The sequence below is a fragment of the Coturnix japonica genome, chromosome 14 (assembly GCF_054131305.1).
Source record: "Coturnix japonica strain WE chromosome 14, WE-NBRP24, whole genome shotgun sequence".
Taxonomy (NCBI): Eukaryota; Metazoa; Chordata; class Aves; order Galliformes; family Phasianidae; genus Coturnix; species Coturnix japonica.
The window spans coordinates 4,091,325-4,163,413 of NC_140676.1; the positions used below are offsets into that span (position 1 = coordinate 4,091,325).

A 72,089-nucleotide genomic window follows, 5' to 3' on the forward strand; every position below is an offset into this window, starting at 1 on the left:
AGAAAAAAAAAAAAAATCAAAAGGCTGATTTACTTGCTGGAATGTTAACATCCTCACATAGTTATAACAAAACTTCTACTCTATTTCATAAATGATCACATGGGAACCAGATCAGATTCTCCCCTTCTACTAGTGGAAAGCCAAGCTTCAAACCAGCTTGGTCTTTGTTGTTGTTCAAACCTTGGCGAGACTGCTGAAATCGCCAGAAATTATAGCTCACATACAGAGAACACCTAACTACTTAATACTGGACTGGAATCTCCTGAACAAGAAAGTTTATGGACAGAGTTAACAAACATGCTTCAGAAAGTGAGACACTTGCTATTGTACTTCATTAAAGCAAACCTTAACTTTTGCTTTCAATGGTGAATTTTATTGCTTCAGGATGTTTTGATGAGAAGATACCCACATAGTAGTAAAATAAAACACGCACACTAATATTAGTATATGAGGACACTCTCAAAAAGATTATCCCCAAGGATGTTATGTGAAAGAATAAACTGCTGAATCAAAGTAAATCCTGTGCTACGTAATTCAAATCAGAAATGAAAGAATGAAGCTCAAGTGACTGATTTCTTTTCAAGGATTGTGACCAAAAAAAAAAAAATAGTTGACATTTCATGGGTTTTTATAGTGTCTAAAATTGTCCGTTTTCAATCCCTGAAGGCTTAATTTTCTTCCTAAAGATGGTGTGGGGCCTGCAGGACCCACTTAAAGTTTCTTGCTATACTTGGCCAAGAAATACAAAGTGTTGGTGAAGTATAAACACAGAGCCCTTTTTCTTTGACCCATTCTGCAGTGTGATGGGATAGTGTTGTTAGTTTATGTGAGAGAAAATAGCATAGGCTTTTGGAAAAAAAAAGAAAAAAGTGGAATTGGATTAAGGCCTTTGTGCAAGCCTCAATGCTGAGGGGAATTAGCAATAGTTGTAGGCACTTAAAGGAGCTCTCATGCTGAAGCTTATCCCAGATTTTACACAATAAACATTTGAATATCAACAGTGTTTTCCAACTTGCAGCACTAATGTATAAACTTCTTCCTTTTGAAACTCCCAAATCCCTCCAAACGTTCGCAATACCCTCTACATAAACATGTAGGGCCTATGGTGGAAAACACCCAGCTAGGGATGTGTTGTTTTTTTTTAAATGCATTTTTCATCCCCCAAATCTGAAGTCATCTAGTACCATTAGCTGGTCTAAGCACTTCAGAAGTTCAGTAATTTAACCATCCAACTTTTTCCCCTCCAGCCTTATTTTCCATCTAAAAGACAAAGACATCAGTGGGACATGAGCTTGACTTGGGTATACTAATCTTACATATTTCATGTTACTATAAAGAGGCACTACAAAACCTTTGATCTGTTCCATTCTTTAAAATGCTGATCTATCCTTTTATCAGTATGTTCATAGCATTTGGGCAGGGGGGGAGGGGAGAATTCACTACCAAGCTTAAACCATACCACATCACAAACATGTGGAACAAGCATTTAGCTCCCTCTTTTTGAAGTCATCTGGTAGTAAGCAGGATTCAGAATAGATCAAGAAGGGGATGCTGGATTCCTTACTGCTAGAGTTGTACTAACACCCATGGAGTTGGTGTCATTAGCCTTAAGTAAAGTCTGGCAGTTAATGACAGATTTTGAGTTTATTAGTACTAAGTGTAGCAAATCCACATTGACATAGAAGAGAAAGACCTGTGTTTTTTCTAGTCACTGACCAGCAAAATTTCCAACTGACATGACATTTCTACTAGCTTTTGTAGATACAACTTAATTTCAGTAGCCTATTTAAAGGATGGTAGCAGATCCAGGAAGAAATTACTTCTATGCTCTTAGCAGGATCTCAAAATAAATCTTCTCAATACAGTGTGTAATTACAAAAGATTCTCCCCTACTTATTTACTATTTAAGTCTGTTAGGTATGGAATGTATGTAATCAGTGTTTACAACTTTGAATCTATCTACTAAAATAGCTAACGAATAAGTAAGCCTATAGTGAGATAGTAGGGTGGGAAAAACTTAAGAGATTATTTTTGTTACGGTGTTTGTTTTGTGCTTGAAAGGACTGTGATAAGAAACTCATTGCATTAAGAAAAAAAAAAAAAATGAAGACATTACTGCCCTGTCCAGTTCTGAAGCATGTTGAAGCAGTTTCCCTATTGAATTTGATACAATGATGTATAGATGAATAAAGTTATCTCTAGTATTGAATAGGACGGTGTCAGTGGGAGGGTAAAAAGGGAGGAACTTGGAATCTGAAAAGAATACTTTTTCCCCCCCCCGCTCCCTCTTTTTAAGAACTTGAAGGTCAGGGTCCAGCTGCCATAAAAGGCTAGAGGACAAACAAAATGCTGGACAGGCCCAAATAAAGACAACTATAGACACATAGACACACATATTGCAGAGGTTTCCAGCTTCAAGTAGCTATTATACTAACCTACACTTTAAGAAAAGAACATTTTAGGTTTCAGACTGGTGAAAACCTAGGATGCGCAGAAGCACCAGTAAATGTTGCATCTCTAACGAAACTGATGAAACAGGCCAGCAAAGGTAGGAAACTTTTTGGAAGAAATTATATTGAATCTAGTTTACTTGAAAGTCTAATTATTTTGACTGAGATAAGCCAGTAACATTGCTTTTCACTTCTTTACCAGTAGTGGTAACTAATCAATCTGATACCTAGTTCTGGTGAGGCCTGTATGATGGATAATAAGGTACATACAACCTTAAAATTGGAATCAGTATATTAAAAATATACACTGTAAGTCATTGCTTATTCATCCACACTTAGCAACAATTTAGAGTTAACATTCTGATATTCTATCGTTTAGATCATGGCACAGACAATAAGGGGAAGAATCTTCAGAGAAGTAGTCAGAAGGGTTAATATCACTGATTAAAGGGGAAAACTGCATTAAAACATCAAATTGATCTACATTTTGTCATTTGTGCTCTGTGCTGCTTATTATTATCTTGTAATTATTCTAAATTTAAATCTCTCCCCATAAGATGAAAGAATGATTAGTATCTCTCTTTTAAAAGAAGAATAGTAGTAAGCTTGTCCTGTTCAGCAAAGGGGAGGCAGCTGCGTAGCTTTGTCTGAGTTTGCTTGGTGTTTGTTTTGTTGTTTTTTTTTTTAAAAAAAGGCATACCAGAATAAGAACAGCCTCATGATCAAGTTTTTAAACTCACATATAAATAAAATTAAGATCTTAAGGCAATTACGGTAAAGATCACCATTTACTCTATTACTGTTTTTTAGCTCCAGCTTTATATACATCTATATATGCTTTTCTTTTAAACAGTGGCATAGAACCCTAAATTATTGTACCAAACAATTCAACAGCTTGGAGTAGCATAGATTTCTGCAAAGAAGAAAATTTTTGAATTAAACTTTTGAATTAAAAAATACACAGGTTCAACTAACACCATATAGTTAAACAAATTCTTTACAAGTTACCTTTTAAACTAAACTTAATCACATACGTTAGAGAGAATAAATAAGAAACTACTACAATCTTCTCTTAAAAAGTGTTTTCATCTTCTGACAGAAAGATGTGTTAAGAAACAAAAGCTGGAAAAAGCATGAAAAGGAATAAGATGCAACAATTAAGTCTTTAAAACAGTTTCAAGGGTAATGTAAGTTGCAGATCATGAACTGAACGCATTGTCTAATGGGCACAAACAATAGACTTCATTTTGAAGTTTCTCTTTTGTCTGCAGTCAAACTTGGAGTTTGATCCAATCTATATAGATGAATCTAGGGATTAATCTGAAGGTTTAAATGGTTTAGCCAAAGGTTGGTCCAGCTTTATAGTAGTGACAGCTGATTTGTGTTACTTTCCACTGAGATTTCTTTTTTGGATGACCCCCCTACATATTGCATCTTGCAATTAGACTGCTGACAACTCTATTATGCTGACAGCAGAGATAGAGTTACGCAGGGAATTACACAGCATGTTATGCTGAAAATGTTACTCACAGATGTCTTAGAGATGGTACTTTCTCGCTACGTGTTTATATCTATGCTGTAGTGCATCTCAAACTGTGGTTATTCAAGGCAAAAATTGATGACATGCTGAATCTAATGCAACTCTTACCAACAACTTTCCAATATTATGAGCCTGTCAGGATGATGTCAAAGGAGGTTTAAGAAGCGCTTTCTGAAGTTGTTCTGAGTTAATAATTAATGGGTATCTTTCTTTGATAGTTCTTTTATATTTGGATGCAGCTGGCTGGAAATAACCACAAAGGGAACATGATTTTATTTGTCATTAATTTTGACTTTACTTAGCAAATGATCGCATCCCATCATCAGAGCTTTACTAATCTGGCTGTACTATAATGTGAAGATGAAACCTTTGATTAACAAAACAGATTAATCAGTTTCTAGGGTGTATCTATGCACATCTCACCCCCAAACATCTCCTCCCAAGTAGTTTTCTAGTACATGCTTAGAAATGTGATAACTGTTAAAAGCTGCCAAGTAATCACAGTGAGGTTTTTGATCTAGGCTACATGTTCATCCTGTATAAATGAATGTTTTGCCAACTGAATCAGATGTTTTGTCTGTACATGAGGTGCAGATTCAGCACTGCATACTAAGAAATGGATGTATTTCATTTTACGCACAAAATATTTAAAACAAATTAAAAAAATCTAGTACTACAATTCACTATGACAAAGCCCACAGAAGTTAAATGCTGTTGAGATATACATGAAGACTAAATCCTGCCTTAAACATTTACTATCTTTTCACTTCCCATTCCCTGAAATAAATATAAACATATAATATAAAGGCATGCCAACTGATGCACAAGTTCACCTACTTCATTTCTTTACAAGGAAGCCTGCTTGAAGATTCAGCCCTTCCTGAGACTTCCATACAGCTACAAACATATGGAAGTCACTCAAAAACCTCCAATCAGATTGATTTTATTGAAATTACTTTATTAGAAGATGAAATTAAACAAAACTCAAGAAAAAAAAATTAGTATTCTGGATATTGAAAGGTTTGTAACTGAATGCTTATAAATACAAACAACTGAAATCATTCTGCATTACTTCAAAGCAGGAACTTCTTTTTATTTTATAGCTAACAGTCTGGGTGTGGGGGAAAAAAAGCATTTAAGGTATGCATTCAAAGTCATTTGGGCTGCTTTCATATGGGAAAACAAATAGCTAAGATTATTATTACCAACAAATTAAGAATCAAAGCAAAATCTAGTCATTAACTAACAGCTCTCTTACTCTCCTGGGTGATCTGCCCAGTGCAGATGAAATCTTATTGACACAGAATATTTTACCAGTTAGATAATGAACAAGCAGCAAGTTTGTATTGATTTTTAGAGAGCGCACAGTTTTAAGCAGAACACACTACCTATTCTCTAGTTACTAGGTAATTCCATCCTGTGAATCAAGTTTCAGGTTCATAAATAAGTGCAAACTGCAAGCATTCAGAGTAAGAATAGAGAATTAAATCTAACTGTTGTTGTCTACTTAGACACTGCAGTGGATTTCTTTAGATGTGGCGAGTATTGTGATCCCAAGTTTTTAAAGCAGAATGTGGATTCAGTTATAGCAGTGGATATCACCTGTTAACAGTTCTGAAAAACTTCAATAGAATGCACCTACCACCAGGACCATCAGTGTGTATCACAAATCAGAGTTTCAACACTGTTTTGAACTATGAAGGATATCCTCAAGAGTTAAGAAGCCTGACCAGCACACCACAGTCCTCACTGATCATCCATAATTGAAAATACCTTCCCTTACTCTCTCCCTCCTTTCCCAAACCTCAGCTTAAAATATGTTTTAAGAAGCTGGCAAGTGTCAGCAGGGAAGCTGCAGGTACCAGGAGGTCTTCAGACTTTAACATTCTGTTTAGATAGATTAAGTCAAGGAAAGATGCTGCTTCAGTCATATATCTGATTACTATTTGAGCTGGATTTGATATTCGTCAGCAGTGTGCAAAGTAGGAAAAAGTTGTGCTAGGTGAGCTCTAATAGTTTTTATTGAACATTCTAACAAATCAGCACATACCTCTAAGCATTTGTACGCATTCATGTATGCTTATCAGCAATATGTACAAAATATACTGAAATGAATCCACGCATAAAGTCTTATCCTCTGCATTTTCTGCCCCATTTAAAAAAGGACAAAGGTAACAGAGCTGTAACAGTATTTGTTAATTATACTCCTAAATTATCTGATTGAAGCAGTATATTCTTGTGAAAAACTTTAAATAACATTCTAGAAAACACTCAAATGTTAAACTACAGAGAGAAAAGATTTTGAAAGGCAGCAGTTCAAAACTGAAGCCTATGCTATTTCAGTGCCTACTGCTGAGCGGCTCAGTAGCCATGCACACATAGCTTGTTACTATCACAGTTGTATTTAAAAGTTCAGTACCAAGAGAACGCTTCAGTGTTCAGTTTAGAACAACATTCAATTTCTGCTCAGTGTTATGTTGTTCAACTAATAATTTTTTAAAGAAATATTTCAAAAATAATTCTAACTGCATCCACTCCTAACAGCTGCAAAAGACACAGCACACATTGAGAGTCTGATTAATTTCATATTTTTCTGAACTAAACAACATTTTGTGCCATTTACAAACAATTAAACTGGGGGTAAGCATTTCAGATAAATGCACAGCTCAAAGCACATCATTATATATGGGATTTTTCTAGTGTTTCCTCAAAATATGCACGTTTATATCCCTATCAGCACAGTACTTAAAATCATTTCAATGCAAAACCATTTAAAAACAAATAGTGGTATCGTAAGCATTACATTTTGATCTTCACACCCAGATGGAAAATATTTTATTGTACTAGAAATCAAATAACTTGAAAAGGGGTTTTCTATTTAAAAAAAAGTTTTCTATTTAAAAAAAGCCAAGTCATATTTCCTGCTGTGTTAGCACTGTTTCACTGATGTGCTTAAAGAGATCTTTAACATTTACCACTTCTCAAATGTACATATAACCAGGGCGATGACAAGATATCCATGTCACGGTAAATTGAGAAATAATTATTCTATTCTTTGATTTATTACATCAGTTGTGAAGCCTCTAACTAGAGCTGGGTATTGCAGCCTATGCACATGTGAATACGTTTATTCATATTATTTGTCTCATAATCTGTTCAAATGGGTTAATTACTCATGGGTGTAAAGATGAACAAAATTTGGACCTCAGTACTTAACTTTACCCTTAAATCTTTATTTGCCTCTGTCTGCAAGTCCATACCTGTATGATAAAGGAGCAAATTACACAGTTGCTCCAGTGTAATTGTTTTAGATGTTTTGAGCTTGAAATAAAAGCTATGTTAATAAGCCCACAGTTGAAAGCTTTGCTTTCTATAGCATTAAGATGCTTGTTTTCATTTGATGAAAATTATTAATACTAACACAAAAATTGTTTTGAAACCATTTATATGGAATACGTACCTACTTCTTTGGTTAAAAATCAGTGATCCATTAAGGCTTTTCTTGCTTTTTTCCAAGCTGTGAGCATACTGCGTATTTAAGTGTGCGTAAGAGTGAAGGTGGGGGGTAGGTTTAGCTGAATAAAAGATTGCTTGATATCTTGAAGTCCTTTGAAGAGTTTTATAGGCTTATAAAGCCCAGTGTGAATGAATGACATTTTTCCCCCTTTACTTTTACATATGGAAGTTTGTTAACCTGCGTTTCAATTAGTGAATAATTATTAATTATACTAATTACAGGTTTAATGAAAGCCACATACTTTGCAAAAAAAAGTTAAGCTTAAGGCTGAAATTGTAGCTGCAGACACTGATGCTATAATAAAGGCTGAAGCAACACTTTTGCTTGTGGGGCTTTATATACTTGTAAATATATTTAATAAAACAATAAAGCACTGCAGAAGTTTTTAAAAAGAAAAAAACGTAGGGAATTTATTTCCCATAAATTATCTCAGAAAATCCCGATGTTTCTGAACCAACAGTAACAACCGTTTGTTTTAAAACCAGTACTAGATGTGCTAGAATCCTAATGCAACACAAAGCAGCCCTCATTTTTAAGCTATCTGCACAAAAGAAACAAGAACTAATTGCAAGTTATCTGCAAGAACTTCTAATACTTTTTTTCTTCCTGACAAAAGAGCATTGTATTTTAAGCTGCAATTATACTGTGACACAAGCAACAAATCAGAAAACTTAGATCTAACACCCTCAAGGAATCCCCATCATTGTATTTCTCCGCACAAACTTTAAATTCCAAATAGGAAAGAAACCTGAATTTGAGATCTCTCCATTTCTGCGCGACTCTTATTTTAGCCTGCTGTCATCATACTTTAAAATCAACTTCTTAATTCTCCCAGCACTGCATACCCCAGAAGGCTCCTTTACAACCTTTTAAGAAATGCTGGAATTAGTAGTTTGTTGTTTTACATCTTCCACACAAAGACCAACAAAACACACAACTCACTAGAAAGCAATTCTCTTTTAATCTAGTGTCAGTATTAACTAGAGAAAGTAATGTAACTAAGACCCGATTTTTAAAAAGCTAAATGTGCACACAGGCACACACAACTGCTTGTTCATCTTTCCACAGTGCAGTTTGAAATAATCTAATATTCCACATTGAATGTTATAGAAATGAAGCTACTGCTGTTATTCTAAGAAGTTATGCCTGTTTTTTTTTCCTCTGGATTTCAAACCAGATTTTTGTCATCAGCAGGATTTTATTAAGAATGTGTTTCAAAGCAGTGAAAATGTTTCCATTGTGTTATTATTACACAAATTGAGACAAATGTTTGCATAATGAAAAATAATTTCACAGACAATATAAGGATGATTAAAACCATCTATTGGGAGGGCTGAAAATGGAAAGATGTAACTAATATTTATAAATTGCTGCTGTAAAATTAATAACGTTAAACATTTTTTAAGATAGTATGTGAGGCAGCCAGCAATGGTTTTATTTCAACCATTTTTATAATACCACTGTTGCATTTTCCACAATTAACTGGTAACTTAATCCATCAAAAGTACATAAAATTAAATCAACTATAAGGAGATGAAATTACTCTTCACGTTTCTCTTTCCATGCAGAGAGAGGATTCCAAAATTACAGTAAATTAACTAGGTTATTGAAATCCACTTGTGATCTTGATTTTCGATTTAAAGAATACTTTAGCAAATATTTAAATGAGCAATTACCATTTATATAGTAAACAAAAATGTATGCATTTTTAGATAAACACTATTTACTAATATTGATAAGTAATTAGCTGTTTAGAGCACTTCACTATAGCCAACATTCACTATTGAATATATCGTACATCTTATATTAAAATACAGCATCATATCTTTATGTTCTTGTTATTGTCTATTTTTGCTAATAGAAAATATGAATACATAGGATATTTAGTATCTTGGCACAGGAAACAGAAGGTATAAATTACTGCAGAGAACATTCAGGAAAATATATATATATTTATCCTCTCAAAAAAAATTGGCCCTAATCCTGCAAGGGAAACAAAGTCTTGCTAAGGGTCCCTCTGAATGCATCATGGCTCAGAATAGGGCCCTTCGAAGCCTCCCAGTTTCTCTTTGTTTGAACTACTATCAAACCAAAGAACTCCACAACCTGCAGAATTTTCAGATAATTATTTCCCCCCCCCCCCCATTTATAATTTTTTTTTTTAAATGAGTAATGACATTGCTGTGGATATTGTTGCCACAGCATCAGAATTAAATTGCATGAGAAGCTGTGTCTGGTCTAGGAGATTAACTACTACTTTTCACTGTACTTAACATGTGGCTCTATGGGAAAAAGATCCCTGAAGCTGCCTTTACAGAGCAGTTTTGGGGCACACCAAGGCACCTTTTATTTTCTGTCCCACTGCAGAAAAATTCCTGCCTACTCAAACCAGGAGGATTTTCCCACATATACAATAAATAAATCTGCAGAGAGATCTCTCCACAAGCTTCAGCCCATGGTGCAACTCCCACTGAAAGCAGCAGCATAGAAATAGCTGCAGTCCAAAACATAAAGCACAATCCCTCTGGACAATCAGCTGTTGCACACATCACACAAGAGCTGTAGCATGTAATAGCTCCTGGGTCACCAAGGATGTCCACAGTAAAAGCAGTCAGCTGAAAAACAGCCAGCAGCAACTTGTGGTATGGATCTGTCAAAGGTACATTTGCAGAGGGTCTTTGCTACATTGCAACAAACACCAGGACTTCTGTGCTAGGGTCTACAAAACCTCAAGCAAGCTTTAGGCAGTGCAAAGGGCCCTCAACACCATTCCCAAGAGCACAACAGAACAGTCATGTATTATTTCTAAAGTCTACATGCAGGAGGGATGCAGTGTACCAACTGTCCAAACACAGCATGTCTCTAACTTCCACTTCAGATCATTTAACAGCTTGCAAGCCTCTTGCATTAAGCTCTAGTTTTGTAGTCATTCCTATGACATTCAGGCTTCATTGCTAGCATGAAAAGAACTCCCAAACCCTTTAGCTCTGAAATTACTGCAGCAGCTTAGACACTGACAAAAGGACTGGAACAGCCCTGAGTTCCAGCTGCTCCAGAAGGACCTCCATTCCCACCTTTGCAAGGAGCACTGTAGGAGGAAGCAGCCAGAGACACTGCTCACAGCTTGCTGAGAAAGCAAAGCAGCTACAGCCCCACAAGCTGCTCTCAGCTTTAGTAGTTTGATTTTCCTAATTCTTCTTACACTAGCAAAACAAGTTTTACTGCACAAGAGGAACTAACCATTATAAGATGCTTTAGTAACCAAAATATCAAGGGTTTCACATCAGAAAGAAGAAACATTAGCATTACACTACACCCAGGCTTAATCAAGCCCTGCTCTTCTGTTTTCAGGTATAATTCCTCTGAAATCAATGGTAATTTGCTCAGGTAAGAAGCAAGGAGCTCTCACTGATAACTCTGAAGTTAAAATGTCCCATAATAAAGCAATAGATTGTGCTTCATTTCTAGGACTGATTATTCTTCTGCAACAAGGAAAGAGCTAGGCTCTCACAGGGCTGCTAGATCTCCCCCAGCACCAGGGCACACTGAAAAATAGCAACTCATTGCTAATACCCTTCAGAAGCCTCTTATTTTCATCTTCATGAGTTCATTAGGATTACACAGGTGACTGATATTACATGGTAAATATCTCCACGATTGCACAAAATGCTGTATTAATTAAAAATAAATAAAAGTTTGTCAAACACCACACAAAATGTAGCTGGATAATTCACAGGGAACTTTTTTGCCTCTGTGTACTTGCACACAATGAAACAATCTCTAATTACAAAATCACATGCAGGATTTCAGCCCCAGTAACTGTAGTTCACAATATTACAAAGCCTAGTGCTACTTTCCCTGCCATCTCTTCCACTAATGCTGCACCAGCATAGATCTGATACTGTTATTCTCAAGTTTTCAATGGAATCAAGAGGTTCTTTCTGGATCTAGAAGTGAAAGCAGCCTGCAAATGACCTATTTCTTACATTCCCAAGAGCCCAGTCATCTCAGCAACTTTCATATCAAGCCCAATACACTCTTGTAGGATTACTTCAGTCATTCTTGCCTCCCTTTCCCAGAAAAAACATGAAGACTACTCTATGAATGTCTGATTGCAATTCCTTCTGCAAACACCATGAATCCCTAACATTCAACAGCAAAACACGCCACATATTCTACTAGAATACTGCACAAGAGCAGATGGAAAATGGGGGAGGGGGGGGGGTCAAGTGGTCACACCCCCACATGAGGCTCAGCTGAGTATGGCCCCTGGAACAAGGCAGCTGCTCCCCTCAGCAGCACCGGGGCCAGGCTCTTCCCTGATGGCCATGGCTAAAACATCTCCTAAACCTCTACACCTTTTCCCATCTTCAGGCTATTCTTTATGGGTTGAAGTTTGTTGTCCTTTCCCCAAAAGCAATGCTAAAAAAATCCACTAACCAACCTATTTTACAAAATAAAAATCACCAAAAACTTCAAGCTGTTTATATATAGAAATCTATACACCAGTTCTGTTGAATACATATAGATCCAGGCAAAATACAATTACCCAACTGATACTTCCCAGGTTCTATTCCATAAAACTGTATGCATCTTTATTTCTAGGAGCAAGCCCAGCTACTTCAACAAGACTCCATTGAAGGGGGGAAAAAATATGGTTTGGAGAAATTACTTCATGTTAAGCTTAAAAACTGTGTAATTTTTTTTCTTCCCATAATTTGCTGATTGATTCCTGATTTGGGGTCCTTGTGGGAATTTTGTCTGATAGGCACTTCTGCAGCAAGCGAAGTGACAGCAAGTCTCGGGTGGATTTCTGGACAACAGAATAATATCGTATCATGACGCCTGCGCAGTGCCCTCTCCATGCACAATAGCTCTGAGTGGCAGCGCATGGTAAGCGGATGAAGCAGTAAGAAGTATATGATCTGATGAGCTTGGCTAAGCTGGGGGCGTCTCCTCTACTCGGCTAAATTAAAAACCTCCCTGCAATTTCAACCCTAATCACCCCCTCTGATGCTGTAATTGATGATGGTCAGTTAACTCCTTCGCTCCCAAGGCCATTTATCAGAACCTAGGGAACTGCATGTTAGCCAGCTCTTCATGACATATCAACTGCATTTAACATTTCTGGAAAATCTAGAGATATAAGAATGATTTGAATTACACAGGGAGTAAACATTTCACAGCAGGTCTCTGGTTACGTTAGAGCCACAGTGCCTCACTCCCAAGTGGTACAAGCTGTCTTTAAGCCTGGTTTGTGGAAAATCTCTCCTCGATGGCATTGAGACACACACATTGGCTTCTCTGCCACTCTCCTCCCTGTGGCTGGCACAGGCAACATGCCAGCAGCATTATTACACCCTTGCACCTCCCAGCTGGCAAAATAGCCCTTTGCAGCCTTTACCAGTTGGTGCAAGCTGCTCTAACTTGTGTTGAGAAACCAAACCAGAAAAGTTCTATTTGCATGTTCAGCTTGATTCCAGACACAGTCCCTGTATCCTCTACACACTGGCTTACTGCTACCTCCTTCACACATGCTCCAAACTTAATAACAAAGGTATGACTTGAGCTGTTAAAATAATCCAGGAGCCAAACAATATCTTCCTATTCCACCTTCTATTTGTAATGGGTTTTTAGGGAATTGTCTGTACAGTGCACTGTTCCTCTCTTGCAGGATTCTTTAAACCTGACTCACACAAAGAAGGAAAAAATTCCATAAGATGTGATATATGTTTATACTCTGCTGAATAAAAGGCTTTTCTGCACTGGGAAATCTATAGCATGAATTATTCTAACTGATTTATAATAGACAGCAATGCCTTAAGGACCCTATTCTGACTATTTGTGCTTTCATGACAGGGTCAATGTACTAGTTGCACCATATTCAGTAACCAGAGCATCCAAGGTGTACATCCATATATCTGTTTTAGAATGACAACCTATTACTGCACTTTAGAAGAGGGTAAGAGGCAATCTTCTTGCCTTACCCCCTCCCTTTTTATTTCCTTTTTAGTGTCAAAAGACTCAGATCTTCATACAATTTATAGTTCCAGTATCAAGACAGCCATCTTGCCTAGATTTTTAAATCACACCTTGCTATACCAGGACACCAACAGTTGCTGAAGTCTAATCTTATTTTTATTTGTTATGTTCCTTTGCATCCTTTTTTGCGTGGGGAATAGACTGCAAAGTCTTAATATCACAAAGCTTTTTTGCTTACATATACCAGAACTGCCACTCCATTAACAGGAAACTGATTCAGGAGACATTTGGATAACAAAAGATGAGTCAACTCAGAAACAGGGCAGAAACCCCTCTCTCAGTTCACAGTTTGAGTAGCAGAGGCTTAAGTTGCCCCAGTAAGATGCTTCAAGAGTACTTCACTCAGCAATGGCTGACTGCTGTCTGGCAGGCAAGACAATTCAGTGAACTAGTAGATCTTCCCACCCAAGGTACCATTACTCATCATCTACTTACATAGGAGGGCAGTAATCATTTTAAGTGCATCGACAGATGAAAGCATCAATTCTAGATAGCCATTCCTTCCAAATGAGAGAGAGACTCATCTTGTTAAGAGTTCTCATATACCACAACATTTTCCAATACATGAAGGAAAGAAAGTACTAGTACTTTTATTTTTTTAGATCCATGAGAAAGTACAGAGTCATAGCTGGGTTCAGGCAATTTTAGATCAAAATCAGCCATGAGGTTGAAGACTGAAGATTTATTAAGAGCAAGAAAATAACTTTTTTAGCACACAACTCCCTTGCTGCTGTTATTCTTGAAATAGATTGTTACCACCCCACCCCCAAATAACTGCATCATCCTCCTTTCCTAACAAGGATTGTAGTGCTTGACTAATTCAGTACAATACCAAAGTTCCTATCAAATGAGTCCACACTGATTTTGCCCCTAGCATACAACAGAACTAGCCCTGAAGGTCTCCCAGTGCAACCAGGATACATAGTATTGAAAAGTGGTGTGTCTGCCAGTAAGTAAATGAATTTAATTAAGCAGTGGAGTGGCTGGTCTCATACAGCTGGAACCACTGAGTATAGTTGTGTGTGCACATGCACACTCGACACATTAGCAGTACCAAACCAAAATACAAAATAATCCAAGAACTTTTCCTGTTGCAATTAAACTAAACTGATCCTCACTTTGCCTAAGCTAGTAGGGCATTTTCTGGACTGCACTTCTCAGGAAATACAAAACTATGGTTGAAACAGAACACATGGAAAGAAATATATGCATAAGGTCACATGAGCTTTTAATTTTATATTTAATCCTACATTTCACAATGTTTTACATCAGTTTGAAGAGGAGAGACAGGAGAAAATTAAGCCTGGTAATGGAAAAATAATTGAAAGCACATCTAAAAATAACATCTGAAGATTAGCATGTCCCCTTCCCAGGTCAACGTTGGTAGCTTTACTCACAGAAGAAGTGTTACCTATAGTTAAGAGAAATGTGCCCAGAACATTGAGAAAGCTATTCTGCTTTCTAGGACTGATATCTACACATAAATACGTCTCTGTATCCAAATGGCATGCAAACTACAAGTACCCAGTCAACTGTGAAAGATAATGTATTCACTTTCTCTGTACCCATATACAAAACTACTGACCAGCTCTCTGTATCTGCTCAGGCACTAATACCAATACAGGCCACTCCAAAAACATATTCCCTTTTGCAGCCCCTCTAGGGCAACAGAGATTTAGGCCACAAACCAATTTAATTGGCCAGTGGGGATTTCCCTTAGAGGAGGAAAGCACTCTTCAGCTACATAGGACTGACATCTTACCCCATTCCCCTTTTGCAGTCTGTGACAGGAATGAGTCTATTGGTGACAAGAGGGACACACCAGCCATATGGCTACAATGCTTTGTGTTACAGCTACTGGGGACCAAGCATCTCCTAACAGGACAACTGAAAGTCACAATAAGCCAGTGCAGCTCACCATACACCTGAGGTTTTCCCTGCAGAGCTCTAGAAGATGGCAACTGGCTCCATGTTACCTTTGATTTAAACTTATTCCCAAGAAGTAGAGAACACAAAATGAGAGACTCCAGTTAGTTTTCCAGCCTTGGCTGGCCTTCTATTCTTCTTTTTTAAATTTCATTGCAAATGAGTAAAGCATTAGAACATTAACTTATACCGTATTGCAAAGCTTATTCCAGTAAACCTGTCAAAATTGGCATCATGAATAATAATACTTAGCACTTACATAGTGTTTTATATTTTCAGAGCACTGTAGACATTAACTTAATTAACAAGTGACAGTTTCACAAGCAGCAGCTCTCCCTACAGCACTAGTCTGCACGTCTGAATTTCTCACAAAAATCTCAAACTCCACATTAATCCACTTGTCTTTCATCCTTCTGAAAAGATTATCTTCCTTTCTATTCTACTCCCTTGGACACAGACACCCATGCTTTTAAAAACCAAGCTATTAAAAAAATTTAGGTGGAAGAACAGTGACTTAACATAAGCTAATTGGAAAATCCACATTACCCTACTTTTCAGCCTAAATTACACAAAAATCAGAGCTCTATCAAGCACATATCTGGACAGAATATGTTTCTAAATTGGCATAAAATGTACTTAATATTGATTGCTGTGCAATTTCCCAAACTGTTCAGAAACAGAAAGACATAATTAGGTTTCACTTCAATGTTTTTCATCAGGTTTAAAAAAAAAAAAAAAAGAAAAAAAAATACATTATTACACCTGCAGAAGAAAATATAAGTGAAACTCCTGACTCTAGAAATTCATACTGTATATTCATAATGAAGAACAACAGTCAGTTCTAGGAGCTGTATTTCAGATAAGGTCTGTGAAATCCATACTCATTTCCATAGTTGAAGTACATTAGAATAACATCTGTCTTGATTTCCACTCACAGTCCATAAAACAGACTCAGGACTCAAAGATCACAACTGTACCAGACAAAAGCCCCCTCTGCTTTGTCCACCTTTTCAAGGAAGGGCAAAGCCTTTCTCACCCTGGCCTTCATCAAAGGTGCTCAGTTTTCAGATGCAAAGGACAAATTTGAGGAACTCCACCAACAGAACTGTCTTCCAAAGCATCCACAAACATTATAGCTCATAACCTACACGGGCAGTGCATGAACTTACTACCCACACATTGTACACCCCCATACCACAGAGACACTGCAAACACTGCTATGACCCACAGCATCAGCCTCAGAGAAACACCACAATTCAAGCAGATGTACAAGAAAAGGAAGAAGCCTTCATTAAGGCACAAATCCATCTCTAGCCAACTGAGCAGCGGTCATAGAGGTTTGAAACCTCCCCACCACCACACTGAGCAATTCCCATAAAAAAAAAAAAAAAAAAAAAGCAGTATTTCACAGAACAGAGCACCCAGAACTGATACTGGCTTTGCAAAAGCTCTCAGCAATGACCCCAGTTTGCTCTCCTCAGAGGAGCTCAGCAATAGCCCCAAGGCAATCAACCCCACACAAAAACAGCAAGGAACAAAGAATAACAACTTAGCAGCACTTGGCTTTACTCACAGTTCTGTTGTCATCTAACCAGCACACCTCCAGGACAGGATCAGGCACTGCAGAAGAATCTCATCCAGGAGGCTCATGGATGCTCATGATAAAGGCTGAGGCAGGCCTATGGCAGCTGAGCCCATCATGTCCCTGCTAAAGGCTCACAGCTGGTGGCACTGATGAGGGACCACCACAACAACCCAGCCCTCCAACAGCTGCACCTCAGCATCTCCTTTCCCGCACTTTTATGGCATGGCAGCAGCTATGGCTGAAAGCCCAACAAAATGGCGGCCGCGAGGGTAGGCAGAGGTGCCGCTGGGTGGCCTACCTTGTTTAAAGGCACTCCTCTCCCATTCAGTCACAGCATCCCTTGTTGTTATCTCTTACCTCCATTTTCTTCAGTATCTGTGCAACTCTCAGCAGCTGTCCTTAAAATCCCGGCTCCTAAAGTCAAAGAGTTTGCATTTTTCCTGGTCACTTTTCAAAGGAATATTTGCAGCTGTGGCAGCTGATTGCAACCACCAATGGATACACCAACACAAACACATGGATTCTACCAAAGGAAAAAAAAAAATAGCATCACAAGTGCCTCTCCCTCCATGTTATGAGCAGCTGAGGCCTGTTGCAAGCTGAGGGGTGTGGGTTTCTCCCCTTACAAAGTGCTTGGGTTGCACACCTGTGTGTCTGGAAAGCAGCTTCTTCATACAGCATGACTGCTACAAGGATTTGGCTATGACGTGGATGTTCATTTATAGTGTAACAGTTATACTGGGAAGTGATGCTTCCTTCTTTTTTACTTGCACAGAAGTGTGCACAGTCCTGTGTGTGCTCAAAGTGTGACAGGCAAGAACTCAGCAGCAAGAAACTGCAGTAAACTCTTTTTGTGTGGTACTTTCCATGCTTCAAACCCTCAGCTGATGAACATCAGCATTTCTCCACTAAAAGCAATGCTAACAGCCACGTAGCCTGATTATCTCACCAAATCCATCACTTAAAATTGCATCATATGATCTAAATTAACCGCTTTCACTCCAAATGTGTTTTTATTTCACTTCAGTATGAAGATGTTTAATGCTGGTAAGCCACTTGGTCACAGCATGTTTATGCACAAGCATGCACACATAAACAGCCAAACTAACTTATTCAGCTGGCTTGAGTGATTCTGAAGCAACCTTAACTCTAGTGCATTGATGCACTGTGTGAACAGCAGTTCACAATTTTCCTTCCTCTAACAGACAGCTCAAACACTGGCGTAGCTCCTATCAGAGCTTTTAATATCTGCTGTAAGCCTCTGTTTAGCAGGAAGATTACATCCCCCAGATTTCACAGTTCAAAAGTTCATACTGTACTGTTCTATTTATAGACTTGCCTGACATTGCTTCTTCTTCAGCAGAGAAATTCTGGAAAAACAAATCAATCTGAAATATTTTGGACCATGGTTTTGAAGTGTTTATGTTATGCAGATACGTACCAAATCATGAGGAGATTTTGCTTGCTGGCATAGAGTTTGCAGTCAAAATTTCTTTTAACCTCTCACTAGACTTGAAATTGTGAAAATAAAGTTAAAATTCAGAACTGAATAATGAAAACAAAATTGTAGTTTGCAATTTCATCCAAAGGAACAGAATTATTGAAAATATAGAACAAAGAAAAAGCCATCCACAGGTTAAAAATTACTTCTGCTAGAACAGAATGATTATGAATAGAAAGACCCTTCCAGCCTGTGCATCCTTGATTATTTTTATATTTACCTTTCACTCCCTGTTGTACATCTTTTATCCAGATCATCCAGCAAGTAAATTCTTCATGCTCTATCTTGGTGCAGCACTGCTTTAGAAACACAAAATAGACGTTTTAAGTCGTCTCCAGATATTCAGTTCTGGAGTGATAAGGCTCAGGCCTCAGTCTAATCTCACTTACACAGATCAAAATCATTTCACTGGAGTAAGTGATGCAACGCTGCTGTAAATCTGCACTGCTTCTTTCTTGGGTCAGTTTTGTGTGTGGTGTTTTTAACAAAACTCTGTGCCAACTCATTTAAATATATTCTTTAATCAAACCTCTCTTTAAGAAATGAGGAGGCACTCTTGTTTGTGAAGAGCTCTGGCCTGCCAGTGCTTTCAGATCAACATCCTTCTTGAACAGACTCCATCCAGCCTGACCCTTCCCTGATATGAGGCTGGCAGCGTCACATTGATTATCATTTTCATTCCTCACTGCAAATGATCAAATACCCATTTTACAGCAGAACTGAAATAGGAACAGGTAGTGAGACAGAAGGCTTGAAAAGCAAATTATGTCAAGATCTCAGATTCATATCCTCTGGAGCTGCAGAACAAGAACAAAACTGCACTGCCATCTTCATTGCCAGAACTGAATCTAGAAAGCCCTGCCCCTGAGCGCACATCTACTTAGCAAAGCACTTAAATGCATTGACTATCTTTCAAGTACCGTGTTATCTACTTAGAGAAATGATTATTTACTGATTCATCTGAATACTAAGAACATCAGAGAGCATTTCTCAAAAATGTATTTCTCTGTAAGTGATGAATTTGGTACTGTGGTTAGTTTACTAACTGAAACGCCTGTCTGAGAGACTTTTATAATTGAATCCAGAGTGGTTTTGACTTGTACGTTGCCTTCAGGTCACAGCTAGCTGAAGTATCCCTTAGCCACTTGCTGCACACAGCATCATCTTCCAGGAAGCAGCTTCTTGCCACCTCTTCTGCTCCACATTTCTTTCATAGCACCGTGGGCTAGAAGGGACTTTTCTGCACTTTAATTAAAAACAATGGGACGACCACATTCTTTTCCACATTATTCCAGAGGTCATGAATTACGGGATTGAAGGCACTAGCATTTAATCCATTCAGACACTGAAGAAAATAAAACTCAAGTTTAAGCGTGCTCCGTCCAAAGGGAACTGTAGCTTACTACCTCAGCACCTAGATCTCAGGCGTATATCTCACATCTTTACAAAAGAACACGATTTTCTGCCTAATGCTATTCCATTCCCTTTTTCCAAGGGGAATGCACCTTCTGAAGGTATAATCTGTAAGCTCCTTAGCCAGTGTATCTTCTGACCAGCTTTGCCCTGCTAGCCCTCACAAAGCATCCTGCACACCCTTGGTTCGCACTCCTCTCAGCTGAGATGACAGAAGCAGGGCATTCTGAGTGCCACTTCTCGTGCTCAAACTGTGAGTAGCGAACTGCTTACACAAATCCTCCTCTTAAAACGGCTGGCCCAGCGTGACAGCTTTCAGTGTGGTAATGCAGAGCTGTACACCTGCAAGAGTCAGCCAGCCTGTAGTGGTGAGAGTGTTTTGATCGCAGACTGCGATAAATATTTAATTGTCGTGAGATTTCGTCTGTGCAAACCTCAAAGTGTTTTTCAATACCAATACTTGCTCTAGTTATGTGTAACTATCTTTCAACTTTAAGAAATATATTCAAGAGCAATGATAAATATTTCATAAAACTGTAACTAAAATCTGTTTGAAGACATAAAGTGACCTGCTGCTTATGTTGAGGTGAGAGGAAGTACTTCAAGAGTGTATTAATTTCAGAAAATTTTTAAAAGTCTTGTACTTGTTGGATATTTGCTTTACCCAGCTTATAATCAAGGCCACGATGACACAGTCATTATACTGTAATGTGAATTCACTATCCTCCCTCCACACAACATACATCGCATGATTCAAGGCTAAGCATAGAATATCAAAAGACTCCTAGCACGGACAATTCTAATGGTAAAGGAACCTTGACTCTTACTGATTATATTAGTTCAACTAAAATTGACCTTCAATATATGAAGATTTCATTTTCACAAATAAATGGTATGACTGATGCTTTTTATTAGGCTTACAAAAAAGTAATCAGAATTGAAGCTCTCAAGGCCACAATTATTTTTTTTTCCAGTTCAAATTACAGATAGCAGAGGAAATAAATACTTATGAAATGTTAAAAGCTAAACTAAATTTTTGTTTGTTTGTTTCTTAGTAAAAGGCAATAGTAATTACTAGTGGGTTCCCTCTAGCTAGCGTAACCAAATAACAACATGTCACTTTCCAACATTATCACCAGAGTTGTTGCTTGTGCATATTTATCTAGTTAATGGGATAGATTTATTACAAGTATTGAATAATTTGGACCCAGCCTATACTGATGTATTTTATGGCATGTGGTCAACACAGCTATTACAGCGTGGAGCTGCAACTGCTCTATAAACTGGAGAATGCAGTCATTAAAATGAATGAGCACAAGTGTTTGTTATGCTGTTTTTAATTATATGTTTATCTCTTTTTCTATTATACTTCCATTTTATTTATACCACATGTGGTCACATATGGTCCATAGATGTTATGTTAGAGAGTTTAGCAAACCCTAGGCAATCATCTTTGTTTATGTAGAAGGGCATAACCTACCTAAGCAGAAATTACAGTTCTATGCATCTCAATTTACATCCATATCCCTGATTTTCAGTGAAGTCCAATATCCAAAGTTGAGAGTGTTCTAAAGGGAAAAGGAGCAAACACACTTAACTATCATATGGCACATTGGTTTTGAGAGGGATTGGAATCCCTGTTAGGATCTAGACTCAATAATACTTCTGTGTCTGTTCCAGCTCGAAATATTCTCTAACTTATGGTTTATCACAGGTTAAACAAAGCTTTATTATTTAACTTAGATGTTTACGTTAAGAGAAGCTGAAGCTTCCTGAAGAAGCTGCCATAATAACTTTTGTAGAACAGAAAACTGGCAACAGAAACTCATAGAACTATTAGTTTAATAACAGTTTTAAAGGATAATTTAAGGTATAAATCAGTGGTGCTTTTGGGGTCCAGTTCTTTCGTTCTTCTGCCACATGGATAAATATAATTCCCTTGTGTAATCATGAAAACAGTCTGAGAAAATAACACAGGTATTGTAGGACATCTCTGATAGAACATCTCTACTGCTAATGGACTGGTAGCCACTAGAAACCAGTCTGTAAAGGCAAAAAGAGCCCAGGGGTATGGCCCTTTCCTGTGAAGGCCATTGGCATCCAATTAGGTCTGTGATTTTTACCATGAAAGCCATCCGATTTGTTCTTAGTTGACTTATGGTCTTATCTTCACAAAATTTTAACAGTGCAAATGGGACAGAAAGATTGAAAGGAAATTGAAAGCGCTCTTTCAGTGAGTTGTACTGCCTTCACTGTCTGTGTGTGTTAATGCCAGAAAGCACGATCATCTAGAGCTTCATGAAAATCAAAGACATTGTTTTAATCCATGTATTTTCTTTGGACAATTAGCAGTCAAATATTTGCCAGAGGGCCATGTCCAGACACAACCATCTCTGAAAATTTACGTACATAAATACATTGCTTTTCTCACTGTTATATTCCCAACTTCAGCTCAAGGCCTATATCTTTTACATGACAGAATGTGAAAAAATTATGCATTTAGCTAAATCAGCTTAACCTGGGTCAAGCTACGCCCATATTAGAGCTCTGTCATCATAAGTGAAAAAGAATTATAGATCTGATGGTACATGCTCTGATGAAGGAGAAGCAGTGACACTGGGCTGATCAACAGTTTAACAGCGACACAACTGGCCCCCTCTGAGGACTGAATCAGGTCTACTGAAATGATCAATTTAAGTTTTAAATTATAATTTTAATTATTTAAAATAGAACACTGGCAGAGCTAGGACAAAAATCCTTTGTGTCAAATAGTAATTACATTTGACTTTTTCACCAAAAACTAAGTGCTGTAGTACTGCATTATAACAGCTTAAAAGTATAAGGTTCTTTCTTTTGCATAGTTCAGATTGTGCACTGAACTAGATAGCTTTGTTACTAGGGCACACGGTGCTCCATTCCTGGAACCCTGCTTGAACTCTTTACTTAAATTAAACACTGGTTTTGCTCAGTCATTAGTAGGCAGTAACTCATATTGAAATGCGTTGCATTTAATTCAGGACAGTTGGCAGTCTCTGCACAAGAGAGACTCCAAAATGAGCCAGCATATAAAGAGAGGGAAATGTCTTCAGCTTAGAGCTGGGGTTACCACTAGGGCAAGGAGGGGATTTTCTCACTCCAGCTGTCTGCATCAGAACTGGTATTTGGTTCCCGGTAGTCAGAGGCCTGTAATCTTGGTGAAGGAAGGAAAGAAAAACAACAACAACAACAAAAAAACCTCTCAAATGCTCACTTGGAGAACAGAAAATTGTAAGTAAGCCATGAAAAAAAAAAATACAGAAACATACATGCTCATGCATCAATCATCTCTATTTCAGATGCAATGCCAAACAGAAAGGATGAATGAGGGCTCAGCTCAGTTAGGATGAGTGCAAAAATCAACAGCGCTAAAGCTACTTTTCAGGTTAGCATAATCTTCTGTTTGCAAACACTGTCTGTTTTATCTGTGTTTTTGTTTTTTTTATTGGACAGCTGTGATCTTCTCCTTTCAAAACCTTGTCACTGCTGTTCAGCAGAAATGTAAGTGATATGATTAAGGAACATGGCATCTTGTATAATCGGTCGTAATCATTATCTAGGGGTTTCAGTAACATGACACATGCACGGCAACAGCAGCATCTGCTATGGACTGACAGATATCTCAAGCTCAGGATGATGGAAGCACACTCAGGGATTTGTAAACTTGTCTTGGCTAATGCCACTATCCTGATGTGAACCTGTTGTTGGCTATGCTGCTTAAAGGCCAAAGATTAAAAGTGTTTTATAAAAGTTCGTCCTATCCATCATGAACCCACAGCCCTGGCTGGTGGGATATATCACCTTAGCAGACCTTTCCCACTTTCACTGATAGGATGGTACTTTTGGAAGCAGCTGTAAAGAGCAGAACTCATTTTTGTAGCATTTCCTCACCATGCATCAGACTGGTCTTTTGCAAACACTCACTATTGGATTAAATGTGTTTCCAGAGAAGTCTACAAAGTTGAATTGCATAGTATAATATGTATGTTATAAACACTAGGGGATGGATTCCATTCCGCAGGGCCACGTGACTGTAACTTGAGTGAGTCATCATGTTCATGCTGCTTGGAATTCTGTGCCCTGATTATGTGCTGAAAACTGTTGGCCATCGCCCCAGAGATACCAGACATACTCTGGACACTTCCTGAGGGAAATCTGAAGTCTGTATCTTCCTCAACCTGTAGAGACTAAAACCAAATTTCTTGCTTTCTGCACTTATTTCCCAGCTACTGTGCTATTTAAGGTCTGGGAGAAGTAGAGATGTTTTCCATGACTTCTTGTTGTTACAGTGTCACTGGAAGGCAAGAGGCAATGAGCCAGGAGAAGAACAAGCAAATGAGAGTCAGGCCAGAAATGAGATGTAGACATTTTTTATCATTATTATTATTTTGGCAAAATTTAGAACAGCTGTAGTCTGCACTAATTTGTTCTGAAGCCTGACTGATAGCCAGGGTTGTGGCTGGGGGCATCACTTTTGCACAGGAAATGTGCAAATCTGTCATTCCTTCCCATTGGCATAAGAGGATTGAGACCTGGGCACTGTTCATTAACTATGATTTCAAATTTTGGCTTTCAGTCACTTCTAGACGAGACATCATATTCAGTCTGCTTCATTCAACTCTTTTTTGAATATTACTGCAGCTGTATCTCTGGGAGTGTTACACAGTATTCAGCCTGTGGGCATCCTGAATTCAAGTTATTTCTGCAATACAGCATGGCTTTGGGAACCAAACATGGTAGTTTATAAAGGCAAAGTCCATCTGGAGAGGTTAGTACCTTTTATTTGTATCTGTCATACACAGCTAATTTTTCCTGTTTATTCTCACTTTACGTTTCTAAGTCTTTCTGGATGACGATGCCTCATAACATTTAATATCATGATCCAGATTCCCTTACTGTCATCATGTTTGACCTTATTCCACAAATAATTTTCTCAGGTTAGGTTTTTAGATTATAGAAATGGGTTATGCTGATTTATACCATTTGAGAATCTAGACCATTGAGTTCAAGGGAATGACTAATGGAGTCAGGTGCTCATCAAGTTCAGTGACAATATCAGAATCTCATTCCACTCGTATTTGAGGACAAAGAATAGAGATCTAATGAAAGGGGAGGCAGTTAGTTAATGGCATTTATGAAGGAGACAAATGGAAATGGACCTGCCTCTTTAAGACTTCTGCTACTTCTTTGTGGAACAAAAATAAACAAAACAAACAAAAAAACATTTTGCTTTATTCTCAAATACAAACATATTGGATGATTATTGTGTCAGTGCCAGGATGCAGGTATCAAAATTCATTCTTCCAACTTGTTTTCTTGCAGGTCAAAGTTTGAGAGAAAAATATGTGTATAGATAAAACAGGCACAGATCAGATGTAAAAATCCACCTGCTCCATGTATTAATGTGATTCTGTCTGTGAAAATATAATTTTGGGAATTAGGTATCAGGAAAGCACATCTAGATAAATTTAAACAGAATTTTGATTGAAGACACATTTGGGTATACAGAACAGGATGAGATTAAACCTAATGTAAAAGTACAAAAAAGAATATGACACAACAGGGCAATGCTCAGAATCTTCGCTCTTAAGAATTGCAGTTTTACAGAAGACATTGCCACAGGTGAAGTGCTGCTCCCCCTTTCTGCATAGATGTTAGCAGGTGTTTCTGCCTTCCCTTTGCCTCTGAGAAAAACATCTGCTAATATTAGCTACCTACTTGCAGTCCCCACCAGAAGGAGCTTAGCAGATGATATTTTCATTGGATTGTGCAATAATGTGAAGTCTTCTCTAATCTCATTTGGCACATTACCCACTGGATTTATGGAAATCCTTGATGAACCTTGACCCGGAGGTGTAACAGTCACGTAAACTCTGCATGTGTGCGTTGTGGTGGTCATGAGGTGTGCCCTTGACTTCACTTACTGCTTAAGTCTTTGTCTAGTTCTGCAAGTAACCCTTAAATCCAAAGGGAAGAAAGTATAAAAATCAGCCGTCTGAACACATAGCACTTTGGCTGATTAGCACGGAGAAAAAAAGAATTAATAATGAGGAGAAAAAAAAGATAGCCAGAAACTACAAACACCAGGGAGCCTGTTTCAGTGTTACTTGAAAATAAAGCAACAATAGCAAGACTAGTCATCTCATTAAATAATAATTTGTTATTTCCCTTTAATGCTGCACATGTTCTCTAACGGCTGTGACTTCTTAAGACAGTTGGACTATAATTTCCACATATTTATCAATAGGAAAGTTGTATAACTTTTAATGAGTCCTTGAACTGACCACCTGTGAACAAGAGGTATTGTAAACCTTGTCTCTTGAAATATGAAAAGTCCTGAAATATGATAAGTCTTCTTTATGTGGCTGATCTGAAGTGGGTCTTGAAATTACTGGCAGACAACTCAGCCAATGCTTCCTACAAAACTATAACATGCCTGCCATTTATGTCCAATGGCAAGAAGATGATCTTATTTTCACATTTGGAAAACTTCAGGTAAGGAAAAATGCCTCTGCTAATTAAAGATTTCTTCTTTCAGTATGAAGGCGAACTGTATATTTCCTTGTGATCAGAGGAAATAACTTCAGCAGGAGAACTTTCCAGCTGTTGGAAGGTTCTCATGATCCTTCATGTCTACATGATTTATAACTTGGATGTCTTGTGACAAGAGGTAGATGTGCTCAGAGCAGGATTATGGACTCATGAATTTCATTTTTGTATGAAACTGAATTAGTAAAACTTGCAGCAAAATATCAGAAAAAAGTCATTTCATTTCAGTCAAAAGGCTTTGCAGGTTTTACCAGCAACACAGTGCTGATGGCTGGTTATAAAATGGAGTCTTCCTTCATTATATTCTTGTTTACATATCATCTGTTTGATTATCCTATTTCATTTTTGCTTCACTGTTTTGTTCAGGTTTTGATTTTGGGTTTAAGTCACATATCCTCTGGTGTGCCTCACAAAGAGAATTCTTTTCTACTCAGTGTAATGAAGCAATGCTGTGTCAATATATCTGAAAATGTTCAGAAATGACAAAAATGCATTTCCATTTTTTATAAATTGAAATAAAATACTATTTTTAATGCAAAGCTTTTAAATTATGTTTCCAATACAAAAATTTTGTCTCAGCCTTTGCTATGAATTTTTTTTATATTGATGACTTAAGAAGTAAATATTTTCAAAGCATCATTTTTTCCAAACACTGGAAATTCTGCACTGTCTTTGCACATCAAGAAGAAATACAATTAAAAAAGAATTTTAAATTCCAGGTTTACACACAATGCTTTCATTTTTATTTCACAGATATGGATTATCTTCCAACTCTGAACATGCTGCAGGAACAAAAGGTACACACTGGAACTCCAATACTCACTTTAAGAAGAGTATAAAAGTTTTGGATTCATTTCCCAGTATGAAGGGCTCTGCAAGAAACTGAAGAAGCCAGAAAGAATTAGAAAGCACAGCCACAAACAGTATTAACAGAAATACTGTATAATAAGCAAGGCAAATCATCCCTTCATTCAGATGGCAATTACATCACAAGTAACACAATGCTTTCCTGCTTTCAGCAGCACTACAGAGATAACCTCCCTGTGATGAATTTATTTTGAGCAATTTTTCCCATGAGCTGGCATGAACCAAGCTTTTCTTTGATGCTAGACATAAATATCCTACTGTAACTCTTGTCTTGCTCTTGCATAAATAAACTGTCTACCGGCACTGGAAAGAGGTACTTGCTATTGTGTTTCTGTTGTGACAGGGTCAAAAAAAAACATGCAGTGTGTTTTCCAAGGGGCCATCTTTATCCTGACGAACATCCATACAGAAAATGTAATTGCACCCTTTTAAAATATCATCTTGGTGCAGCAGAATACTCCATGAATCTGCTGAGAAATTCACTGCACCAACAATGTCATCCTTTAGTTTTCACACCGTCTCAATGGAAATATGTGAAAAACAGGAACTACACGGCATTTCCCTTTGTGGCATCAGCCTCAGATGATCTATGTTCCACACTTTTCCTTTTCACATATTAGAATGAATATGCAGCACGAGGAGCTGCCTTACATTTTCCATTCTTCATGTTAAATATAATCTCCCAGCCTGAGTGCTGAATCACATCTCCCAACTATTCCCTGCTCCGATTGTGCCTTCACTTGTGATGCTTTTATTTACCATGTCAGCTTGTACCTTTCTTAGCAGTGTTGCTTTTCTTCCCCTTCAAACAAACATATCCTTTTCTCTATGGCAATCTTTGAAATGTGTGCTCAAGTCAGGGGTTAGGCAAACCTTATCAGTATGCATGTGTGTGTGTGCGTGTGTGTGTGCACTTGTGTATGTAATTCAGGTATTTTCTCTTACTGAGCAGTACAGTTGCATTGGAAACCTCGTAAAAGCCCGAGTGGAACAACAGCACAATGCATCAAAGAGGAGACCGAGATTCTTTTTTTCTGTAATTTTAGTTGAATGAATCACAAAGTGGCAATTATATGGCACATTTTTCTTCTAAAAAATTGGCCTTGTTGTGCCTCTAGACAACAAAACAGCATGAAGGAACCATATAGGCACAGCTTGGTTCCAAATAACCATGCTTACCTAATATACACAAATATGCCAGGCCTAACTATACAAATATTGCTGTTCTGACTTATTCCTGTAAGTTTCTGAAACATGTAACATCGTGAGCAAAAAAGAACATTCACTATTTATTTTCTCTGTATGAAAAGGCAGCAAGTTTCAAGCACAAACACATTTGCAGTGTGATAGGGAAAGATGACAGCAGTATCTGTGGAGCATTTCAAACCCACTCACACAGTGAAAATCTTGCAATGGAAAAAATCACTGGAGGTGTGCAGCTTGAATTAATAAATCACAAGCTTTGATTTATCTAGAATATATTTTCTATGTTATTTAATTTAAATTGATTCCTACTGCGTTTTTCTTTCTGTCATTTTATAAGATATTCACGAGATACTCCAGGCAACATGAAACACTGTTAAGGGAACTACCACTCATCTCTTTTCTTATCTCTTGGGCTGCTATTTCCAGCATTCAAAACTGGCGCCTGAGTTGTAAAGCTCCCTTGCAAGATTCCTATCAGATGAGGGCTATTGACAGGCAGGTTTTCCTCTGGGAACTTAACGGAGTCTTTGAATTCATCAGAAATTGCAAATGATGCAAGATGACTCAAAAATGTATTCCCAACAAGCGCTCAAGAAATTCCCAGACCAGAAGCATGCCTGAATTTAATAAATGGCATATTCAAAATGTAACAAAAAGATAATTTCATCCTGATTCCAGGGGAATCTTCAGCAGATGAGTCCCAGCCTGTGGCATTTGTGCTTGGCACTGCTATTTCCATGCAATTGTGTTGGGGGGTGCAGGGATGAGACTGTGAGGTCTCATATGTTCCTGCCAAACCTGGAAATGCTGCTGTCTGGGGCTATGAGAGGCACCCCTTACCAATAGTCAAAATTTGACTTGAATTCTCCTGTTAGTGGTTTGCACAAGGATTCTTACAAAACACATTCATGGCAGTCATTCCTCGCTCAGATCCACCAGTCCAAGAGGCTTTTCCCACTTTTTTCTTCTTTCTGGAGGGAAAGAAGAAAGGATTTCATGAAAAGTTCAAAATAGGAATGCTGTACATTTTTCAATTTGGTGCTCTCTTTTCAAAGTGCTTCACACCATTACACACTTCAAGCCCCATATTTTATTCTTATGCCTGTAGGACTTTCAGGCATAACTGATTGAAGAAGTCTGAAGAAACAATGAACAAAGAAAGAGAGATTCTTCAAGTCACTTATTTATAAAATTCTGTTTTCTTAAAACAAAACAAAACAAAAACCCTTCTCTAGCATGGGTCAATCAGTATCCCTTTGTGGGCTCCTTTCTTCAGTGCTAAGGGAGAGATTTTGTTCTCCTCTGAAACAAGTTCTATTGGGGATCTAGTCCCATGGTAGGGAAATTGAAGCTGAAGAATTAACTTGTTGTTGTTTGTGTTAATTGATTAATAAGAATAATCTGCTCCAGCTGGGATGGCTCTGGATCCCTCCTGTTTCTCAAGCCTATTGTTTTATTTCTTTTCTAGAAACTGTAAATGTTTGATCACATGGGTCCAACTACTTCAAAGTCACTACCTCAAAACCATCATTTTTCCACTGATACCTTTTAGCTTCTGCATTTTTTTTTTCCCCAGAGCTCTGGTCATTATTCAAATTAAAAGCAAACAAACAAACAAATACATCTCTTTATTCCTTTTCCTTGCCCAAATGCCTTGCAAGACAAAAACAAATAACCACTTTGATCTGGAGAGAGTGTGGATTTTCCTTCTTCTTTAAAACAAGCAGAGGGTATTTGTGCAAGCGAAGGGTCAGGGTCAGGACAGGCAGAGCTTGTAACTGAAGTTGTCTGTCTTCGGGCCACGCAACTGGGCTGCAAGTTTCCCTAATGCCTTGGCACTGATCCATACCCTGACCTGGAGGCACTGAGCTCAGGCAAAGAAGCCAATTAGGTTATAACCTGAAGTTGGTTCAAGCAGAGGTCCCGTAGGTGAACTCTGGCTGCATTATCCACTAAGCTGCCCTGAACTGGCATTTGGTTTCAGCAGGAATGGGTTGTTTTTGTCAAAAATCATAATTTCCCTGGGAATCAGAATGGTATATAATAATGGGGGGGGGGGGGGGGGGGGAAATACAATTGCACAACTCATTTTCTTTACAGTGGAAAAGCCATTTTATTGAAAGTCATTCTCTCTGTTGTTCTCCTTTATGTAGATTCTGTAAGAGTGTGCTTCTTAATACTTCATTCCATTAGCACATCTCCTGTTCTATTTCAAAGTGTACATTTAAATGAGAACAATACTCAGAAAAGAAAAAAAACACTCTGGTGCATTTGCATTTGCTGAAAGGGACAAACCATGAATGAATGCTACAACAGCTTTTGTAATTTCCTCTGTATTCCCTTATTTTCTTAGCATATTTGTCAGGGAAAAAAAAAAAAAAAGAGAACTAAGATATGAACACTGAACCTTGGTTTCTATGCAGTGGTACAACTCCATAAAGTCAGTGGAGCTACTTTGATTCATATCAGTTGAAGGTCTGTCCTAAAAGTTTGCAGAAGTAATGGGAGAATTTCAGCAGTGCTCCACTGACAAAGGAGAGATGTGCTGAGGGGAGCTGCATGTGCAGGGATTGCGCAGCCATGACTGCTTACACATTAATTAAAGCAGTTTTTTATTTTTGTACTGGAAAGCTGGTTAAAACCATCTGTTTCAGAATATTCTACAAGCTAAGAAGAAAATGTGATCAAGATTAGATCTAGGTGATAAATAGTTGGGTTGTTTTTTTATTCTGTGGCTTAACCTAAACATCTAAATAGTATTTGCGTCAGAGTACTTAAGTACAGATGTAAAGGTTTATTACAGTGTGACAAACAAAATGATCTTAGGTTAATCTGCAATGTATTCTTTCAAACAAAACACAGATTTAATTTATTTTGCATTTCATTTCTGCATATTTTAACCCTTACAATATGGAAGCGTGTAATATATTCCGAAACAAATGCTGAAGGAAACTTTCCCAGTTTTTTACTAAAACTAATTGTTGAATATGACCCAGTCTGAGGCCTCTTACACATCAGGCAATCAACAGGCTGATGCCTCAGTGGAGCGTTCCAGCAAATTACCTGGCACAGCCATCGCAGGGTAGCTGTGCTGGAGCACATCCCTGGAGCTGAATTAGAGGTTGTAAATTGCCTCCACAAATCCCTTCCCTCATAGTCCCTTATTGTCCCACATAAGTAGCTATCATTTTAATTGACAGAGTGTTGTATGAGGGATGCAAAATCATGAAAAATATGAAGTGCATCATAGAGAGACAAAACACAGATCCATTGAAATTATACCTTGTCAAAAGGGAAAATATTCTGGTTGGCTGAACATGAATCAAAGAATTTGGAGGAGCAGAATGCTGGAATTACCTGGACTCAGAAAGTAAGTATAGAAAAGGATTAGGCTTGCTTATTTAGATTCCTATTTTTCTCTTCTTATTTTTCTTTTGTGTTGGCCACAAACAAAGGGTGAAAGTTTAAAAAGGAAAACTGGGAAAGATTAAAAATATATGTAATAGCAACTTGTATTTGTGGGGTAGGTAACCCAGCTACTGGTAACAGCACAGAAGCATTTCCCTCAGAACAGGTTTGAGCCTAGCCAGAGTCCAAAGCAACAGCAATAGGTTGGCTGCTCAAGGGCCCACATGCAGTGAGTCTGTGGTCCGTGTCCATCTCTCATAACAGCGTCTAAGTGGTTCATAGGCTCTTTGTTGGCCCCAGAAACAAAGATGAATTTTGCTGTCTGAACACATCTGTCATGTTGGGGTGCTGACATCATGTGCGATATTACTTAGCAGTTCTGGTATTGCACCCTTTAAATAATTTCAGTAGTATCTCTTCTCCAAAACTGATACACTGCTATTAAAGAAATACATGCATACGTACGTAATCACAATTCTGTCCTCTTATGATGCAAAGCCGCACAGGAATATTCAATTCCTGTATCTTTCTTGCCTTTGTTTTCTGCTCCACATTTTGCAAATCCCCAAATGAAATGCATGCAACAGTAAAATGAAGATCAAGGTTTATTTTCTCCTTTCATAAGACAAAAACAAAACTGAAATATACCATGGCCAAGACGCTGAAAAACGTGATTAATAAAAATTATCCCCACTGAGTTCTATTTGACTTTGCATTGTGTTCTCCTTTGCTGGATAGGCAGAAATATCTTACACAGATATCAGTGGAAGTCAACAAAGCTATTTCTATCTTAAGGAGTAAGGGTAGAAGAATCTATACCTTATTTTTTCCTACTGAAAAGAGAGATTAAAAAAAGGTTTACATCCAGTATTGATTGATTTATTTATTTAATCCATCCACTGATAGCAAGAAAGCTTCTGCTTTAGCACTTTACTGTTGATGCTTGACTGAACTATAGAGCTTACTTTTTTAATGCAACCCTGAAATCAGCTTCAACATTGAAGCAAAGGCCATGACACTAGAGAATTTCAAGCAGATGGAGTAAAAATATTGGTTTTATGTGTATCAGTGCAGTAGATGTTGAAAATATATAAAAAAAATAAAAAGAGGACCATTGATCAAAATAATAGATAGAAACATTTTTTAATCTGCACAAGTCTATACGTGTTTGTATCTCCAATTGTAAACACACATACAAAGACCTGCAGAAGTGTATCTCTTTCTCCTGAAGAATCTGACATTATATGTATCTTTCAGCTTTTAGCCTGATTCCTTGGACTGTTCAGCCAGAACACCATTTTCCCTTCCCTTCTGGCAAGCTACAAACGTTAAGCCTTTTCTACTCTACTGCTGCTTTCTTTCTTTTACTTGATACACAAGTTCTCAAATAGATTTTTATCTCCAAAAATCAACCATGCTTAAACTACAGCCAACTCAGCAAGGGTTTGCTTGAAGGGGAGAGACAGGTTTCTCCTGCTATCCCAACAGCACATATGAGTGCATTGACCAACAGAAAAGTCAATCCTAGGATGAGGACCAAGAAAACTCTAACTCCCCTTTACTCTCCCCAGAGTTCAAACCTGAAGGCTGCTGACATCTCCTACGATTTAATCATTAGGATGAGGTGCTTTGCTGAGGAATGGCCTCAACAGAAAGGTCAGACTTCAGGGTTCAAGGATAACACCTGCTCTAACAGAATGGTGCAAAGGAGATTTATTTTCTCAAGACAGATATTTATAAATATACTCTGCAAGTGCAGACTGTTATCAATACATTTTCTACACTAGCATTCAAAGGAAAATGTGTATTACCATATAAAGCAAATTATCTAGTTGTTCAGAGCAAGTAAGTCAGCAAAGTTCCTGATAAACTGCAATCAACTGTACCCACTGGCTGGGGTGGTTTGTTTATTATGCTAAGTGCACTAATGTACCTCAGGACTGACAAATGCTCTGGAAGGCAAGGATTTTTCTGATTCAAAGTCCCCTAATACACCTAACTTTGCACAGAGTATTCTGAGAAGCAAGAGTTAACTTTAATGGAAGGCCTATTTGTGCTTTAAAATGTCATATATAGCTTGATTAATGGAAATAGATTAGAAATAAATATATTTTAATATGGAGAACGTACTTACCACTACACTATCAGAGCACAACTGACATGGGATGCAGTCTAAACAAAAGTCAGCAGCTACTAATGAGGCTTGTTAGTGATGCTAATCTATGTAAATGTTATTAATTGAGAACATCTATCTTTTATCTCCAACATTTGGTAATCAGGCAATTAAAAAACAATGACATTCCCGGCGGTTGTTCTCCTAGTAAAAAAAAAAAAAATAGTGATCAAAGAGTCCTGAATAAGGAAAGGGAAAGTCCCTTATCAAGAGCTGGGCCTTGCCTTGGGCTACCAGGCCTCATTAAAGGCAGAAAAGCTCTGTTGATCACCAATTAACCTGATTTGTAGGAACTCTGATAAAGACCTCAAACAACATGAGTTTTCTTAACTATAATAAATGACACAGTTTATTGACAAAAATAAAAACGTTTGGTTTGAAAAAGAACATAAAGGAGCTATTCAAATTGGATAGCCCTACCACACACCAGTCCTGAAAGACGTGGGATAGGTTTAACTCCACCACATTGGTGGCATATTATCAATGCCAGATACAGTCAAACCTATTAACAGCCATATACACAACAACCAAATATATACATATTTGGTAGCTGTCAAATAAAATTCTGTCATCTCTAGTCATAACAGACAGCAGATTGCATTAATTATGTATGTACTATGCTCATGAATGGAAATTCAGCGCTCTAGGGTGAACTCTGTATCTCAAAACACGAAAGTAAAAATAATAATAAAAAAGATTTTTTTTCTTGAGGCTTAATTGGTGGACATTTTGTGATTGTACTTTTTTTTTTTTTTAAATCTTAGCAGTTGCTTTAAATTATCCCTCATATAAATTTCCATAAGCCTTTTTAACCCATTCTTACCTTTCTGAAGGATTTAATTCTTCTTCTGATATGTTGTCCATGGTGTCATTATTAGTACGTAGAACACTGCAGCACGACTGTCAACTATAATTGTAATTATTGCCAGCAGTTCATTAATTCACATAGCACTGGCCTGTCTCTGTTTCTCTCTCTGGAGAAAGAGGGAATAATAACTAAATGTAAAACTTGGGCCTAGAGTTGGGTGAAAAGGTATTGCAAATATGGTACCAAATTCAAACCTCATCCATGTTTAAAGGTTAAATAATTTTGTTCTATGACTACAGGTATTCCACCAAATTTACATGAATTATGAATATATCTGATAGAGATATAATTGTCTGTGTACTAGGGATCTTGCCAACATTAGACTGTCCTCTAATAATAATTATTATTATTATAATCTGGGCTTACATCGCTTTATGGGCAAGATCTGTAAGCATGCTTTAGGTCTTCAGTGATAAAATGCATTTGAGACTGTGTGGCTAGACCTGTCTCATTAGGTCTACTGAGTAGCTGATGTCCATGATTTTATGGGCCAGATCTGACTTTGATAAGAATCAGATTGGGTCATAAAGTGAAAAAATACCACTGTCACTTTTTCTGACATATCCATTTGACACATGCAGGACTGTATCACAGATTTATAATATCAAAAAATCAGCTCACTTTTCTTCTGTATGATGGAGGCCTCTGTCATTTCCACAAAATATTTTCTGTCATAAAATATATATTTTTTTTCTGCTCATATCTTTTTTTTTCACCCTCTATTCAATCTTATCCAATACAGAACTAAAGTGAAGAAAAAAAATGAAGTACAGAGGTCCAACACCATCAAATGAGCAGTTTAAAACTTTAACTCTAATAAACAAATTTATTACATGTCATATTTAGTAGGGAACTTTGGGTATCAAGAAACACGCCTGAGAAGAAATAAAAAGGAGACAAAAGAGTGAAGGTAGTATGAAGTGTCAACACCTACTTTGAAACTCAGCTCCCTTTTTCTTAAGATTTTAAAAAGAAAGCTCTGGTGCTTAATGTTGAAGTATTTGAGCATTTTGGTCTATAATGACATTTATATGCTTTTTGGGTTCTTTTTTTTATACTAACGCATCAGTGCCCTTCTCCTCCCAAAATGAAAGCTATTGGTTAGTGATACCCTGAGTGAGCTTTTATCTTAATATTTAGAACTGAGCACATTTTACAGCAAAGATAATTATCTCAAACCAGTGATTTTGGTTGGTCTTTGATTTAACTGTTCAAGCAGATGCCACCATAGAGATTCTATTATGCACAAACAATTGTATTTCATTGGTAAGCGCCCTCCATGCCTACCTCATTATTAGAACCCAATTAATTTTTCTTTGTAATAAAATGGAAAGACTTAGAGCTAACAGGAAGCCTAAGCTAAAGAAATTTGGACCAACCGCAAAGAATACCTGGAAGAAGCACACAGAAAGAAGAGTGGTAATTGCATGACACATGCACACACACAGGAAAGAAAGAACATAAATTGAAGTTTCAGAAACGGGCCCAGGGAGCACAGATCACAATCTGGCAAGATTGCAAAACTAAGATGTCTTAATTATATGATTGATGTAAGCTTCAAAAGAAAGCTCAGTATTCACAATGGCTACAAGGTTATGAATGTTATCTAATGTATAAAGACAACTGCCACCGAAGGCAAACACTACACCTGAAACTTCAGACCTTTCTCTTTCAGAACCAATCAATAATATCTTATTTTTAGCCTATATTATGCTTAAGAAAATGTGATGACATCCTTGATTGAAGATCACACAAATAATTATGCCAGTAATGACTCACTTTGTAGGATCTACAAAGACTGGATCTACAAGGACCATCCTTTGAATTTCTATGACTGTATATGCAAGGGGACTTGGTTCAACCACCTGAGAGAAGTTTGTAGAGTATTTGTTTGAAACAAATCAAAAATAATAAAGAAATCAGAAAATAAAGAAAATTGATATTTCTTCAGTAAAAACATTTTTTTAATTCAGGGTTAGAAACTAAACAACAAAATCAATGCAAGCCTTTTTTTTTTTTCCAATCATGCAAATTATATCCCAGAAGGAAAATACTTTCATTTCAGTATCATAAACTTAACATGGTAAACTATTTTTCCAACTTTTGCTTAGTGTTGAACAATTTGCTCCCTGGGAGCATTATCCACTGCTCACAGAAGTTGGCGAAAATATTCCCTTAAGTTCTGTGGCAATGTGGTGAAGTAATTCCCATCTCTCCAAAAACAGTGATCAACATATCTATGTTAAGATGAGGAAGTGTGGTATTCACATATGAAATGCACTCGCCTGCACACACTCAAGTCTATTCTAGGGGACTAGTATTTCCTTGTAAGCATCCAGAACTTCAGATCAATCGGATGGACATGATATATATCTTTATCCACAATTAAATAAGCTAAATGTTCTCTAAAAGCCAAAAGCATATTATGGCACATCACATTTAAACAGTGTAATGTTTTCTTCTGAGATGGATTTGGGTAGTCCAAACTATCTGATCTTTGCCAGTGTTGTAGGTGATACAATCTTCTCCCTCACCTGATCTGTTTATTATTGAAGGGTAACACTTTTTCTCAGAGATACCCAAATATAACCTTAACACAGTTGGCCCAATTCTGCTTGAAAGTCATTTTATGAATCCCGATTGACCAGGTCTGATGGTAATAGAGTGAGAGTTAACGCTACAAGCATTACACAAAAATAAAAGCTATACTGTGCAGACAGGAAGGGTGAAGGGTCCATTGAAAATCAGAGAGATTAGCAGCTCATCACATTATATGTGGGTTATCAGGAGACAGAGGTAATGAAAGTGAGACCTATATCCTTGATCAATAAGAGTTTGACTGCATTTTGAGTTCATTTTCCCCTGCCAAGAGTGAGACAGCAAGCTTACTATTGATCACAGTGTTAATCCATAACTAGTCTGGGCCCTAGCCTAGTGGAACAAGGAGGAAAAATAAGATAATAAGCAGGAACTCTTGATCTTTTATTATTGTGTGCTAGATAAAGAGAGTGCAAGGTTCAAGGTGAAATACTTTATGATTAACCCCTTCCTTGCTGCCTAGCTCCAAGTGCATAAATCAAAGTGAATTACTCAGGCTCTGTTATACATATTTAAGCATCTGTATTTTTATATATGCACACACACACCTTGAATTCTGTTTCCAAACATTGTGCTAGGATACCTGCATGGGTACACAGGCTACATCTGCATATGTCTTCAAAACCCAGAGGACAAAGACATTCATGTGGCAATTGAGTGTGATACCAGGGCCACATCCTCAGCTGGCAGAGACCTGGAACTTTCTCTCAAAATAAGCAAACAGATGCTACTGTAACTGAAACAGGATGCGACCCTAAACCTTACCTACAGCAATGAACTGTGAAAACTGGCACACTGATAGTAGATGAGAAATAGTTCTCATTGCTTCTGTGCCTACTTTAGCATCTAGACTTTGTTACAAACATACCTTAACATTCTTTAACCATAGGCTTTTTTTTTTAACCTCTGATGTCTGTAACTGACGGCACTTGCAATTAAGACAACTTAATCTTTCCTGTGGCAGCAGCTGACTGATGGCAGAGACTGCCACCATTTCAAGGTGAGCAGCTGATGGAAACTAGTGGTGGGAAAAGAAGGAAAATTAACATTATCCTCACAAACTTGTTTTGAAATGTGTGTATTCCATAAATCATAGCTTCAGTAAAATTAAAACCAACAGCATCTCCTTCAAGACTAAAGTGAAGCTTGTCTCCTGCCTTCAGTTTCTAAAAGCACTAGAAATGAGAGTTTACGTTTCATCTACTCAGAGCTTAAAAGCACATTAAGAGCCTACTAACCTCTTTTGCTGCTATGGTATAACAGAAATATTTGCATCTGTGTATTCATTCGGCCTTACTGCCTTTTTGTGTGAACCTGCCGCATTTCAGCAGATATGGCTCAGTGGTGGCATTTCTAATCTGAGTTAAAGTGACCCGTATCCCAGCACAGCAGTCGCATTTGCCTGTATTGCTGCAGAAGTCTTTGGGATGAAGCTGAGCCAAGAGTCTTGAAAATGCAGTGTAGAAGGAATTATTTCATTTTCTCTGAAAACAGTTACCAAAGACCCCCTCTTTTCCTTGAATTTTCCAAGTTAAAGTCTTAAGATTGGCCAAACTGCATCAATGCACATCACCCTTAGTGAACTGAGAACACAAAGACACCAGCAAACATGGCACTGAAGGAGAAGTCTTGCACATTTCAGCGCGAATCTCACAACAGTGTCATTATTTGATACTTTGACTTTACCAAATCATAATTACATTCTGCCTGCTAATACCACTTTGCTATTCCAGGTCAGTAGTGCACTTTTCAGCTCTCTCAGGCTACAACTAACTCAGGTAGCCTGTAAGACTAATTTACAACCTCTACAGAGCTACCTTGTGGTTAGCTTATTTTAGTAGTTGTTAAATTATCCCTATGCATCATTTACATGTTGCATGAGTTGGTCAGGATAATTATTGCTTGTAAAGCACTCTGAGGTTTTTTGGATGAAAAGTACAGTAGAATGACAATGAATTATTCTCATGATGTTCATGATAAAAGAAAAAGAATCTGGCAACAGCTTTCGCATTCTATTAAAAAGACAAACCTGTAGCTGGAATGCTCTTCTCCAGCTGTGAGTGCCCTGTTGTCTCAGATACTCAAACAGAGAGGAGATTAATCTTCAAGTGGTACATAGCCAGTGCATTTCTAGCGTTCAGCATGTTTTACACAAAACTGTAATGCAACTACCCACTGTAAAATAAATCAATTTATGGACAAAACAAGGGGAAGAAAAATCCTATTGCTCTTTAGTTTAATAATATACCAAAAAAGAAAATCAGGGGAAAGTGAAAGCCCTGAGAAATAGCAGGTGTGGGTTTTAATATCAAATTGCTAAAATATTGCTGAAGGCAGCACCCACAGGTTAAGCTGAATGTTTCTTCCTATGCAATATAGAGAAGCAAAGACTCCTGCAGATCAGAAGCAAGCATCTCATTGCAGTTTTACAGGCTATGTTTAAGGAACTGCTCTCCTTTATTTTATAGTATTTCAGTAGCCCGATGCACACTATTGGCTTTATATTCTGAGAAGAGGCTCAAATACTTAATGCCTTTAATTCAAGGTGTTGGTTTTCCCTGAAAAGGTGGTTACCCAAACTCTCTCATCTCATTTTTGTTGTGCACTTGAAAGCATTCATTAAGTTTGCAATGAAAGGAGGCGTTTCGAGCGTAGGAAACTGTCAAGTGGACTCCTGCACAGGAGCTGCTGTTATCAGGTCATGATCTAGACTGGTCGCTGAAGACTCGATATTCGTATGCAGGTATTTATACATGCATGTGAACAAGGGATAAATTTATGTGCTTTGAACAACATCCCCTACATCTTTATGGACTGTATTTTCTGACTACATCCTCCATTTATGTGCATGCCAATATTTAGTGCAATATCTGCACAAATAAAAGTTATTTTCTTCTTTTATCCAAGGCAGCAACCTTAAAAATATCCTTCATGATAATGGAAGTGCAGAGGTTCCAAGATACAGATGAAGCCCTCTATATTCATCTGTTATAACGTGTGCCAAACCATTAATGAAATGCAATGTAACATTCATAGTCAGATCAGAGCTTTGTGGTTTTACTCTCTTAGAAGTCCTGGATTTCTCAAGCTGACACTTCTGCCTGATGTGCCCTTGAAGAGAACTAAAGAGCCCTGCAAAATATTTGCAAATGAGTTCTGCTTCTTTTGAAAGTCTAATATGGAACATCTTACCCTCAGATTGTGGAGTGAATGCATCTCTCATTCATGGATGAGGGAAAGGAGACACAGCCTGAAGTTAGACGACTTGTTTTTTCCTTTTTCTTAGGAAGTTTTCAGCACGTTTCCAGAAAGGAGAGTTCAGAGTTGGTCACTGGGAACTGAGCAAGCCAAGTTTCCAATGCAACGTACCATGTTATGGGTTTTCATGAACCTGGAAGAACATGAGGGAAAGGAAGATATTAGAGAAACAGCTTAAGAGAGGACACCTATATGGACAATAGCAATAAAGAAAATTGCTTTGGACTGGAGAAGCATTCTAAAATTGGTTTAGCATCAGCTGGCTGTGAGAAGTAGCTGAGGTGAACCTTGGGAGCTGCCCTAGTCTTTGAATGATGCTGCCCTAGCTGCATCTCACCTCACTGTTCCTCTTCCTACTTCAGCAGAGTAATTTATAATTTATAATAATTTATTTTTGTTGGTTTGGATAGAGTTTAATGGTGTATAAGAAGTAATGCTGTTTGAGGAACATCAACTCATTCAAGCTTTTTGCAGTATTCTAACAGGCAATACAATTCTCCAAAAAAACATTTTCTGCAACAATATACGACAGATCACTTTTGTCTGATGTTCTATTTTATGAAGCTCACTTACCACTCTGGGAACACTCCAATGGTGAAGGCATGGAGAGATAAGCCATGGCCCTGCTCTGCAGCTGGATCTAGTGGGGATCTGCTCCATGGCGGAAGAACTTGGTTGTATTTTTCTTGTTTGATATTCCTTAGAACTGTACGCCCAGGATCTGGTTTCCTGTCTGCTTTTCAGAGATTATTTACTTAGATGTACTGCACAGAATTAATGTTTATGCCAGAGGTACACACTGTTAGAATGATGGTGGGATATTTCACTGTAACATACACTGCAACCACACCAAGGAATACTGGCATGAGCTGTTACAAATGGAGTTTCAACTCCAGATTGTCAAAACTGACAATAACTCATGTAATCATTTTATACCAATTATAGGTCATCTACTAATATCTTTAATTAATACTGTTATTTGATTGTATAATTTACAGTTACTGTTGGAAAAGGTTAAGTTGAAAAGAAAGGCACAAGGTAAACAGAAATGTTGTTAAGACCCAACATAAACATTCAATTCAAAGCTTGAACTAAACATAAAGAGCCAGCACAAAGAAATGAAAGCCTAAACAGATTCATACTCAAACAGTCCAGTAACAATCACAAGCACACAAAACAATTGGATTTCTTGTAGATTTCTTGTGAGGTAGTAGAAATTTTTTGTTTCTGTTTCAGTGGAAAATTGGTCCCTTTGGAAACATTTTAGCCAAATGAATTATTTTTACTAAATTTAATTGTTATCATAAAATCCTTTGCAGGGAAACTTGGTCCAATTGAGGATAAATGTAAATGTACAAGTAGTTCTGTTATCATGTCAGCAATTACTTATACATGATTTAAAATCAAAGCCCTTGAACAGTAAACCACTTTTTCTTCAAAGCATTTATTTCTAAAGATCTCATGATTTTTCAGCTCTAAGAAATTCTATCAGTGTCTTGGTTGACACTCCCCACACCACAGGGCTCAGGAAAAGAGAATTACCTTGAGTGGGATTCACAGCCCCTTCACACCATGCTTGGGGTGGGCTTTAAGCCCTAAGACCTTCAGAACCCAGCACAGAGCAGCCATCAGGTTTCTCGCATTTCCACTTGGAAGCTATATTACATCGAAGCAACTTTTTGCAGCAAAACATTGATTCTGAAATTACTGGAACTGCTCTTATTTAGGAGCTGACAGCTGCTGGAATTCTGGATGGGAAATTATTTTTGAGACATGTTTTCTCTTCCTACGTATCTGTGCAGATCTGAGGGTGTTTTGAGCAGGATAGTCAACAAAACCAGGATAAATAAGAAAACCTGGCAAAAACAATGCAATTGAGAGCAACAAAGTTAAACAAGAGGGCTGAGATCAGAATCTGTCCCTACTGTTTCTTACTGACATATGCTATAATACTATTGAATTATTTCAGCAACCTGATGTGAGAATGGGGTGTGGGGTAGAAATTTGCAGATGGTAACAAGGGCAAAAAACGCAGCATGAATTTTAAATCTGTGCAGCATAACATTTTAGCATCAAAGTGAGCATTTAGTACCAAATACCATTAATTAACATTTCCATGGGCTTTTTATTAAATGCTTGCTCAGCAAGTCAAGTGTCTTTCAAGCCCGCAACAGCTGTGAATGTATAAAAATATATTGACACAGATATATTAACGCATGCAAATAAATGTATTTCTTTCATTTGTTATGGAAAAGCGTTATTATATTGTAAGGTTTTTAACGATTTAGAAACTAATTTGCATTGTCAATCTGCACAGATGAAAGAGGGTCATGTGTAGCTACCTGTCTACCTACTGGGATCACCCCAGCATCTGCTCCCAGCTCATCCTTTGCGTCTCCTGCTTGATAACAAGGAACAGGCATAGACCTTAGCCCAGGTCTCACTGACAGCATCTCTTTTATTATTACTCACATACTCATTCAATGGTGGCTTCAAATCCAGGTAAGAGTCAGCCAGTGCCAAACAAGAAATTAAAAAAAAAAAAGGCTTAAATTGTTCAAAATAATACATTGCAATGAGCAGTTCTGCAGCTAAATGCAGTTCTTACAGCTTAATTGTCACATAGCTTGCTAACGCCAGACCCAGTTGGCAGTCACCTGATAGCTTCTGTTTTTACCCCGTGATAGTAACTAAATTAATTTGTTTCCTAATAAAATATTTCAGGATGTTGAGAAAATACAGATAAGTAGACAGAATCCTTATTAGGATCATCAGTATTAACATAAAATCCTTTTGTGCTCATTAAAGAAAATACAGTCAATTTAATTAATGCACATTAATCCCTAGTTGACATTAAAATCAGCTAAAAAACAACACTGATATAGATTATTAAAATGAGACCAAAAGAAGTGTAGATGGTGGCCTCCATAGGAAGAAAATCATTACTGGCTTCCTATACTTCTTCCTTTTATTCATGGAAATTGTAATTCAGCTGCATCCACTGTTGCCTGCACAATGCCCTAAGCTTGCACCCATGAGTTACTTACAGAGAGACATGGTGAGTGGGCATGATAGGGATGGGTTGATGGTTGGACTGGATGATCTTAGTGGACTTCTTAATGATTCTGTTACCTGTGGGACTCAGCAGCAGAAAGAAACACCGGGTATGAAAAGCTGTCCCAAGCAACAGTGACATGGGAAAGAGACACTGCATGGCCTGTAAGCGGGCATCCCACCCCTTCTCAACAAAGCCCTCAATCTCACATTTTATTTTAGAGTTAAGGTGTCTCAGTGAAATCTGGAATATACCCCAAGTGGTTCCAGTTAGCCAAATATTCCAGAGTGATATTATAAAAATTGCCTAAGGGATTGTTGTGCAAGAGGTTTTAAGATTCTAGACACCTAAAGTTCATAGGTTCCACACGTGGCTCAGAAGTGCCTTACGTGCTAGCTCTGGGATTAGTGCAAGTGTATCAGCCCCACCTGGATAGGAACAGTCCGCTGGCACCAGCCATGGGCTGTGAGTCTGTGTTTGCTTAAGGACTGTGACCCAGGGTTGCAGCGAGCTCTGCAGGCAAGCCATGCTGAGATTAGGCTCCCCCAGAACTTTTCCAGCCCATCCTCAGGGATCTGGCTGCTCTGGGTGCAGTAGGAATCAAGGGCTACTCCATTATCAGTCCCCTTCCCCACAGAGCTGGAAGCACACCAGAACCTGGGGGCGCTCAGGACTGATGCTTGCCATAGCAATGACGGTGCCCATCTCCACAGAATACCCTAGACTTACAGGGTACACTCTGGAGTTAAATTTCTTCCTCTAGTGCCTGACATGCCTGACACTAGGACACAGAGCTGTACTCATAGCTGCTTTCCCTCTCTGGTCCTATTTTTCTTCAGAGTGGGACCATTTCAAGAGAAATTCGTGAACATATAGTCCACTTTTTTTCCTTTCTATATCCCACCAGAGCTGGGGCAGAAGCAACATCCTCACAGACAGAGGAGGACCCCAAGCAGAGATCACTCCTCAGGGGCAGCTCCAACCAACCAAGGACAAGGGTAGAACACCTTCCAAAAGGAAAAAAGCAGCGGGCCCCTTCCTTCAGCAGGACTTCTTTCTTTCTTAAAACCCTGAGAACCCCCCCACACCTTAACTAGCCCCTTGGACATGGGCAAAGGCCTCATTGGTGAAGGGCTCAGAGCAGAAGCACAGCCCCAGATCTGCTGAGAGGCAAATTCTAGGACTTTCCAAGCTTCAGGGAAGAAATCTGCAGCACCTATAAGCAACAGGTCTATTTTAGCTGGCAGTTACACGGGCATTTTGAGAATATGTATTTTTAACATAAGTGTGTAACTGCCTTCGTATACTCAGCCCAAGCTGCTTTTGGAAATTGGTTTTAGATAGTTGTGCAAATATTACCTCATTATTGCTTTGTCTAATGAGGAAAACAATCATTTGTTTCGAGAAGATGTGCTGTTGGCTGGGGGCTGATCTTCAACTTGTAGCTTAGATTTCAACTGAAGATGGCAGAAAAGCTTCCTGAAAGAAAAACATAACACATTCTGGTTTAGAATTCTTGTGTATATAGCAAAAAATCAATTCATTTTATAGAATCTAGGATCAATAATACGTATCTGTTCTCCTGGACACAAATATTTCAAAAATACCATTCAAGTCACGGCAAGCCTTATTTAACTTAATGAGAGTTTTGCCATTGATTGTTTGGTTACATTTCATGTTATATTTCTTCATTGGTACCTGGTGGTTTTATTGTGCAGAGATTTTAACCCCTCTGTGAGGGTTTTTTTCTGCTCTCCCCCCCTGGATTTCTGTCCTCTGCTAAAACCCTCCACGCTCCCCCTCCACTATTGATCACACAGACTTGTCTTTTCACCCTACAGCCTGTTGTCTTCCACTACTTGAAAAATATAAAGCATCGGGAAGATGCTTTAGAAGAAAGAGTAAGATGTGCAATTACCCCACGAGGGGTACGGTGCTTTGAGAATGGTCCGGATCGCTAATAAATTAGAAGAACTTTAAATGTTTTTGTTGTTTTTTGTTTTTAATACCATGACATGTTCCAAACTATGATAAGATTTGGGGCTAATTAAATAAGAAGTAAGGACTGATAACATCCTGCTTTTATGATGGTTGTTAGCATGTCGATTCTTTGCTTCTTTTTTTGCTACATATTTTAAAGTTTCCTTTTAAGTGTGTGAAAAATGAGTAAAAGTGTCAAGCCTTATCACAGCTGACCTTGCTTTTTGGCTAGCCTCTCTCCCTTATCTATCAAACACATTACTCTCCCCATCATAACGTGGTAGTGCAAACATCGCAGCCGGCCAGCAAACATGACCAAAGCTACCTTTAAACTACCTCTAGACTCTTTAAACTCAACTAAAAGGCTGATTAGGTTCCACCTCTTTGGTCATTATCTCATTTCGATAGCCACGCAATGAAAAAGCAATCTAGTAAAAAGCTGTCTCATAGGAAAACTAGTTAAAGTGTGTGCTTGCTTAAGACGGTGTACTTAAAGAAAACAATTTATTCGTTTGTCAAAACCAACTGTGTAAACTAGTTTAGCTGTTTGCCGAGGCTTGGAATGAACAAACGTTGTTGTTTCCTAAAGAAAGTTCCTCTGGGAGGGGGGTAACGAGCCGACCCCAACGCATCGCGGGGGACAGCAGGGAGTGAAACCCCCGCTGCGCTCCGGGAAGAACGGGAGAAAGAACTGAGAAAGGCGACGGGCACTCCCGATCGTTCCTCCTTACAGGCGGGGGACGTTCGCCCCGTTATTGCCCGGGAGGAGCGCGAACACCCATTGCTCTTTGATCCTCTGCCCCCTCCCGAAATGAAGGGTTTTTCTTTTTCTTTCCTCCCCCCTCTTTCAAAACAAATTTAAAAGGGAGAGATTAGGAAGGGGAGGGAGAGGCTGGGCGAGCAGCAGGGCGCGGTGCGAGGCTGCAGCCCGCATGTGTAGGAAAACCACAAACCTTTCTGGGGTGATGTTTGCTCGGGTTCCTTTTGCAAGCTCGGCACAATGGCAACTATTCAAGAATCGGTCAACATGACCTGGCACCAACAAGCCCTGAAAACATATATGCTTCATTCTCGCAGAGCCTAGGAATCATGTTTTTAAGTGGGATTTACTTTACTTTGTCAACAGAACAGGTGGTGTGGCATTCACCTGCTCTCAAAGGGAAGTCTGGACCACAAAAATCAGCATTAGTGAGTCCCAGCACGGCTGACCGCGATCGATAGAATTCGTCCCGGGCAAGAACAGAGTGGAAAAGAGAAATGCCCCGGGATGCGCCCAGGCAAAGAGGGGCTCCCCAAAGAGGAGGGGAATACGCAACGGGTTCCCAGCCACGAAAGGGTTACGAGCCCGACGAACGAGGCTATCCGCCACCGGCACCCACTAGTTAAAATAAAAATAAATACAAAAAATTACTGATTAACGTGATCTGTCAACACTCCTTTGCCCCACGGAACGGCAGCCGATCTATTAGCTGGCACCTCCTTTGCCATCTCCCTCACCTTGTGAAGTCTTTGCATCCCTCGCCTGGCCCTGAGTCATGGGTAAATACCGCCGGGTGCCGGGCTGTGCCCGGGGTACCAGCTCGGGGCAGGCACCTCCCGGCGCCGGGCGCACCCCCTGCCCCGCGGGCAGCCCGGCCTCGTACCCTGCGAGGACTCCGGGCGTTCTAAGGGAGCAGAGAGCAAAGCTGCGAACCCTCCGCCTCTGCGCGGTAGACAGCCAAGGGCAGAGGAAAGCCTTCCTCGAGGCACAGAGAGCGGGGTTGGAGGGCTCTTTGCAGAGAGCATCCTGCCGGAGAGAGGGGAAAAATAAAAAGAAAAAACAATACTAACCTTTAAAAAATATATAAATATAGCCCGTAAGCAGTTGGGAAAGTTTGTTTTCCGGGTTGCGCAGCGGAAACACGCTAAATAAATAGCCAAACAAACAAACGTAGCACCTTAGTTACGGTTCCTCCAGCAGCAGACCCGCACCGCGCCCTGCCCGAGGAACAGGGGAACAACTTACAGGGAGCAGCCGCCTCACCTGGCACAACTTACTGCACCCCTGAGAGCGCTAAGCAGTTTGCAGGACGGATCTGCTGCGCAGTGCTTTACATATGGTCGTTATTTGGGGAAGAGGTTGTTCTGCTTTTAAGCTCTTTCCTGGGGCAAACAGCAGCCGGTGGCCATAAGTTTCTGAACTGCTTCACCTGAAGCGAGTGGAGAGAAAACTAACGTCTGACTCTGCTCATCTTAAATATGCTCGAATGTAATTGACTGCCGCTGTGAAGCATTTGACGTGGCTGATGGAGCTGTTCTCAGGTGCTCTGATAGTCTCAGGAAATGCTCATTTGCAGGAAGAACTTGTTAAAATTGAAGGGTTCGCATTTAGTGGAGAGGCTAAAGGCGTTTAGTGCTCGCATTGTGGTTACAAAACGCTCCTCCACCCCTCTCCCTGATTCAGATTTTTAGTTCAGAAAACCTGGTGCTCGTGAGGTACTGGTTCATAGAAATCCTTCATCGTATTTCCCGAAAACCCCGTCTGTGCTGTAGGACCTGCTGTGTTAAATTATGATCCAAAGGCTGTGGGGTGGGAACAATCAATCAGAATACCTGGGGTAGTGTGTAATGTGTGTGCTCTTGCCAGCGGGAGCAAGCGGCCCCTGAACACAGTCCCCCAGCAGGTTAAATAAATATGATACTATAGACAAACCGAGAGGATCACATGGCCGCATCAATCAGCTGTTGATAAAATACAATCTTCCTTTAATACACGCTGGGAAAGTTATTTAACACTTACAAAACCTGACTCCAGCGCTGTTTCTTTTAGTTAAAAAGGGGGGAAAATATTCTTTGAAAGTGCAACTCTTTTAAAAAGGCAAAGAGAGGTGACGCTTGCATTTTCCTGGGGGATATAACAGAATGCTTTTAATGAAGCCACAGACACTGTAAGAAGTACACGAGCCGCGGTGCTGGAGAAAAAAATACAGGAGCAATTATAGAACAAGGCGGTGTGGAAGTGGCCGGACCGACGCCGGGATGAGCGTTCGGGTTTATTCCCTTTGCACCGGCGGTCCCACAGCTGGGGAGGCAGCGGGGCTCCCTGGGGCTGGTTCCCCTCGGTGGGCAGTTGGGACGAGCACCCCAAGGAAGGAGTCAGAGAGTGGGGGCTCTCCCTCTCTCGCCTCCCGATGTCACCCCGGTTCAGTATTTCCCAGCCACCGGACAACTGGACGGGCTGAACGAGCAGCTGAGAAGCGAATGCTTTTCTATGCGGTTTGACAAAAAATAAAAGATTAGAATTTCCTAGGGGAAAAAAAAATGCTGGGTATAGATGTATTACTGGGCAATTTTGGAAACAGAATACAGCCGCAGGGGCTGGTGGCGGTGGGGTAATCGGGGTGCGATCGGTTTTCCTTCTCTCAGGTAAGGGAAAGTGAAAGAAGTTTGCTGCTGAGAAATAAAAGGTTGCTACACAAGCGCTTTGGAATTCCCTCCTATTCGTTACCTTCCCGCTTTCCACTCAGCTAAATGCACCTTGTTTAATTATCAGCACGGTTCCTTGTGCCACGTCTCCGCCGTGACAGGCCACGATCCTGCACGCTCAGAGCCCCCAGCGGGTTTGCACAGCTCAAAACTCGGGGTTCACTCTCCCTGAACTCCGAATGGCGCTGCCCAGACCTGCAGCTCCGCGGGGCGCAGAGACGGCCCCGACCTCGGGTTGGGGGGAGGGAGGGTGGGGGCATAAATCAGTGCGCAGCCAACACCTCCAAGGGGAAAGGCAGGAGGAAATTCTGACGTGCACCCCCCCCTAACAAATGAAGATTAATGCCCAATCTGGAAAGGAAGCTGTTGTGAGCGCTGTTTATACAAGTGAAATCCTGGAAATGGGGGAAAGAGGGGGAAAAAACAATAACAACAACAAAAACGAGCCCGCGGGCTGACAGTCCCGGGTTGATGTTATCCCAAGTGTTGAAATAATTGGCTGATGAGCCAAAAAACGCCTTCGAAAGACACTCTTTCCAAGGCGCTGCTGCCAGCGCTTTGCAGCTGGGGAATATTCGCTCTCCGCCGTGGATCTGCGTGGGAGGAAAGCGCAGCACGGAGCGGGGGCTGCCCACGCGTGGGGAGGGGTGAGGGGGCTCCCAGCAGTTCAGCCCTGGGGGAGATCCCGGCGCCTCCGCTCCTCTGATCTGTTTGGAAAGTTGCGTTAAAGAGCTCTTTACCTGCACCAGACCCCCTTAAGCACCCTCCAGGGGCTCGTTGGGCAAATGTAATGGCAAGGCCAGGGGGTCTTGTTTGGCGAGACGTAGGGACATTTGTCATGGCTGACCTGTGAACTTCAGCTTCTGAGCCCAGGACTGTAAGGAGAGGCTCGGGCTAATGTAATAAAGCGAGAGAGACAAGAGGAAAGGCCTATCTTGCCCCAGGGCCACCACATGTTCACTCCGTTTTACTGTCAGTGCTACATGGAAGCTGTGGCTTCATTTCATATTCCATTAATATTTACAGCGGCGATTGAATTTCCCATTACAAAGTTCACCATACACACACTGCTAATATGAAATATTAATAATTTTGTGCGCATTATGAGAAGTCTTACTATTAAAAAGAAAAGATAATAATAATAATCTACTGGGCAAGTTGCACGGGTAAATTCATTTCCTGCGTCCACCTGGACGTGGGGACTCGCGGCGGGGGGTGCACAGGATGCGCGGGGCCGAGTTGGGAACGGCCCCAGAGCTCGGGTGGCACAGAGGAAGCGTCTGTCCCCTCCCAGGGCCACTTCTGTCGTCAGGGTTCGGTCGCTGGCAAACGAAGGGTCACGTTCTCCAGATGGGCTGGGGCATCCCGAGGGCAGGAGATGCCCGAAAAGTGGTTTTACCCCACAAAGGGACTGGGGAATAGGTGTATCCGACTGGGTCAGAGGTCTTGTATTTTATTTTTTTTTCTTTTTACCATTTTTATATTCATTTTATTGTTTGGATTGTTTCCTTCGTGCCTGTTCTCCGAGCCTCTTTGGAGCAGAAGAAAACAGTGCACGACCAAAAGATGAGTAATCGGGCACCGACTCGATGCACTAACTGCAGCTGAGTCACTGCTCAGTTGCTGCTCAGGGCAGAGAAATCCTATCTCCTGTGAAAGGAAAATTGCCCACGAAAGTCCCAAAAGTGCCCCGAGGATAAACTGCAATAAAAGCAGACCGATAATTTCCAGATCGCGTGGAAACTGTATTGAACTCAGCCGGTGTGAAGTTGGACCACCAGGACGGCTGTCCCTTGGAGCACTTCGTTTTAGAGAGGGGCTGACCGGCGTTACTCTATTCGCACTTTTCACACCCTGAGCACAAGCTGCCCTTCTTTTCGATCTACAAGTTCGTGGGAAAACACAGCCTTGCCATTTGCGCCGTGCAGGGGAGGGATGAGTGGGTTACTGTGCTGCAGGGCTCCGCTCCCGAGTTAGGAGCTGTAGGGAGTCCCACATGCAGCACCTGCAGGTGTTAAAATATAGGAAGAACGCTGGCATGACCTGGGGGTTTTATAGGATCCCTTGCCCTGGGTGCTGGTCTGCAACTGAGATTATTCAAAAGGAAATAAATAAATAAATAACCCTGATATCAGGAAGTCTGAGTCCCTCTTTTCACCTTCAGTCTCTGGTGAAGGTTGTGTTTGGGCTCATCTCACCTCTGCATTCTGCTGGATTTAAGGGGTTCCCGTGGGTCCGGGCCCTAGGCAAGCTCTGCTTCACCTTGCCGCGTTATGACCACGAGGAACAACCCGAGGCAGAAGCACTGGGCAGCTGTGGGTGCTACAGATGTGGGCACAGGAGCATCTTTCATCTAGCACATTGGACTGACTCGGCTGTTTCCCACCCCCTCATATGCACGAGGAACTGATGCTGTTTATCACTCTTAATTGGTCTGGATTAAGGCAATTTAGGAATCTTTAGGTCCATCTCTCAGCTCGGGAAGATGACAGGCTCGAGGAGGTACGGGTGGGTGATATTTCCACCATGAGATCCTTCCCCCTCCCGCTCCCCCCACTGCCCCCCCCCCCCTTCCAGCCCTAAATGTGTCATGCTTTGTCACATCCTCTGCGTGTGTGTTTTTAGAGAACATTTGAATAAAAGGCTCGATGCCAGGTATTGGTGACACAGTGGGTGGAATTTGCAGCCTTTCCACAAAGAGTTGGAAGCCTCCATTTGCATAAGGTCAGGGTACAGCTTCTCACAGAACTTTAGCAGCATCTCTGTCTCTTAGCAACACTCTTGCACTCTTGGTCCCTGCATTAAATTGACTGGTCCTTTCCTTTTCTTCCTTTCATAGGGAGGCTTACAATAAAATGTCACCCTTCCAACCTGTGCCTGTCACCCAATAGGTCATCTGTTTCTCTTACACCTCCTTCCCCCCCACTTCATCTCCAATTAGGGGATGAGATTATTCATTTGGTGGATTCCCCAAACTGCTTCATTTTTTATTTTGTTAATTAATATTAATAACATTTCTCCTTTGTATTAGTAAAAAAAAGGAGCCCTCATAAACAGTGAGGAGATAAGGAGCAAATTGCAGGCACCTGCAAAACAATGGGATTGGAGAGGGGTAATAAGGCGAGTGGAGATAGAGAGAGCAAGGTTTAGGTCATCCTCTCCACCCATTTAGTTGATGCAGGGTTGAACTCAGCATGGAAGCCTTCAATGTGCTCAGAATATTAGAGTCACCCCTCTTGGCTCCGGCATGGGAATTGGTGACAGAATACAGATGCTGATAGGTGGTGTTAATGGAGGGTCAGGCTTGGACAATAGTATCCATCACTTGCCTCATGGCTCTGCTGTCAGATGGAGTCATTTCTGACTGCTCTATCACCAAGATTTGGGAGAGATTCAATTATTACATCCAGCTTGGCAGCGCTAGATACAAATCTATGCCCACAGGACGGGAAAAATCCCCCCCAGCATCTCATCCAGAGTGGGTTTTTCCCGTTTACAAATCAAAAAAATACCAATAATGAACTAAAAAGCTCCGTTCAATTAAGCCCTCAACCACGAGTTGCGGGGAGGGAAAATAAAAGAAAAAGAAAAAAAGAAAAGAAAGAACAAGAAATAATTCTCCTCATCTCTGCCCGCTGCTGAGGCGGCACAGTGTGACAGTGCAGAGATGATCGCGGGTCCTCCAAACTTTGAAGCCTATCCCGAAAAGTTTGTCCTTTTCCTCCCAGGACTCCAACACGGTTCTGCAGGGAGAGAAATCGTACATAAATCAGGTGTACGTAGTGTGTAAATCGCGTAGATGCTGCACCAGGGGGGATTATTTATCGGGTGCCCAGAAAGTGCCCTCATTAACTCTAAGGACGGGGCTAAAGGACAAACTTTAACGCGGAAAAGCTCTCCGTTTCCACCTTCCTACTTTTAAAGGTATTTAAGTGGTGATAGGCGTTTTAAATTCAGTCCGGATTTTATTCCCCGGCTCCCTGCGGCGAACTGATCCACTTCTGAGGAGGGATGGCTTGTTTTCTCTAACACGTTATCCATCTCTTGAGTGGTGCAAATGCGAAGGTGAAACCCGGTGCTTTTCAGCGGTATTTCTTCAAAACTCTCATTCAAGCGCCCCCCTCCCTCCGCGCTGCCTCACCCGAAGCTTTCAGACACTGTAATTCCTGCAAGATAAATTCTCAGGTAATGGCTTCTGAGAAAAAGCAACAGAGGTTAGGAGTCAACTGCCTCCTCTTTAATAATTCACATGTCATATTTCTTCCACTTTGTCAAGTTGGCTAAAGAAGACGGGCAGGGCTGAGGCAGGCAGACACTAGAGTTCATTACCCGAGGGCTGCGGCCCGGGGCAGGGCGATGCCTCTCTCCCTGCAGCACGGGGATGGACGCCGGGCTCTCCCCGGCCGCCAGCTGCTGCCCGCCTCCCCCGACCCCACCGAACTGCTCTGGGTTCTCTCACACGCGGCTTTTCCCTTCCCGAGTCCTCCATAATAGAATCCCTCTCCCTTTTGCCTTTAAACCTTTGTATTTCACTTCCTCTTCTTTCGTTTTTTACTTACTTAATTTTTTTTTAATCGACATTTTTCAAATAAACCCGAGCGAGAGTCTGTACTGCGTGTTTTTAAATCAATATACAGTGACATCACATTGCTCCCTAGTCCAAATACTCCTTCGCGTGGTTTATTTCTCTCTTTTTGGCTGTAAATGTTTCGGGAGCTCGGGAACCCGAATTCAAACAGTTTTGGGTAACCAAAGGGAAACTGCGGTTTGTTAGCAGTGTGAGGAGAGATGGGACCGGGCTCTGCTTTCCACGGCAACACTGCAACGAACCATCAGTAGCTGCAAAAGTAAGAGAAAACTTTTCCCTTGGACACGGGACGCAAATACTTGGATCTCCCGAAATACGTCACCCTTCCTTAGTTACACGGGTGCCCGAGGAGTACGGAACTGGTACAGTATCCTCCCAGCAGCCCCAGGTTATTTGGGGTTTTCTTCAGTTCGTTTATTCTAGAAACACTTTTTCGGGTTTTCTATTCTCCACTTTCTCGCCCCAACCTTCACGCTCACATTCACCGCAGCCCCCCAAGCCCGGCTGCGAGTTTGAGAGCAGAATATATAACGTACCCAACAGTCCATCAACGCATCTATTGCGTTCTGAAACTTAAAAATAAATATATATCTATTTTGTTTAAAAAGAAAAAGAGAAACAGCTTCCCGAGCCCTTCCGCCTGCTCCCGAAAATACAGATACAGGTTACAGCACTGAGGTGGATGTCCTTGCCTCGGTCCTTGCCTTTTTCCTCCTCTTACTGCATGGCGATTTCCTTCATGCCGTGATTTAAATTAACGCAGTTTTCCCGTCTTTTTCCAGTCATCCATGTAAGCAGAACCACTTTTTAACTGATCTTCTGCAGTGGGGTCTATAGGGTTTATCCCGAATGGTAAAGGTATAGACTTTATCTGTCAGATTTCGGTAACTTTATACATGAAACGGAAGAGTAAGCAACTTGGGGGGGTTTAGCAGAAGGATTTCTCAGTGTAAGTGAGGATAAGAGCGAACCCTGCGGCCCGTGGGAAGTTTGCCCTTGTGCTGCTGACCGGGTTTGGCACGGTTCTGGTTCAGGCTTACGACTTTCACCCTTTCTGCGGGCACCGCTGCAGCTCTGCTAGTTGCTGCGGACTGCTCTGGGGTTTCGCTGAGGTTTGTTTGTCCTTCAGAGAAAACCTCTCGTGTTACCGAGGCTTCAGCACTTCAGAAATAAACCTAAACCCGGAATAAGACCCAGGAACCAAAGGGAATGGAGAAGCGGAGGGGCTGGCGGGCAGTGCAGAGGGCAGAGGGACCGTGGTTGTGCTCTTGCTTTCAGTCCTGCTCGGCACACGGCCACCCCCGGGTCGTGGCACACCCGCGTGTCCCCGAACTGTTCTCTCTCTTGTCATATGTCCCTTGGTGTCACCGGGGTGATGCTCACCTGCCATACGGCGTAAAGTTACCCGGGCTGAAGCTCTTAAATTTACACTCTGACACTCGAAACTCTTTTTATTATTATTATTTTTTCCAGACACGAGCACTTCCCCCCCCCCCCCCCCCCCCCCGGCTGCCGAGCTGGGAGCTGATTCTGCCGGTGCCAAACCGCTCGCAGACAACCGGCAGCGCCGAGCGGGGCTCGCGGGGAGAGGCTGAGCCGTCCCCCATTGGCAAGCGGCACTGAAACGAGCCTGAAAAGCTGCCAGGGAGAATTAGGATGGTAGCCCTATCCTGCAACATCAGATGGTTTAAAGTGTCCTTGAACAGCTGTTAAGCTTGTTGGGTTTTTATTATTATCATCATTTTCCGGGAGATTTTTTTAACACCTGCGAAGTTTGCGTGTGAGGATGCCACTAAAGACAGAAGTGCTGAGCGCTTGACAGACTCCATAAAGTCTTTGCCATCCTCCTAACGACGTGACAGCTCCGAGGATGGAGGGCTGCAAGGAGGGCTCCTGCCTTGCTCGGGGTGATCTGTGGGCAGCAGCCGACCCACCCCCCGGTCCCCAGAGGAAGAGAAGTATAGGAAAGGTGTGGGGAACCTGATGGCATTGCCTTCTCCCCCCTCAGTCGCACACAGCCGGCGCAAAGAGGGAGAAGGGCTCTCTTGACGTTTAGATAGACCCAATAGAATAGCCGGGGAAAAAAAGTCATAAATAATAAATAATAATGCAATAGTAAAATAAAATAATCAAAGAAATACAATCAAAGCGGAGGCGCAGTGCTGCCTGGTGATGCCGGGGGTCCCGCTGCCCTCTGTGCAGCACCGACACCCCCCGCCCCTCTGCCCGGTGCTGCTGCTCGCACCCATCGCTTGAAGCCGCCTTCGCTCTGTCTTTCAAACATCTGCAGCATTCCCATCACCCGCCCTTGGCTCCACTTTGCTGCTTCTCTCTCTGCAACTCGTCATAACCTGTCATAAACCGCCCTTTATTTTTTTAGTCGGAAATTTAGTCCGGAGGGCAGGGGATCCATTTCTAGCTGACAGCAGAGGTGCGAGGCAGCACAGCGGCCGGCCATCGCTCTGTCTACCTGCAGGTCTTTCATCACCTCCCAGCCATGTACCCCGAGGACAACCGGACCGCAGCCCTCATCAGCCCCCCGGGTACTACACTGCAGCCTGGAGCGATCCCCAGAGCACGGCCTGGATGAGAACAAGACTGGGTGTTCCGAGCAGCCCCTGTTCTACAGAGACCCTGACAGGGAAGCATTCAACAGTAGAACATTCTCACGGCCGCATGGCCCAGCCCAACTAGGCAAATTCTTCTCCTCTCCTCCTTCCCTTTCCCCTTCCTGTTCCAGTTCCCCCCATTCCTCTCATTCTTATTCACACCAATACTAACACTATTAAATATTCTTAGAGAATGACTGCTATATGACAAATGCTACATATACAGTTGTATACTATAAATCACACAGAGGGAGACAGCAGCACCCGTGATGAATATGCACCCTCTCTATGTCCATATTCGTATGTATTGAGAATAATGCAGAACCATAAATACACACAGTTACATACAGTATATGTATCTATACCAACACACACGTGCATGTAAATAACACAGTGTGATTGTATGTATGTGTGTGTGTGCATGCACAGAACAGCTGTATGTATATAGATAAATAATGACACAGTTTAAGTGTCTCAGTATGTGTGAACATGCAGCCTGCCCAGTGTGTTGCCTCCTCTGCTTACAGGGATGTGCGTAAGATGGAAAAAGAACAGCATAACAGAAAGTGAGGTCAGTGAGTCCTTACACATTATTTTACTATTTTTAAAGATGAAGCAGGCCAATAACAAACAGGAGGCAGCTCAGATATACACCCAGCAGCACACAGAAAGCGAGGCATTACCCCATGTGTCCTGGCAAAGGATGGGGCTGTGGGGCGATGCCTCTCAGCAAGTATTTATGGTCACTGTGTCTTTGCATAACATTTACTTTTCTTTCTTTTATGGTTTCCCTCACTCCTACCCCATTCCTTGCTGCAAACAGCTTCAGTTTGGCCCCAGCCCCTGTGATGATATCAAGAAAGGTTTTTCTTTTTTTTATGGTCAAGCCAAAGCGAGGTCATTCTAATAATACCCAAGGTCACTGGTGGGAGCCACCGAGTCTCCCAGTCATTTTTCATTTGCTTGCAACAGTTAATGACAGTCACAGGGATGGAGCTGGGAGCTGATGGCCATGTGATGTCACCAGCACATGCTAGGGGATTATAAGGGCAGGTACAGGGCAGGGCTGTGGATTAAAAATGGTGAAGGGAAAAAAAAATCACTGTTAACAGCTGCACTCCAGCAGCTTGGTGAGAAAAACATAAATAAATTACTGACAAAAAGTGGGATTTTTTCCTTTCTCCCTCTATCTCCAAAATGCCAACTCAACTGCTCTACTTCTTTCTAGATTCCATGACTTTGCTGGAAAAGATCTGCAACATGCAGAGATGTGAAAGGAAGCATCATGTCCTGTGCTGGCCACGGGGCGAGAAGTTGCAAAGGGAAATTTGCAGTTACTGTAAGGGTTCCTCTTCTATCCAAACCAAAGGGCTCCTCCCTTTCCAACAACAAAAGACAGGCAAAACCCATAGTGACACCAGTGGGAATCAGACCTAGATACATTTTTGGCCCTGGACAGGAAGATTTAGTTTATAAATCATCCTTTCTATCCTAATTTCCCACGTGGAAAAGGGGGAAAGGAGGTGCAGTGCTCCTGCCCAGAGAGGTGGGTATTGATTTAACCACATGCACAGTGATAAGGCTTCCACTGCAGTGTACCCTGCATGCATCCATGCGCCCAGCCCTGCCTCTCACCACCCAGAGGTCTCAGTCCCCACTTAACCCCAGCCTGAAGCACGGCCTGCTGGAAAGCCACCACTTTGTGACAGCAGGGGCTGGGAGTGAAGCTCTGTAAAGTTTCAACTCCAAGTTTTCTTATATTTTTAAAGATATAATTACATTCTGTTCCAAAGGGTGCTAAGATGGGAAGACTTGAACCTTTAGGGTAGCTCTAACACTTTAGACAAGGTACTATTTTTACTAGGAAATGAATCAAAGGAAGATAAATCACATATTAGTTTATACTTGGGCTCTCATATCATGCAATTTTGTCTTACTCATTGGATTTATTTACAAAGCACAACCTTCCTATACCTCTTCTTTCTGTATTTTTATTCTTTTCCAGCATAGTGACTGTACAGTGACTATTGGTGTCATTTTCTGTTATTGTCATGGTGTATCTTTGAATATTCTTTGTTGCCCAGCTCAGCAGAAATTATGAATAACTATCAGAAATGAATTCCCCAAAGAAGGTTGGATTTCAGGCTGAATTTTTTGTTCAGCCTACAAAGGCAAAGAGGAAAAAAAGAAACCCCAAAAATCTCTCCCATAAAAACGTGGCAGTCCAGAATAAAACAATTAAGACAGGAAAAAAATATAACCAAGCAACCGCCTGGTTGATATGAGCACCACAACTCTGGGGTTGTCCTGTAGCCTACAGCCATTTCTGAAAGCCTCCCTGTTGAGGTCAATAGACTTTGGATCAACTACGCTGTAGGGCAGAATGGATCAATGCGATGTAGCGACAAATCCAAACCAATGTGATTTTCCAAAATACACTGAGATGGGTAGAGCTCGTACTTTGTGTTTGTGATGCCTATTGTCTTCTCTCACTGCTCACTACTGCAAACAACTTTTCCTTCAAATACTGTGTCTCTTTTGAATGAAAAGGGAGAAACACATGCAGCTGGAGGCTGAATTTTTTCGAGCCAAATTATGCTGTTATCATGCTTTAAACAGCCATGGCTGCAGTGAAGGATGCTGAGCTAAGGCAGGATATCTGTTCTGATACGCGTTGTTAAGGATCATCAGGTGCTGCTCTGTATGTAGTGCAGCAGTTCTGTCAGAATCAAAGGTCAGTAACTCCTTTATATACATATATATATTTGTTAGTTTCCTGGGAAGACATAAACCCACTCTCTATATCTCAGAGGATTGGAAAGCAGTGCATTCTTCCTATCTGCCCGTTTTCCTCAAAAGTGAATAATAACGTCCAATTTACAATTAGGCCTGACTTGATTTATCATAGTTAATAGGATTAGAGTGTCAGCCCCTCTCAAGAAGGTTCAAATGCACAGGAAGAGTGGTACCGAGTTGCTGGTGTCACTCTTCTCCCTCTGTGATGGGCATCACGACACACCTACGAGCAGAGGGGATTTGTCCAGTGGGAGCAAGCAGATTATCTGTATCTAGTGAAACAAGGCGTGCATGGCAACCTTTGCCAAGGCTCAATGCCAGAACCTACTCACTATAAAATAATTGTCTCACTACCTAACCAATGCACTCTTCATGTTTCATTTATCTTTTGACTGTAATTGAATGGTTGAAAAGCAAAAAATGTAGACAAATTCCAGCTGTATTGAGATCTGTTTCTTTCTCTTCTACCGTGGCCCATCATTAGATAGTTTCCCTCTCTGTACAGAAGGTCAGAGAGTATAAATATAAATTGCATTTTGCATTACTTCTAGATGAGTGAAGCTGTCAAAGCAATAATATAAGCTTTCAGTCCCACATTCTACCACTTCTTTCCCATTTTTTGGCCAGGAGGTCATGTGCAAATTGAACGTGACAGCCCAGACGACATGTCCAACAGACTTATATTGTTAGACTGTTCTGCCATGGCACTCATCACAACATTAAACCCACATCGGACTTAAAGCTCTTCAGTAGCTGCTCACAGTAGCTCAGACTCCTTGCAAAAGAGTTTGCTCCACATCAAGCTTCCATAAAACCAACATTTTTGGGGGGGAAGGTCATTAAAAACAGACAACAGGGGAAAAAAAATCTTGCAGGCAAACCTAAAAGAAGCAATCATCCTAATGCAAACTTCTACTTGCTTGAAAACTAGATATGGTGCCTGTGTCTACAATCTTCTCTTCCATAAAATCTTGCTTCTTGATGAAGTTTAGGTGGCCATTCTTTTATCTTACAATGAGAGTCACGAGTCAGGATGTAATGGATATTTTTGCTGTCATAATTGAAAAGAAGAGAGGAATCTCCTAATGGATCTAATCTTGTTTTGTGCAAAGTTTTCTTCATGCCAGTTAGAAAAAAAAATACAACCATAAGCCAATTAATAGCATTAATGATTAGGGGGGAAAAAAAATCTATTTACAGCATGAGCTTCCATGGGTAATATCCACTATCAACTTGGATATTATTTGGATGATACAACCTGAATCTATTTGTGAAAATCAATGTTATCAAATATCCTACTTTACATTAACTTGGAGAAAAGTTTGCCTACAGAACACCCAAATAATGACATTATTTTCTTCAGGTAGTGTAGAATCAGGTGTCAAAATAGCTTTAGGAAGTGCTTTGTGCCATGTGTAATGTTGAAGAAAAGATAATGCTGAATGACAGTGAAACAAGATTGCTCTGGGGACAGAAAAGCAGATTTAGAGACCTTCACCTTCAGATATCTAAAAAATGCAGCACAGGTTGCAAATGACTGAAAATCCTTAGCATCTGGAAGCAGCCTGGTGCTCTGTGCTAAAGAGCTGGTGGTCATAGTCCAAGTCCCTGCAGCAAGGAGTTCACGTTGTACATGGCACTATCTGGCAAATCTTTGTGGCAGTCCAAAACGAGGGGCAGACGCTGACTTGGCACAGCAGCCCATGTTTTCCCTCATCCCAGAAATGTTCTCCCTAGATAAGGGCTGAGGCATACGTGCAGGTCAAGAAAAGTCCCCACCCCTCTTGCTCTACCAGCTCTGTGTGAATTAACAAAGGACTTTGGTTTCAAGGACTATCAGGTTTTGCAGTTTATTTCTTTTTCAGGAGGGCTAAACTTAGAGTGTGGAGTTGGAGGCCCATCTGGTGCAAAGCGGTGGGGGCTTTGCAGGCTTCGGTAGAGCTACGCTGATTTACACCAGATGATGCTATTAGAGAACTGAACTACCCAACAATAATTATTTAAAAAACTGTCTTTGATTATGCATGTGCAACAACTATTTATGTTTACATTGCAGAGATTTGCATGTAGCACAGTGGGGAGTATTTTATCTCTTCAAAACATTGCACCAGCATAAATAATCCTCTGACATTCAAATGAGCAAAGAAATACCCACTTCCTACCACAAGATGGACCATAAAGGTTTTTCTTTGTGCAGCATTTCCAAACAGATTTGTCAATAATCCTCAAATGCAAAGTTCATTCTAAAGAAAGATATGTGGAAAAAGCAAAGAAAAAGAGAGATGTTCTTTTCCAGGTGGCTACATTATGGACTGCAGGAGGGCTGAGATCCAGCCAGATCATCCTGCACCTTAGAGAGAAGAGCATGGGGGAACATGGGGAAAGGAAGGCATAGAAATGCTATATAAAAGCCACTATTGTACCTCATTTGAGACCTTGTTCAAAGCAAAAAGTCAAGAAACAGGAGCCAGCTGAAATTCAGAGTGAATGGTTGAAGTGTTTGGACAGAAACCTATCAAAGGCAAACATGAGATAACTGTGTGAAAACTGGGAGACGTTCTGTTGCAGCCCCAGCCTGGAGCAGCACAACAGAAGTCACTACCAGGTGAATTACACTGACATTTAAACATCTGAAATAGAAAATTCTTAAAATATGTGGTAATCTGCTGTACCTTTAACTCACAACAGGAAAGGAGGTTGAAAGCATGGGTAATATTCCTTTGATTCACGGAATCACAGATTCTGGAACAACATACAAACATCTCCTGCCTTGACTTCTATGGTACTTTTGCTTTCTATTTGCTAATTGTGCTTTGGAGATTCTTGGAAGGTATCAGACCTCTCAGAGTGGGGCATGTTGCCTTACTCTGAATATTGCCTTCCTGCTCTGATGTGGCAGAACAACCACGACTGCAAGGACACCTCATCTTATTCTACATCCATGGAGGTTAGAACTCCCTGGGTGGCTGCTACTTTGTTTTCATACCCAAAAGACCCCAACACCTCAGAGCAGCCTCTGCTTTGGCCCAAGGTGTTGAGAAACAAAAAAATTCTATGGTCTCAGCTCTGCCTTCTGCTGAAATATGGAAGAAGAAGAAAACCCACACATAAAGGTATTCCTCACCTGTAACCAACAGGAGTGAGAAACCCCATGTGAGAAACCAGACATCATTGAGCTCAACTGGGACGTACACAAGGGCTCAGTTTATTGTCCTACTAAATCACTTTGCCTTCTCCTCCCTATCGATGGAATGAGGGTGTGATAGTGACAAGGCGCCTCTCAGGAGCATTCTGAATAGATATATATATATTTTAATTTTTACTTTTAGCTCTTCAAAGATTATGTGTGTCACAGAAATGGTCAAGATATGAAACTGAATTTAATTGACAAGGGCCTGAGAAAAATTTCTATCATAAAGTGATAACTTTCAACAAGGGAAGGAGGTGCTGGGCCTGGATGTGCTATGTGGATGCCTTTCTGTGTGACTTAATATAAGAGTAGGGGAAGGAGAGCCCTCTTGAACCACAGAGTCCCTGAAGGGGAAAGTATGTAAGGCATCCACTCAGCATCAATGAGAGACAGAAACCTGTGATTTCTGAAATCAATGGGGTGAAAGCAAGCTTCTCTAAAAGCGCTGGCTGTTCTATTGATGGGAAAAGGGAAGCAAACAGGCCCTATGTTCTGGCAGAGCAATTCAGCAAGAGGAGCACAGCTCAGCTCAGAGCATGTGAGCACCAATCAGATAGGAGAACTCTACAGTTCCTGGTCTTTATGGATTTGTTTTTCCCCTAAAAGCAGCTTTCTCCATTTTTATGTGTCTTTGGAGGGAAAAAAAAAAACCAAAAACCAAAAGCTACAGTCTTTAAAACCCAGACTCTAATCCTGGCAAAGCAGCCAAACCTCCAGGCACTCTGCTCACCAGAATTTCAGTACAGGAGGAATCTGTCACATTATCACTGCAACATGGGACCAAATTCTCAAAGATGTCCCTGCAATGAGACTCAGAAATCTGCTACTAAGCCATCAGGGGATTTACGTTCACGGTTTGGGTTTCCAACATGACAATAGGAAGTTTAACTCCAAATGCCACTGCACTGCACACGTGCAAGGCAAAAAATAACAGTCAGAAAAGCCTCTTTTCATTTTCTGGGACAACCATGAGTAAACTAAAGTGACAACTGTACTTTTGCTTTGCGTTCAGACTCCCTTTGATTTTAATGACAGCTTGGACACCCAGAAGCTGTGTTCATAGTGAGAAAGCTCATCAGAAGAAAAAAGAAGGAAAAAAAATAATAAAGAGAGAGAGAAAGAGAGAAATCACACACACACAAAAGTTTCAAAACTTCCCTAGTTTTGAAATTAATGAATGTTGAACACTGAATCCACTCTGTGCGTATTCATTTAATACTCCTAAAACTTTCTGTGATAGTGAGTGTAAAGTTATCTCCAGACCCTTACAGGGGCCACGTCTTACACACGAGATGAATCATTCTGACAGCACAAGGCCAGTCTGCTCTTTCTGCAGGGCAGGCAAAGGTACTGCCGGGTCGCTGCTGCTTGCTGTGTGAGCAGAGGTACTGAGGGGCTCTGCACTGCATGAGGCTACATAGGACACGATGGAATTGGACAGGTGCAGTACAGTTATAGGCAGATCCTCCCTAGTAGCACCAGATAGAGCTGGCTTCTAAATCTGGTGCTTGCTGTTCTCTTGGTTTTACTCTCCATCTGGATAAGCAGTGTTTGTCTTTCTAACTTTATTGGTAACAGATTTGCCATAATTTTGCTTATTCTGTTGTTTATGCATTTTTAACTTAGTAATAACGTTCCTATTAACATTTGAAGCTAAATCATTACTGCTGTGAACCATACTGTGTTGTTTCAAGTAGCAGCATCAGAGCTACTGTGTCACCCACAGGAGAAGCTTAGGACAACCCAAGAAATACATACAACAGATCATTCAGTTAAATGCATTTCCTAAGTTGTCACATTCACGCAGACCCAAAGCTTGGTAGCACAGTGTACAATCAGAAGACACAGAAGCCTCTATTGAGTAAAATGCCTCTGCCAGAGTTTAACACTGGATTTTAGGAGTGCTCTCTCTATCATCTACCACTTGAATTACAGTTGGGTAGTTACTCGACTGTTTGTAAGCATATAATGCTAAAATGTGATAGAAAGTACAGCAGTAACAGCACGGTGGCACAACCCTAGTCTGCTGCAAATGAGGACAAGCCCAGATAAAACAGCCGTAGATACATAAACAAAAGAAAACCTACTTACCTTTAGAAGGCCTCAGTTACGCAGAGATCTCCAGAGATTCCCTCACCTCCACTGCCAGCCCTTAAATGAGGGCTGGGAAGGGGTGGATTCTGACCCCACCCCTTCTGGTCACTCAGGTGCATTGCATTGCACACACCTGAGCTCCCCTGGGTTGGCCCTGCTTTCCATCAGGTGCTCAATCACTGCTTCAGGCCATGACTCAGTATTTCTGCTACAAAGTAATTAATGATTCTCTTGCCATTAGTTTTTCTGTGGCATGTAACAAAGTACAGGTAAAAGAGTGGTAAGAAAAACTCATCAGTCTGAAGATTTCTTTCTTCTCTTTATTCACCTCCTGTCTTCCCAGCCCCTAATAAATTAAAGCTTAGGAAACACATGTATGATGTAGAGAGACAACACATTCGTTTTACTTTCTTTTTTTTCTCTCTCAGTGAATGCCTTCACAGCCATGCAATGTCATTATCCTCACATGAAGATCTCTGCCTTCAAAGTTTTGACCATAAAGTCTTACCTAGATTTGAGAAGTCTTAAAGTTCAACTGAAACTGATGTAATTTATTTCCAGACATTTATATTTTCCAGTGGAAGGAATATATTCGCATGGGGGATTCAATCCAGCGCTCTGGATGGAGCCAAAGTGTTAAAAAGTCTCCAGATCTCCTCTGGCAGCAGTTCATTAGGGCTGTGGATGGATGAGCCGACCATGACCCCATCCTTCTCCCAGGACCAGCACTGTGAGAGGGCATAGCCTGATGTGAGAGGGGGAAGAGCCAGGGCTCCTCAGCCAGAATGAGCCGACCTTCTGACTAATTTGCAGTCATCATTTGCTTCCCAGGTTATCTCCTCTAACACACAATTTGATGGTATCCTTACTGGAGTCTTAGCATTTTCCCCCTCCACCCCCCAAAGAAAGATGAAGAGCTGCAGTCTTCATTGGTTCCCACAGCTCTAAGGTCAGCAGTAAACACAGCATCTCTTTCTTACACAAAAGCATTTTATTATTTTTTTTATAAATTCCATATCACAAATGCTATATAAAAATGCCTCATTACTGGGATGAAGCACTACTAAAACATTCCTTGAACAAAACTATCCATGCTGTTTAGGCGTGTGTGAGCAGAGCAGCCAATGTTTTCAGAGACTCTTCTTCATACCCATTTATTGAACAATCCAGAACACCAAGGGCAGTGAGCTGAAGACATCTGTTGCCAAAATGTCAGCTGAGCTCCACTGTTCTCCTTCACTAACCACTTCAAGCATCTCTTTGGTGAGGCTCAATACTACAAGGCCAACTGGAAAGGAGTGTATCGATCCCCAGATATCTGCACCAGCAATACTGGAGGTGTCTGGGAGCATGGCAGAGCAACTGTGCCACTCAATTGAATGACACTGCAGTGCCTGGGGCAAATCTCACCTGGCTCTGCAGGACCCCACCCCCCCAAATGGTGGCACCAGGTGCTGCAAAGCCACTGTAGTGAATCCAATGCCATCTGCCCTCCTGGCCATGAGCATGGAGACTCCTAGACATGCCAGCTAGTCACTGCTGCCAGAGCAATCCCTGGGCAACAGCTTGAGTGAGGGACAGGACTGTGTCCAGATGGCCCTGGATTTTGAGGAACTGCAGTGAAAGAACATAACTGAGCTCACCCCTCCCACATCAGCAGTGAGGGAGGAGCTCTTTCTGCTCCATATTGCCCACACCTTGTCAGGGATGGCAGGTGACAATCCCACTACTGACAATGCCACCCCACCACCCAGGAGAGCTGGCAGCCATCCACCCCAAACTGTACTGCCTGTCACCTCATCTCTGCTGCCCACCCAAAGTCTTGCTCACTCTGCTGCCTGCCCCTTCTGTGTCTCCTTCCCCACTGCAGCATCCCATCTGTCACCCAGACCAAGCCCAAGCAACAAATCCCTTTTCTCAGCACATTGTGCCCTTCTTCCAGACATCTTCTCCACTCCTTTTTTCTTCCATCTTCCAGTAAGGTCATACTTCTTAACCTCCCTTACCAGATGCTTGTGTGCATTCTACTTTCATGCCATTCCTCCTTACTGTATCCCAGTTTCTTCAGCAACAATACCAGCTTGGATCCTCTGTTCAGCCACCTCTTCTTCTACAGCAGCCTTTTATCCTCCAGTCCTGGGGTACCCACTCTTCAAAGCACTCTGGTGGCCAATGGCCCTACCCTGTGAAGAGTGTTCCTGAAGTGGAAACCTTAAAAAGTTAAAGACCATGCAAGTAGGTTAACCGTAGCAGTCAATCTATGACAAATTGTTTTCTAATGTTAAAAGGACACCAAATATAAAGTATGTAGCAGTGTTATAAGATGACAGTGACCCATTATTCTCTTCACCAGAAGAAGTTTCTCCTTTTTATCCTTTAAGTGTTTTTGCCTTTAATGATCTCTTGCTGTGATGTTGGGTGGATGCCTCTTAACAAGGCATATGTTATCACACAAAAAAAGCACCTAAGAAAGAAAAAGCTTTTCTATTTACTAAGATTTGTTTTTATTGGGGATAGATTTACTGGTAGAACTAAAGAGATTGGATCGCTCTTCCCTCACCACCTAACAAAACATGGTCTCCCAAGAGAAGAAATACAAGCCTGTGGAGACTTCATCTCTATAATGGTACTATTCAGGCCCATTTGTGAAGAAAACCTGCTCTGTGCTGCAAAACCAGCTCTTCTCACTAATTAATCTCTTTGCTCCAGAAAATATAAGTGTTTCTTTCTGACTCTTCTTTTGTCTGCCCCAAGCACACCATGAGCCCATTCTCATCTCCCTCCCCTTCTCACCAGTCTCCTCTGTATCATCAGTGACCACTGATAATCACATGTCAGGAAGCACCTTGACCTTCATCCCAGCATTTTGAATAGATGCAGTGCACTAGGTGCTCATCAGCTCAGTTTGCCAGCTTGCCTGGAGTCAGGTCTTGTTGATTGGATTATATCTGAACAGCACTTTAGCTACCTTAATATCAGAAGTTCAGCAGAACCCCCATGATGTGATTGCCACCTCATGTCTATCACTTGAGGAACACTGAGGCTCCATTTCTCCTGCTATGAAATAATGACTAACCAGAGCACTGAACTCTGATGGGTAAAAGCTCTTCAAATATTTGCAAGTGTTCTGCCATTTGTCTCTCTGTGCTCACTAGAGTTGTTTGCACTGAGCTGGGGATAAGGAGGAACAGCCCCCACTCAACAGCTGGGTCTGCAGCCCAGACTGAGAAGCATGGAGAAGAATCATGGAGAGCACCCCAAAGCTGTTCCCCAGGGCTGTAGGAAGGGACCGACTCTGCTTTACCCAGATGTGATTCCCAGAAAGGCAGATAAACCCCATTCTGTTCTGTGTATACGTACACATGTGCTTGGGAGAAGGATGCAAGTTCAGACCACTAAGACAGAAAACAGGCAAGAGCCAGATACAATGACTTCTTACCGGAATTTAAGGATCTGAGATTTTAGAGTCCTGAGCAATACAACAGTATCAGAATCTGTCTATAGACATATGAAGAAACTCTGGAAGAGACCAGGGAGATGTTTACAGTAACTGTTAGATAAGCTTTCCTTATCCTATATAAGCTAGCAGTCCCTGATCCACAGTCCTCCATGGTTTTCTGTAACAAACATAACTCTTATTAAAAGTTGAAATTGAGGCTGGCAGGCAGCACAAAATAAAGTACTGCTTGGGGCATGTGACTGGTGTGAGTGCTGTGCCTGTGACCTCAGTAGGCAGAGGGTCCCCTCCAGCTCCTTCCTCTCACCCCAAGCAGCAGATTTCAGCCCTCAGCCAAGAGGGACCTCATGCTTTGCAAGGCCGCTTCCAGCAGGCCAGGAGTGGTGACACCAGCAGATGGTTCTGTGGCCAAAGAGAAAAATAGCAGCAGCTAGAAGAAAAAAAAAAAAGGAAAAGTGCAACACACTGAAAAATACCATCTTTGCAATGAAAAGAAAAGCATAGCAATGACAACAAAGCAGCAAAGTCCCAGGCTACAATAACTGAGGATTTGTTCAAAAATAACAGCTCTGGGCACAGAAATAAAGGAAAAAAAGCTGCTTACCTCCAGAAAACCTCAGCTATGTAGGGGCCTCCAACAGGACACTCTCATCCCCACTTCCAGCCCTTAAATGAGAGTTGGGAAGGGCTGGGTCTTGGCTCCACACCTTCCAGTCACTCAGCTGTATTGCATTGCATTGCATGCACCTGTGCTCACCTTGGTTGGCCCTGCCTTCCCACCAGGTGCTCAATCACTGCTTCAGGCCACAACTCAGCATTTCTGCTACAGTAGTCCAGGAAGTAATTCATTTACCTCTTTCTTTTTGTTCCCTCTTTAAGGGGAGCCCAGTCAGGATGAAGCTAAGTGGACCCAAAGAATAACTCTTGTAATGGCATTGAAACACCCAGACTGGAGTAAATGCTCCAGCAGTTTGACCCATTGATCCTTATGGATCGTTCATGAACTCTTCCAACTTTGGATATTCAATGGTTCCATGACACTACAGAGTGCAACCTGAGTTTAGGGATGAAAAATCCAGCTAGCAAGCCTACCTTTTAACACATTACTTTTAAATGAGATTAAGATACCACTGATAGTAATACATCCTCCATGTTTCATGGGGCACACAGAGAAAGACTGGAGCAGAAGGCAACACTGGGTGCCTTGGAAAGATGCATTCATCTGGATGGTCATGCATGGAGCTAAGAGAAACCAGTTCTGCAGAGGAACCAGGAGATCATCTTCTACTCCCTTCTCTTGGCCAGAGCTACAGTTAACGTGTAAAAGCAGAGCTGGCTCCATCTGACTGGTCAAAGCAGTTATCCCCAATTAAATCCATGACCGTGACAGACTGGAAAGCGATGCATGGACATTCTCTCCTCTTGCTTCACACTTCACTTTCTTTCCTTTTGGATGCTCCTATCAAAAGCAAAAGTTATTTCATGTACATTGGGTGCTCAGCTGGCATAAGCTGGACTTTTGGAAAGTTACAGTAATTTATATACCCTCAGGACATGGCTGTAAGCTCTTCATAAAGCACTCGAGCCCACTCCTTGTAGAAATCTGCTCTCTGAGTGAATCCAGACCATTTTAGCACAGGATACCTTTTGATGCTTGAAAATCTGGCCAAAGAGCCATCAGCAAAGGGAAATAATGGGAGGAACAAATTATCGAATTATCAAATTTGGGACAGGTGTCCCCCAAAGAGAGGCTGGGCTGCCTCTGACCTTCCTTTGAAAGGCTCATTTTGTGCACCTCCCGTACGACCAGTTCTGTTACACATTAATAGTCTCTTTCCATAGCAACACCTGACCCTTCCCTCCCCTTGCTGTGATTATACATACATATATACAGATATATACAGATATATTTTCCCTGCCTGGGGAAAGGATGGACAGCTGACAATTTTCTGTGGCATCAGCACAATTTAATGAAAGGGAGGCTTTTCAAACAGCAAGAGAGCTGGAATGCTTCTTTAAAAAGAGAAATATGGGGAGTCATGGGATCCACAACTGTGTCAACAGCACAACAAGCTGTTATCTGTCGCTTCAGCCTGGCTCCTGCTTCCAGAAGACTTTACCATGACAAGTATTGAATAAATGTGGGTGACAGCACTTTGGAAATGGTCCACTGCCAGTGCAGCTGCAGGGGACAGGAGGTGCAGGGAAGAGCTCTGGGCTGGGAAAGGCAACGGTCCACTCTGAGGCAACAGTTCTTTCACAGACAATGCAGTAACATTGGTCTGCAAGTGCCTGGCTTAAGTCCCAGCTCCACTCCTACCACTGCTGGTTACTGCTTTTTGAATGAAAAAGGTGTTCTGTGTTCAAAAAATCTTTCACGGCATTTTTCAACCTGGGGTATGTAAGGAAGGTTGGGCACAGCTCAGCCTCCAGATACCTCCTGCAGATAGAGAGTACAAAGACAGCAGAGTTGCACCCAGGAGGAAAGCAGTGCCCAGAAGTGGAGCACTTGGTGCTGCAGAGCAGTTCCTTCCAGAAATTAACCGTGTTTACAGGAAAGCAGAAGTTCAGACAAATACAGAAGCAAGAATTAAATCTGTGCACAAATCAGATCTATAACCAAAGGGGAAAAAATGTGATCAGGTACAAAAACACACCATCGAGCCACTCGGAGTCAAGAAAAAATCTGCTAATAAAAATCCCTTGAAACAAGGAATAGCATCTCTTGATAAAGCAGTCAACATACATGAATTCCACCCAGCACTGGGCACAGATTGCTGCCACAATGCTGAAATGTCTGGAGGAGAAGAGCGGATCCTATAGGTTGGTCCACTATGGTTGGTGTCAGGCTGGAGGAGCATTTGGAGGAGTTGAATCCAATAGGACAAGCTCAGGGTAAAAGCAGATTCCCTGATTGGGTTAACAGACAAACAAAACAGACTTTTTGCACTGATAGAGCTGCTGAATTATAAAACAATAGCTTGCACAGAAAGACACCATTGTATCTAGGAAATCCAGCACAGGATGGATCCGCAGCCTAGAGATAAGGGAGCGGGCAGGTAAATTGAAGGCTGGCAATGACCCAGCACTGCAAAAGAGAGCACTGGAAAGCATCAAGTGCATGCTACTGATACTCAGTGCTCTGATGTGAAGAAAAGGTATTATCCAGGGGAAAAAAAAATCATTCATAGGGGCCAAGAGATTAGGGAGCATGTTTGTTCCAACTGCGAGGAGCAGGAGGCAGCCTACCAACATACCAAAATATCTTAGCTTCTCTCATTGGAGCTGATGATTTTTTTTTCCTCTCCCCTATGAAATAGGCATCCAGTTTGCTATACCTGAAACATTTTGATTCATCCCTGAAGATCCACGCTGAGGATAAACCTTGGGGGCTGTGGGGCCGTCAGATCCCCAGGTTCACAGTCCAGCAGCAACACTGCCAGGAAGGCTGAAACAAAGCGGGGTTGAAATTCCCAATTTGTTAACCTTATGGACCCTCTGAGGCTGCTCACAGCCATAAGAGTGAAAAAGGATGGGGAAGGAGGAGAAAAAAAAAGACAGTGCATTCCTTGCTTGATATTATTATCCCTGGGCTGGTGTGGGCTGGGGACCACTGGGGCAGAACAAAGAGCCAATGCAGACATCAGCGTGCTCAGACGGAGGGTCCCACTTGCTGAATGAGCCAAAAAACTTTTGACTTTTTAATCCCAACCTCAGTCAGAGGGTTATTAGACCAATGACCGCTGGGCCTAAACCAACAGCCAGCCCCCAGCCGACGATTCCTCCCGATTATGCTAATAAAACCCAGGACTGCTTTGAAGCCAAAGGATGTTTCTGCTCTCACCATCCACTGAGAACCACATGTGACGCTCCCCGAGCGTGGCTCCTCCAGCATTCTTTTGCATCACTGATGAAATA

At 41.0% G+C, this 72,089-nt stretch overlaps 2 long non-coding RNA genes across 3 annotated transcripts; both read right to left on the reverse strand.

Annotated features, from left to right (window-relative positions):
• Window positions 1-26,020: 26,020 nt before the first annotated feature.
• Window positions 26,021-39,282, reverse strand: LOC146758437 (uncharacterized). 2 transcript variants are annotated; one of them, XR_014934140.1, is made up of 4 exons: window positions 38,548-39,280; window positions 35,037-35,187; window positions 29,473-29,603; window positions 27,227-27,441 (listed from the first exon to the last, which is right to left on the reverse strand). It is a non-coding gene; the product is annotated as an uncharacterized LOC146758437 (long non-coding RNA). The 2 variants fall into 2 exon arrangements; XR_014934139.1 differs by having other exon boundaries at window positions 26,021-29,603; window positions 38,548-39,282.
• Window positions 39,283-40,668: 1,386 nt separating this feature from the next.
• On the reverse strand, window positions 40,669-48,059 carry LOC107318859 (uncharacterized). Its single transcript, XR_014934141.1, has 5 exons — window positions 47,803-48,059; window positions 45,352-45,471; window positions 43,985-44,069; window positions 41,511-42,793; window positions 40,669-41,070 (listed from the first exon to the last, which is right to left on the reverse strand). It is a non-coding gene; the product is annotated as an uncharacterized LOC107318859 (long non-coding RNA).
• Between the last annotated feature and the right edge of the window lie 24,030 nt (window positions 48,060-72,089).